Below are 64,796 nucleotides of genomic sequence, written 5' to 3'. Positions count from 1 at the left end.
ACACCAAGGGGTCTAACTCACGAGTCGGTCATCCGATTTCCATAAACTTTTTTTTGTCGATCGGTATTGTAAATACCTTTTATTTGACGTATCACGTACAAGTTTAACGTTTAAATGTCCGGAGATATCTTCGAAAAACCGTAAAGCACTTATTGGGCCACAGCTCGGGAGGGGTCGATCCAAAATCACTCATCTCAAAAAAGAATTTTCAAAATCGGGTGCGTTTTACTCAAGTTATCGTGCAGACAGACAGACGGACAGACAGACGGACATATTTTTTTTCGCGGATTTGGCATCTCTAGACAACCACAATAGGTTTCCCCTTACTCAGGGAGTCCAATTCGACGTGTTACAAACGTATGCGTAAACCTATAAGACCCCAGTACTTCGTACGGGTCTAAAAATAACAAATTTCCGTCTAAAATTCAAAGAACGACATCACTGCACGTTTGAAAGCATATCGACTCGGGTTGATAAGGTCAAGTGATGAAAATATCGTGTTGTGGTGGCGTTTGATTCGGTGTAGCGGTTCATTATCTGCATAGTTGGATGTAGGTGTCGGCAGATAGAATTTCGGCGGATTCCTCGTATAGCGGTTTGGTTGGTGAAATATAATATCGGATGAGAGTGTCGTAGTAAGCCTTCCACTGGTCAGGTTGTACAGTAACATTTCATCCAGTTGAAGGCGTCGAGTCTCAAGTGAGTGCATCATAAGATGTTTCAGCCTTGATTTATAATCAGTTTTTGCCCAGTTGAATCTATTGAACTGAAGAAGCAGATCGAATGACTTCCATATTTCTGCAGCGTGTAGTCTATTACAATAACTAGTTCCCGCCAATTGCGTTTTTTTTATTAAAAATTTCGATGAGTGGACAATAAGTAAGTCGTGTTAAAGTTTTATCTTAATTTTTGTTGTCTTATTTTCTCGAAAGATTTTGTTTGTTAATTTTAAAACGTATACAGAGCTGCTGGAAAAACCCAACATTAGTCGTAGCAGGTAATCATTGAGAGCGGCTGTTATAGGTAATTTCTTAAAAAATTACCGTCATTGAGTAACTTTTTCCAAAATTACTCACCATAGGTAATACGTTACTTGCTGTGGGTAATTTTTCCAAACATTACCAATTACAGCTGATCTATTACCTACTGCAGCTGTAGTTTTCAAATCTTTTTCCTCAGTGCAAGGAATTTCAATCGCAATACAACGTGGAAACGCAGCCTGCATTTTGGGAACATTAGGGAAACGGAAGGTTGATGATTTTTATTTATTGTGATTATGAAAAGATCGATTTTTTACTGGCTGGTGCCGTTATTAGCAGTCTTTTTTGTCGCAAATAATTGACAATAAAAATCAACGAAAAAACCGCTATAAAAAGAAAGTTATACAGTTTTGTAACAAGAATATTTTCGTTCAAACTGCACAATATGATTGTTTGCGACCAAATTCTAAAAAATCACTTTGCAAAAGAGGGTACTACTTACAGTGGAGGTGTGACGCAAGGCCTGTTATACAAAAAAACTGATATCGGTGTAGGTGGCGCTTACAGATTCGACACGCAAAAAGATATGCGTCACAAATGGCAGCTGTTGAGGAAAGCATGCGAAAGTTTAATCAACAAAAATTTTACCCGAAAAAATTTAGAAAAAAAATTATAGCAAAAAAAACGAGCCATCAGAACAGTCGGAGCGTTTGCTGCGACTGAGCCCCGTACAAACCCGTATATCTATTGCGTACGTGACCCTAGTGCGTCTGTCACCCTACTTTGACCGTAAACCTATTGCGCCGGTTAATGTAGTTAAAGTAAAATTATTATGTAATATGTAATATGTACAATTACGAAGCCCCGTACGACGTTCCTTTCAAATGAAACAAAAATTTCAAATCGCCCTAAAATTTTATTTTTTTGAAGGGCCTAGTATCGGCCTCAGTCCGAGGACCCAAATTTAAATTTTTTTTCAGCTACATTCTATTCGGCCTTTGATTACCTTCCAAATGAAACAAAAATTACGAAAAACGGATGAAATTTGCTCGAGTTATATGTAAAATACACATAGGGCCTTAGTATCGGCCTCAGTCCGAGGACCCAAATTTAATTTTTTTTTTCAACTACATTCTATTCGGCCTTTGATTACCTCCCAAATGAAACAAAAATTACGAAAAACGGATGAAATTTGCTCGAGTTGTATGTAAAATACACATAGGGCCCTAGTAGTGGCCTTAGTCCAAGGACCCAAATTTAATTTTTTTACAACAACATTCTATTCGGCCTTTGATTACCTTCCAAATGAAACAAAAATTACGAAAAACGAATGAAATTTGCTCGAGTTATATGTAAAATACACATAGAGCCCTAGTATCGGCCTCAGTCCGAGGACCCAAATTTAATTTTTTTTTCAACTACATTCTATTCGGCCTTTGATTACCTCCCAAATGAAACAAAAATTACGAAAAACGGATGAAATTTGCTCGAGTTATATGTAAAATACACATAGGGCCCTAGTAGTGGCCTAAGTCCAAGGACCCAAATTTATTTTTTTTTCAACAACATTCTATTCGGCCTTTGATTACCTTCCAAATGAAACAAAAATTACGAAAAACGGATGAAATATACTCGAGTTATATGTGAAATACACATAGAGCCCTAGTAGCGGCCTCAGGCCAAGGACCCAAATTTAATTTTTTTTCAACAACATTCTATTCGGCATTCGATTACCTTCAAAATCAAACAAAAATTACGAAAAACGAATGAAATTTACTCGAGTTCTATGTAAAATACACATAGGGCCCTAGTAGCATTTCACTTCTAAGGCCCTAACTCACGGTCCACTCACCCGATTTACATTTCCATCGTTTATTTTGCCATAAATATCACCAAAAGACCTTAAATCACTTAGGTGGCCCTAACTCACGAAGGGCCGACCCGAATATGCCCATCTTCGAACTTAGCCTCACTATTTCGACTATCTTTCAGGGAAATAAAAAATTTTTGAAATCGGATTTGATTTACTCAAGATATCGACGTGACAGACGGACAGACGAACAGACGGACAGACGGACAGACAAAATTTTTATTGCAGATTCGTCATCTATGAACATAGGCAAACACTTTGCCCTTACCGTCTGCTTCGAATTCCATCAATTACACACGGCATCGTAATCCTATAAGCCCTATGTACTTCGTACGGGGCTAAAAAATTGCCGTCATAAAGTATAGTTTCCACTTAAAAAGGGCACTCCGTTTAGCCTCCGTCTATATGACAGTTGTAAAATAGAACAAAAAAACTGTCACGCAAACGGCGTGGAAATTGAATTTATTTCAATTTTTTACTCCGTTTACGTGACAGTTCCTTTGTTCTATTTTACAACTGTCATGTAAACGGAGGCTAAACGGAGTGCTCTTTTTAAGTGGAATGGAAACTATACTTAAGAAAAAGTCGAAGAATGTTAGTCGGTAGATATTTGACTTTTAGTTTTCATGCTCAATCAGATGAGATAACAAAACAATTCCAAAAACGTAAAGCGTGCGAGCCGTCTTTTTCTGACACAATGACCTGGACTGTATTGTGAATTATCTTTTATTGTGGGATATAATGATGTCTTGTTGTTCAAAACATTTGCAAACAACGCAGCTATTATCTTACGCGACGCACTTCAAGAAAAAGTGATCAGCTGTCAAATATCGTACTATTTCGTATGACATGGTTTTTTGCAGTGTGTTACAGTTGTGTGACACAGTGTCAAGTTTAAGAGTTTTAAAGTACCACCCATGCTGGAAGTGCGTTGCTTACGCCTAAAAACTAAGAACATTCAAAAATACATTGTGGGACCAAAAAAAATGTGTGTTTAAAATCAAAATAGTATTTACTAATTCCTTATTTACTTTCAGTGTACAAAAAAAAACATTTTAAAAAAATTGTTAAATATAAGGTCGAAAATTGTGAATTTTTTTTTGTAATAATTAATTATAAATTAATTCTTGAAACTAACATAAACTGCTTCTTGAGTGTGAATAGAAGTTCGTCGTCCCGAGTTGCTGGCTGGAAATATATACACACTTGTCACGAAGAAGTCGAGGCTTGCCGAGACTGATAGTGACAAGTGTGTACTCTATTTTATTACGTAAGTGAAAACGAGGCAACAACATAGACCTGAGGTTTAATTTTGACATCCGAGCGTATGTAATAAAAATTATTTTATGTGCTAATTTAACACCGTTACTTGACATGGTGAGTTTATTCTGTTCAAAAACCACCTCGACACTTCTGTGGCTAATAAGCGGTGATCAAAAACTGAAAACATGCCCTTTTTATTTGGAAATTTCTCGAGCGACACGAAACGAACAAGGTCATTAGAATAGTAGATATTATTATTCATCTCTGTCCACATGTTTATTTAGTCACTTGGGGAGCTATTGCATGAGCCGAAGGCGAATGTTATAGCCCCAAGTGTCTAAATAAACATTTGGACAGAGGTGAAAACGCTATTTTATCTACCGACGGCGAAATAATAGCACTTTTTCACTGCTATTATTTCACCTAGGTAGATTTATTTATGTAACAAGAATCGTATGAAGGTATATTATCGCACTAGATTGGCAAGACGTCGTGTGCGATAATATACCAGCATATGATTCGTGTTGCATACAACGTCTTATGCAATAAAGAAAATCGAATAAATTTTGAAGATATTGGTACACATACTGCGTAAGTTGCAAATAACATCACCGAATTGCATAAAGGTTTTTTAACGTACTTTCAAGCAACTAGGGTCTTGTGAGGACTTGGAAGCATCCACGATAAAATATGAGCACTTTAATACTTCAAATTCGCATAGTTCATCGTAGATGCTTCCGAGTCCCATAAGACCTTACTTGCCCTGAAAGTATATGCAATTACATATAATATGACACCCCACATGACCTTGTACGTTTCTTGTACCTGGATGAATTCCAGTCCGAACATACACAGAAGAGTCGAGGAAATTTTTTTATCCAATATGAAATCCCTATCAACAATTTATCTTGCAATTGCCTTACACTACCTTCCTGGGCATCCGCACGAATTCAACGAACTGTCCCACGTCCAAATCGGTAATCATTTGTAGAGATATAAATCCTTGAATCTACAGAATGCATCGACTTCTTTCTTCTTCTACTATGAACGAGATGAAAAGTCCTGGGATTATGGTAATATGGAACAGTCCTAGGCTAGCTATTACTGAGAGAATCTCCAAAACCGATCCTTGTGCTAGTCCATTGTTGAGTTTTTTTAACGGCTGCTTCAATCGATTTGAAATAATCGGTCAATGAGCATGCTGGCCATCATACGGTCTGTCGTCGTTTGCATTCAGTTATCAACAATCCTGAGGTAACGCACAGCTTTGATTAATTTGTAAACAAGCTCCATCTTCCACACTGTGTCTTACGCAGCTATTGGGTCAATGAATACCACACCCGCTTTCAGTTTACGTTGGAACCAGTCATTGTTAACACTTGCTCCTCGCAGCTATATTTCGATCGTAATCCAGTTTGTTTGTTGGGTAACAGATTGTCTATTTCTGTGGTGGTACGGTAGTACATTAGCCGTTCGATGAGTTTGAATACGACCAACGCACTTCAAGCTAAAGTGATCACAGTGTAACACACTGTCAAGTTTCAGTACCGTATTCAAAGTACCACTTATGCTTGTCAAAATTTGCAAACTTATGCTTGAAGTGCGTTGGTGGAACTGATAACAGTGCAACCCAAAGAGGTAGATGCAATCGAAACAGTCTTCATCTGCATGACAGTCAAATTAACAAATTTGCATGAACAACACAAAGTCACTGGTGGAGGATGTAGATGTAACGGTAAGAGTGATGACTGCAGATACAGATAAATTGAGAAAACGTCAATGAATTGAAGAGGAGAGCGAATCGGGAATGGTTACAAAATTTCAAATTCAATTTTCATTCTTACAAGTGGAATTAATTTCTATTATCTTTTCGATCCTACATACCATATGTGCCATGTTACAACTATCTATAATGTTCATTACGAATGTCTTTTTAACTGTCCAGTATCAGAACATCGTCCAACCATTTCTGAATATCGTCTGTGGACTCTGCAGTGCTCCGTGCTTGGACCGATTGAATTGTGACGCTACTACCCGTTGACTGATTGATGTTTGATGAATATTCTGAAATTTTCATTTTTCGATGTCCAGTTCCAGTTATTTTTAACAATTCCTCCAAATCATCGTCATCATTTTGTGGTACGTGATCAATATTGTGTACATTTGCTTCACATTTGACATCCCTAGACGATCCAGTGTTGCTGCCTTTCGATTGCCATTTAAAAAGTTGATATTTTGCTTGCCTATTCATTTCATCAATTTCTTCTGAACTGAAAATGCTTTGCGAGTAGCTCAGACGTTCATAGTATGGTAAGGTCGCAAGACTTTTGCTTAATTCTATCAAATTAAGCTGGAAATAATCGTCGCGATTGTACCAGTCGTCGTTGGACTCCCAACCTGAAATTCGGTTCATTTAGTTTGTCAATCTCGAAACAGTGATATGTAGTAGAGAACCTTTTTCCGAATTGAACAAAAAGTGACCGCCCACTGATGCTGGCTGTGATAGCAGCTCTTCGAAATTAGAGGCAAGTGGAGCGTCAGTTTGTGGAACGTTATCGTCGTATTTGTTCCAGTTGCTTAACAGCTCACGCTTGGAAAATTGTTCATTTTCTTGATGCACGACGCCCGTTTCGGTCGTTTTAAAATTTGAGTTGCGCTGTTTCCTATGTCGAGGAGGGATCACATCCATAATATCACCAAAAAATTCTTAAAAATAATGTAATCAAAACGAAATGTCAGTAAATGTCATTGTTGATGACGGAAAAAGCAAGGTTCAGAACCTTGGGAAAAAGCCGAATGACGAATACAATAACTGAATGACTTTAATTATTGAATGTTAGGATAGAACATAGAACACGCTCCTGCCAAGGTTCTAAAATAATAATTTTCATACAATTTGTAATGAGTGCGTTTAACAAAGTTGGTGTCACCTTCGTGGTTTCTTAACCTATTCTCTCAGAACATCAACTCCTGCTGCTAATTCCAGGGAAATGATGCGGGATTCACAAAAAGCCATCGATCAAAGCTATTTTTAAACGATGCAAAATTACATTTAGAACAAAAAATTGTTCTATCACAGACCTCGAAAACCTTCGGTTGATTTTATATCGCAGTTACAAAAAAGGGTTTCCAGTTCATTTTTCCCATGTGCTGCAAAAATTCATTTTTCCCAGGGGACCCGCAAAAGAAAAATTGTAAAAATTTCAAAAGATACTGATGATTAAAACTCTTCATTTTCGCTTTCTTTAGAAGCATTATAGGACTTTACATATAAACATGAACACAAGGATGACACTGCAATGTTTGAGTGACAATGCACTGCAGTAAGATAGCAGTGAAAAGTACAATCGACTTATAGCAGGTTACAAGATAGCAGTGAGTTCACGCCGTAAGCGCGCTTCAGAATTTGAATTACCTATGAATGATAAATGAAGTAATGAATTAAAAAATAAATTTCACTACATTCTTATATGAAAATAAAGCGAGTTGACCAAATAAAACGCTGCCTTTGATTTGGTTGTTGGATACGAGTGTGAATGCTCGCCAAAATAACCTATTTTACATTTATCAAGGTTCTGAAAGAACAGGTTAAGACACTTTTGAGTTGATCACGAAGGCGGTGTGATCAAAATTTTCCTGTAGCGTCAACTAGGTTGTTTGGAAAATTTCATATGACGATTTCAACTTAACAAAAAAAAATTTTTGTTTTCAAGTTGACTTTTCAAACAATATACATGTCTGAATTGTCAAGATTTGTGTTTCACCCGTCTTCGTAAGTGTCTTAACCTGTTCTTTCAGAACCTTGACATTTATAACGTTTATTTTGCAGTACATATACTCAAAAGACCTTACAACACCCTAGCTCAGGAATTTTCGCTTTACTCGAGTTATCACGAAGGCGAACTTGGCCTGATCATAGGTCAATTAAGACGAACGTAAGAGGGACGCTTTTGAAAAACGACCTGCCGAAATCGGACGCATTTTCTAGTGGATTTTTTGATATGTGCCTAGATAAGTATTGGTCCCTAGAAGCCAAAATCACTTTCAAAAAAATTCGTCGAACCTTGTCTGGCTAGTGAGAGGTGACCAAAAACCGAAAACATGCACTTTTCTTATGGAAATTTCTCGTAGGTCACGAAACGTACAGGGTCGTGTGGGGTGTCATTAGAAAGGTAATTGCATGTACTTTCGGGGCAGATTTGGTCTTGTTGGGTTTAAAATTCATCCACACTTAGTTGTGAGTAGTTGAAAGTATGGGTAAAAAATGGATAATTTTGGCGAACTTTATGGACGATGATAGAGTGGCAAAGAAAGTTTTTGTGAGCCAATTTGAGAACACGAGGCCCAGAGGCCGCCCCAAGAAAAGGTGGATTGACTGTGTGGAAGAGGACCTACGTGAACTTCTTCTTCTTCTTCTACGTGAACTGGGTATTCGCAATTGGAAAGTTGTTGCCGAGGATCGTCTAAGATGGCGAAATGCTGTTGTGGAGTCAGCCAAAACCCGCTTGGGTTAAAAATGGCTGTTAAGTAAGTATGTAAGTAAGGTTTTATTCAGTTTTCCACAGACTTCGGCTTGCAAAAATTCAATCGATTATTCATAGATTTCACAATTAAAATTTTATTCTAGAAGGTAGAATTTAACAGAACTTATTTCAGGACTTTGTAAGAATTTAAAAAAAAGAAAGAATATCATCACCACATAAATCATATTTTTGCGCCAAAAAAGAAAAACTGCAAGAATATCAGAGTACAAGTATAAAAACTTGACAAAAAGGAAATGCTTTCGGTGAGCATGTCAAATGTGTCATGTTGACAGTGTAAAAAGAACTTCACGTATCCACCGTACGTTGAATAAATTTCAATATCGAATATGTCGTATTCGTTTCGTTCCAACTTTTTCTACAGTTCTTAAAAAAAAACTCGTATTCGTGTGTTAAAATGTTTTTCTAGTGTTCGAATTCACAAATAAGCTGGTAATGAGCATAATGAGCAACGTGAAGTTGATTTAATAAAAATTCAGTGATTTAACCTGTAACAATCGAAGTGAATACTTTTTTGTCCTACAAAATTTTTCATATTTTATTGGGTGGGGAACAAAAACCTTTATTAGTAGTGGTGTGTGCGGCAAATGTCATAATTTTTTTGTTACAGTTTGACAGTGCGGACTATCAGATTTTTTTTATAATTTAGAGAAGAAATAGCCGTAGAAATTTCTAACAAAAACTATTTTAACTGAGGAATACTAATTGCTGGTATACGAACAGGGTGCAGTGGAATAGTTTGTTAAGATTGACTTGTGTTATAATTTGTGTTGGAGTAATACATACAGAATTCGTTAATTTCCAATTGTGGCCACGAGCGAGATGAGCGGACGGCCAAGGACAACCTCATTTGCTGAGGGTAATAAGCAACCACCCAATCCTGTACCTGGCGGCATGAAAATAAGCAGTAAGTAAAATTTCTGTTTTTCCTCCAATTCGATTAGTTGTTAATTCCGTTAACAAATCGATATTAAATCGTTTGACTGGTGTGCAGTGTAGGTATATACATATTTATATACCAACATCTAATTTCAAGATGGCGATTGTCACACATTCAAGATGGCGTTAAAACTCATTCCAAATGAACAATGCCTTCTTTTATGACACTTCAAAAATTACAAATTTTTTTTTTTCAATAATTTGATTACCTTTAATTTATTGAGAAAACATTCAATCAATGCGATTAATTCGAAACGTCAGATATTGTGCACTTCGAAAACCAGATAACATCTATAGAAAATGCCTTTTAACGAATGCAACCTTTTTGATAGATATATACTCATCGCAAACGCATAATTGAAAAAAAAAATGAGTAAATACTTATTTAAAACAGCTTAATTGGTTTCGAAATGTCCAAAGCCAACTGCTTTGTTGAATAAAATTTATTCTTGTTACATGTTGTTGTTTCATCAGTTTGGTTATCACCAAAAAATTTCTTTTCTTTCTTCGAGAAGAATGAACCTATCGTGGTTTTTACGTGGAATGAATGTGATTAATCACATAAATATCTGAAATAAAATAAATACTTTTACAGTTTCATTGTTTACAAGTTTTTGTTCACTGAAACATTTTCTCAACGTTTTTTGTAAGACAACTGTTGACCAAAAAGGAATGAAGTCAATATTGACAAGATATCTAGATTCCTCAAAAGATTTTTTTTTGATTCAATATGTAAAATTTTAGTAAGTTCTATTTTCGAGACAGCATTTTATTACGTATATCGTTTTACATTGTGAATATATAAACTGAAATTAGGTCAAAAAAATTATCAAAGGGTTAGAACAGAGTCAGGTCACAATAACTTAGCACATATTTCATTGTTGGCGATTAATACATTTTTGATAATGTTTTAAGCGTTTAAACATTTAAGCGTCGTTCAAATTCAGCGAATCGTTTTTTTTTTATTTTGAAGATATCCAAATCTGTCAAATATTTTCATCCGTGCAACATGAATAACCCTATTTCCTCCACTCAAATGCAGTGCGTTTTGTTGACGCTCTTTAATTCACGGGAGAAAATCTTTTTTTCATATGTCGGGGCAGAAAATGAGGGAGTTTTGAGATTTTTCTCACTTCGTTCGGGCTACAACTCGCGAAATTGCCTAAAATCAAACGTCCAGAACAGATACTCAAAAAATGTTTCATGTAAGGGGTCGAAAACCAGAGAAAAATCGCAAAACTCGCTCATTTTCGGCCCCGACACATGAAAAAAATACACAAATAACAACAAGTGTCACTTTGTGTTGATTTTGTAAAATAGATGCAATTTGTCTCGTGGTTAAAACCCCGCACGGATGAAAAATTATGTGCTCACCTCGGGGAGGAATAGGGAATCCCAACTCGAGCGAAGCTTTCGCTCTTTTTGGAATTTCCTATTTTCTCCCCACGGTAAACAAATAAACATTCTCGTTTTATTTACGAGTCGTAAATTACGACTTTAGACCCTTTTTTCATACTGAAGTGACAGTTACGACCAGTGAAAGACCCTACACAGTGTCGTTTCCTTAAATAGCTTTGTGATAAGCCTTTTTCTATGATTTTTTTCATTATACGATTATAAGGCTGCCGACAACGCTATGCATAATTAGGGTGGTTCTAAATTGTTTTTTAATCGAAAAAATTACCGTAGTCGGTTTTGGTAAATTTTGAATTCAAATACTGTATTGCTCTCTCTCCCTTCATTCTCTTCTCTGCTGAAAAGCCATGAGCCCCAAAATCACTTACATTGCCCATTCTTTGCCTTGTTATCATGCATAAAGAAATTGCCGAAGGCAATGTCGACAGCCCGATACGAAGTCAAATTTAATAAATTCCTATATGAACCGCTATATAGCGCCATATTTACCTTTTTTTTTACTATAAATGATGACTTTACAGATATTAATGCCATTATATAGCTCAAAATAGTTATATATGCCTATAAATATACCTAAATATAGCTGCAATTATTTATGATTCAGGTTGTCGGAATAGCTCAATCAAAAGACAAATTTCTTAGTTTTTGCCAATATATTTCGTTCTTAATTCAAGAACATCATCAGGGCTGTAACAAAAACAATTCATTGATAACAACACAAAACATAGCTGTATAAAGAGACGCAGCGTACCTATGTATAACTACATTCGTACAAAATAGCAAAAACTGCCCACAACAAAAGTTCTGTGTATGTTCCTTCTGCATAAATCATAAGTAAAACAAATTATAAGAAAATGCTACTCGCACTACATTAGCAAAATCAACTTACAGGAACAAACATTTCGTCAAAAACATAAATAAAATCAGAAAAAGCTCCTCTACAACAACCGGCAAATTCACAACAGTAACTTTGAGAACATAAAGAACCACTTCCTAGAAAAGCTTTGCCATCCGTTTCACAAAAGTACGACTAACAAAACTTTAATGGCATTCTAATTCGGCGCGACAATTCAAATGATGTTATTGTATGCAGTCGATAGAAAAACTGATTCTTTCTCTTGGATTGATTCAGTTTGGGTTCTTCCCTATGTGAATCATTTCTAAAACACAACGTTTTTTCTTGTTGTATTCAAATTCGAGGATTTCTACATCGTCCCACTTCGGTTTATGATTTAATGTAACAGCATGTTCGGTGATGGCACTATCATCAATGTTCTTGATCTTGGCGTTGTATTTATGCTGGTACATTCTTCTTTTCAACTTCTGTTTCGTCTGTCCAATATAAATGGCATCACAAGAGCATGTGATTTTGTAAACAACATTAGATTGTCCCAACTTGACTGTCTTATCTTTCAGTCTACTGAAACAATATTTTTTAACATTGTTGTCACCTCTACCAACTGTTGTAAAATGTTCTTTGCAAATTGATTTCAGAGTTTCAAACAAGCCTCTGGAATACGGAATTGCTACAGTTGGCTTATCATGTTGTAGTCCATGAGCTGGTAGTTGATCATGGGTTGAACGGCTGTCTCTTTCTGCAATCTTCAACTTCGTTTTACTAACGATGTCTTCCGTCAATTTGCTAGGATATCCATTAGACTGCAACGTGTTTCTTAGTAATCGGAAATTTTGTTCGTGAAAATCTGGATCAGATAGTACCAAAAACTTTTCAGTCAACAAAGCGACTGTGTTTTTCTTATAGGCCAATGGAAGGTCGAAGGTGTGATTCAAAATTCATGTATCTGCCTGACCAATCCAATTTAATACTACAACCGTCTCTTATGATAACCAATTCCAAAAACGAAATTCTTTGATTGGATTCTTTTTCAATGGTGAATTGTACATGTGGGTTGTAGTCATTAAATGCTTTCAGAGTCTGATATGCTTTGTCCTTTGGAACCGCTGTGAGTATATCATCAACATATCTCCAGAAGAATGGTAGCTTGAAACCAAGCTTATTGATGACCACATCTTCCACAATTTCAAGACTTAAATCGGCAAAAACTGATGATGACAGTGAACCCATTGGAGCGCCAAAAATTTGTTTATAAAAGGTTCCTTCGTATTGAAAACAGCACTTTTCAATCACAATACGCAAACCTTCCAGAAATTCATCTTTGGTAAGTTGGTGTGTTCTTGATTGTGCTCCACTATTTATGAATGGCAGCATAGATTAATTCGCTTGGTATTTTGGTGAAGAGAGATACTACATCCGACGATATTAAGACATGATTTCTTAGAAGTCTAACTTTTCGTAATTTTTTGGCCAAAAGAGTTCTTGTTCTTGATCAACAATCGTGACAGCAATCGGCTCACACCAAGGGCTCTAACTCACGAGTCGGTGATCCGATTTCCATAAACTTTTTTGTCGATCGGTATTGTAAATATCTTTCATTTGACGTACCATATACAAGCAAGGGCCCTCTCAATAGAACAAACTGACAAATTAAAATGAAAAATCATATATTTGAATGTGTGTGTGACAGCTCCGTGTACAGACAGTACACGGGACTCTTAATGTCAAAAGTAAAGGGACTCATAATGTCAAAAGCAAAGCAAAGTTGACGTTTTCGTGTTAGTGGTGTGTGTGATATAATTTTTCAAAGAATTTCGGTCATAATTCCTCTAGGTAGTCTACCTCTATGTATACAAGTGTAGCATTTAAATGTCCGGAGATATCTTCGAAAAACCTAAAAACACTTATTGGGCCCCAGCTCGGGAGGGGTTGACCCGAAATCACCCATCTTCGAACTTAGCATGTCTCTTGACATTAACAAACGGGGAAAAAAAGAATTTTCAAAATCGGATGCGTTTTACTCAAGTTAGAGAGCCCACAGACAGACGGACATTTTTTTTCGCTGATTTGGCATCTATGGACAACCACAATAGGTTTCCCCTTACTCAGGGAGTCCAATTCGACGTGTTACAAACGTATGCGTAAACTTATAACACCCCAGTACTTCGTACGGGTCTAAAAATTCGGAACCATGTACGTACCGAACTTTACGTGATTAGGCAGTGTAAATGCATATGTCATAGGAGCGCAGCGCGATTTACATTGTCGTGAGACGTAATACACAAATTTCTTTATGCAACACGATGTTTCTCATCGCGTGCGAGAAAACTTTTCTCGCACTGAAACGAGAAACATCGCATGCATAAAACGTTGTATGTAACTGGATGTATATATGTGTGAGTGTTTTCTCGCACTTTGATGTTCTTGTCTTACTCGCGTTGCTCGTAAGACAAACGAACATCGCGTGCGAGAAAACACTCACACATATACATCACGTTACATAAATAACTATTCTTAAACACCCAATCGAAGAAAAGTTTACGAAACATCCAATCGATACATAGTCATTGACGTAACATTTATATGTACTGCAGTTTATCTCGTCTGTTGAACGATCAATATTATATGGCACATCTGACTTATCATCCTTTGTTATTAGACAAATTCAATGTCTCATTTGACTTCCTGAATTTTATTTAATGACCTGACATTGTTTTCAATATACACCTGAGTAATTCAATTTCAAGTTCTGCTCTTATTTACTACAACTCTACGAATGCATTTCTGTTCAATATAGAAGAAAGAAAAGTTTTCACTTTTCTGTTTCTATTACTGTCGCACTAACAAATTTAAATCAATCTCACACTATGTACACATTCGAATTTCTTGCTGCAATCGTAGCCTTCATCGGATTTTAATCGGTTAATTGAAATGGGTGATCTGTTAACATTAAATTGGTTGAATTGGAACAGAGTTAATTAGAATTAATTTTATGTCAGTTCTCATCTTCCTTTGCGAAAAAAAAGTCTAACGGTTTGTCGGTTTTGAAATTGAAAACGGTCTTAATTATAAATGTGTGACTCAAAGCCCGGTCCAGAAATGACAACACGATTTGTTGTCAGTGTTGAACAAATGGTGCCATATCTGGAAATTTTGTGTAAAGTTGAAGAAGAAGAAGAAGATGATGAAAATAATGTTGAGACTAGTGACGGTTCAAATGGCAATTGTGTTCATAACAACGAAGCACAACGTCTGAATCCTATCGAGGACAGTGCGACCAATCAAACAGTCCAACAAATTCCAGATGAAATCGTCACTTATATTGACATTTCCATGTTGAATCCAATTGTGGAAGCGTATGCTTGTTTGCAAAGAGACGAATTAAATGAAGAAGGTAAAAATATCATTATTGAAAGAAACCGAAGGCTCTACACATACGTTGTACTGTATGGGATTGGTATTAGTTTTGTTAGACATTTACTCAGAATACCCTTAGAACTATGTTATATTGTTCGAATCGACAAAAAAAAAGTTTATAGAAATCGGATGACCGACTCGTGAGATAGACCCATATTGATCCCATATTGTCCGTCTACGTAATTGAACCCAAAAATGTTATTCCTCGTCGAATAAAACCAAATTTTCTTTGGTTCTGGATTTATCGAGTTATCGTGCAATCCAAAAACCAGACAAAAATGCTTTTGGGAATTACTTCCAGATCATGAGTCCAACATTGACCATCTACGAACTTGACCTCAGAAATGTCATTCTTCGTCGAATAAAATCAAAAGTTCTAATATTGGTTCCGGATTTTTCAAGTTAGCGTGCTATCAAAATATCAGAAAAAAAATCTTCTGGGAGGACTCCCAGATCAGTAGGTTGATATTGCTCATCTACGAACTTGACTTGAGAAATTTTATTCCTCATTGATTAAAAGCAAAATTTACGAAATCGGTTCAGAATTACTCAAGTTATCGTGCTATCAAGCGTTACATACATTTCAGTATTTTCCGTTTTTTGCTAACATTTCATACATTTCACAAAATTGATCATAGTGAACGTATTTTATGATACTAGGTCCCACATTTTGGGCGGGTCGGGTCCCTTGACTGATAATTTTCCCAAAATAATGTTGTTTTTTGTCATTGGTAAACTTCTTAGTCAAGATTAGACTTTTATAGATATCTTAATTTATTTTCACTGATTTTTTCATCTGGTTAAGAATGAACCATTTCTGTAGTCCAAGCAAATGACCATATTTTGACCTCAAACAATTTGTTTGAACCATCACATCTTACTTAGGATCTAAAAAAATTTACAATACAAATAATCTCATTTTACTCATAAATTTATTTATTTTGTAATAAGCAAAATATCACGACTCGTGTTAAACTCCGTGTTATTTTTCCAGGATCTGGTAGGCTTCCAAGAGTGATCAATATAATAATCTAGAACAACATGTCTTTTCCGACAGACAATTTAATTTAGAATGATACTTATTATACACGGAGAGAAAAGCCGAAACGGACTTCTTTTGTGAAAAACGATTTTCGTTTGCCGCAAAAGAATCTCTTTTGTAGCAAAGGAAAATCTGTTCTCACAAAAATATTCTCTTTTGGACGAGTTCTGTTGGCCATTCTCTTTGCTCACAACTTCAGAAACACTTTTCAAATGCTCAGTGACACTTCTAGTGAGGTATACGCAGTCGTATATCTAGATATTTTTTTTTAAATTTCAGAACATAAAATTTGCGTTATTTTAATTGAAAGCAGAACGACAATATTTGAGAAATAATCTTTAGCATTTATAAAGAGAATCTTGTGCTATAACTTTCACCACCCAATTATAAAATATAGATAGCCGGTTTCTCAAATTTAAGTTGAAGTCACTTTTTCTTTCTCGCTTTCGTTTTACGTACGGACTCTCAGGGTAATCTGAATTCCCAAGTTTCAAAAGTGAAATTCGGGTCGAATATTGAAATGCTACTTCTTTTTATTCTGAACTAATGGTAAGATGTCTCTCCGTGAATATTCTCGACTATATTAGGTTCTTAGTTTAGAACAGTTGTAGGTAACTGTGATGATATCAGATTAATCGTCTATAACGTGACGAAAAGTCGCACCCGATAAGAACACAATGAAATTGTGTTGTGTTTTAAAGTCTGCGCCTTTTTGTCAAGTTATAGACGTTATAATCTAACACATCCCCTCAATTTGATATCTTTTACCCCACAAAACTGAAATGCTGTCACCCCGCATTCGTTCAAATTGTCTAATAAAATCCATAAAGACCCGAGTTGTTTACTATTCGTGTCAATTAAGACCTTCGCTTCGCTCGGCCGCAAACTTCTCACTCGTCCGAGCTGTCTAATTTTGCAATAAATAATCGCAACTCGTGTGAATTACAACGCTCGCTTCGCTCGGGCTGCAAACTTCACACTCGTAGGAGTTGTCTTATGTTAGATTTGCTTGACTTTTTTAATACTATATACTCACTGTAGTGTATTTTGGGTATATGTATATCGTCGAACTTGACCTTACAAATGTGTAATTTTGGGAATCTGTGAAGGAAATTATCAATTATATCAATTATCAACAGAGTAAAATCCTGTTTTTCTGGAATAATTTCCAGAACCTTATCCCGATATGGCCCATCTTCGAACTTAACCTCAGGAATCCCATTCCTCGTCGATGAAAAAAAAATCATCAAAATCGGTTGTAATGACGATGTCCACTGGATTGATCAATATGCTGTGTAATTAAGCAACTTATGTTATGCAAGCAGCACCTTTTATGTTAAATAAATGTTTCTCTCTTTTACTCAAGTTATCATGATGACAAAGAAAAATAGGTTACCAACAATTACGTTTTTATTCACATTTCATACATTGTTAGGTTACAACCATTTTATGGTATTTTCTGGCGTAAGACCCTTGACTTTCAGTCAATGGAATAAGACCCTGGACTTAACAGTCAAGGGAATTATTCATTTTGATTTTGGTTTCGGATTTCATTTAGAATTTGAAAACTCATTATTAGTTACAAAGTTAAAATATTGTTTTTTTATTTAAATTTAGTTTTATGTTTTTCAGGTACATCATCCATATTTCCTTTATGTATGTATGATTATGATATGTTGATAATTATTTCCATTTGTTACTTTCTTTGAATTGAACTGCGAATCAATTGTTCAAAGTACTTTCTTTACGTTTGTGTTTTTAAACAGCAATCACCAAAGATAAGAATGGATTTTTTGAAGCCCTATTTAAAAACATTGACCTAGTTGCGACTGCCCATTTTGTGTACAATTGGTCTCAGTTGATTTTTAACGTGTGTTGTACATCACATCAAGGTCTTTCAAGTGATAACACTCGTCACGTAGTGTCTATCCTGCGAGACTGGCGTTGCGTTGTCAACATTTTCCCTCTGAAAATCTGCTTCCAGAAATCGTACCCGAGTAAAAATAAAAGTCTCAAAGGTTTGAAAAGAGACGTCTCACAATACAAAGGATTTGAGTCGTCTCTTTTCGAACCTTTGAGACTTTTATTTTTACTCGGGTAAATAGTACATTACCTTCAAAATGTTTTGACTAGTGTAACTAGTGAGCTTTCGGCTCCACTATAACCTTCCCTCAAGCCAAAATAAAAAATTGGAAGCACTTAGGTAGTATATATTATGAATGTGCCAGAACCCTTTCTATCTTCCTAACAGATAGGTGTCGCCATTACCTATCTATTTGTCGCACTAGCAGATAAAATCTTGTAAATGTAATTTTGTTGTTACAGTACAACGTTATTTATTACAACTTCTAACAAAGAAATATTCAGGCGGGCGGTTTTTTAATTAAATATTTCTACTTTAGAGGCGAATATTTGTCCACTTCAGACACTTAGAGTCTAAGTTTTAGACGTTCAGACGGATAAATGTAAGAAATGAAGTCACATTTTGTTCTTTCAAAAATTTTTGTTTACAATAAAATTATTAGGGATTAGGAAAAGCTTTGTGTGGTTGTTATTGCGAGGCGTTTTCAATCCACACACGTCCTCCTATACATACGCAACGTCGTCGTTACTACATGTCATTAGACAATAAGTAAGCAACAAAATTAATAGCTGAAACCCAACCTACACCTTCTTCTTCTTCTTTTTCAGCCTGTTTCTATCCACTGCTGGATGTAGGCCTCTCCAACTTCTTTCCATTTCGTACGATCCATTGCCATTTGCTGCCAGTTTGTACCTGCAATATTCTTAATTCCGTTTGTCCATCTCTCTGGTGGTCTACCTATAGCTCGTCTTTTATATGGTCGCCAGTTCATGATCTTTTTGGTCCAACGTTCGTCTGTCCTTCTTGCAATATGTCCCGCCCAGCTCCATTTCAGAGATGCTATTCTTTCCATGACATCAACGACCCTGGTTTGTTGTCGAATCCATTGATTCGTCATTCTGTCTCTGAGTGTTATTCCAAGCATACTCCGTTCCATGGCTCTTTGTGTCACTCTCAATTTATCTTCGGATGCTTTTGTTAAAGTTAACGTTTCCGCTCCATAAGTGAGCACTGGAAGGACACAAGTGTCGAAAACTTTGCGTTTTAGACTATTATTCATTTTGCTTTTGAAAATTAGTCTGAGTTTTCCGAACGCTGCCCATGCAAGACCAATCCTACGTCTTATTTCTGCAGTTTGGTTGTCCAGACCTAACTTCAGTTTATGTCCTAGATATACATAGCTGTCGACTCGTTCAATGACAGTGTCACCAATTTTGATTTCTCTATCGTCCCCGATGTTGGTCATGACTTTTGTTTTCGATAAGTTCATCTTGAGGCCAACTTTGCTCGCCTCTTCACTTAACTGTTGTAGCATAAGCTGAGCCTGACCTAAACTCGCTGCTATCGGTACAATGTCATCAGCGAAGCGGAGATTGCTCAGGTACTCTCCATTTATCTTTATTCCCATTTTACTCCAGTTTAACTTCCTAAAAATACTCTGCAGAATCGCCGTGAATAATTTCGGTGAAATGGTGTCACCCTGCCTTACACCTCGGCCAATTCTGAATTTTTCCGTGCTCTTATGAAGTTTTATACATGAAGTAGCATTTTTGTACACATATCGAATTGTGTTGGAGTACCTTGAGTCTACTCTACATTCGTCTAATGCGTCCAATATCGACCATGTTTCCACTGAATCGAAAGCTTTTTCGAAGTCTATGAATAGCAAGACTATGTCGATGTTGTATTCACGACACTTCTCAATAAGCGTTCTCATCACCTGCAAATGGTCGTTTGTGCTGAAACCAGATCTGAAAGCAGCTTGTTCAACGTAATAAGAAACGTGGGATCGGAGGATATGCCCGACATAACTGTGGATGAAGTCAAAGCTGCAGTAGCCGAGATGAAAAACAAAAAGTCTCCCGGAGAAGATGGTGTTCCAGTGGAAGCCATTAAACTGGGTGGAGACTCCTTGTTAAAGGCAATCACGGCTTTGTTTAATCAATGTCTCCAATGGGAAGAAGTACCAGAAGCCTGGGAAAATGCGGTAATTACATTGCTGCATAAAAAAGGAGACATAACAAAGCTGGAAAATTACCGACCCATAAGCCTATTGTCAACACTCTACAAGTTGTTTATGAAAATCATTACGAAGAGGAACACTAACAACCTACACCGACCGGTTTTAAGTGTAGATTGCTTACCAATAATGAAACAAATGCTAGGAATAGCATTTCTTGTGTGAAATATACCGATAGAGGCGTAGCCGACCATTTATTCCATTACCAATTATGTTACCTACTCCCGGGAAATGAGTCATTACTTCATTGACACGAACGTTAAAAGTTAGAACTCATTTCTTGTGAGTAATAGTAGGTTACAGTGCATGCTGCGAAAATGATTCATTACATGAGGGACAAGTGTAGAGTTTACATATCTGAGCCGAAGGCGAGGGTTGTAACTACACTTGTCGAAACTAACAGTTACCGAAGGAAGTTGCTCAACAACACACAAGTGAGTTTGCCTCGGAGTTTGCGAGTATCTCAAAATTATTTCCGAATTAAGGAATCATGCCAGCAGCATGCGCCGTATTCTATTTTATTGCTTGCCCATGCGAAAATTGATTCTTACATATCAATTTCTTAACGCAGAAACAAAAACTTCTCTTATACGATTATACCTATCCGTAGACAAAACCAAGAAAACCAAAGAGATGCTAATATGACGACTGGGTCGTTTCGACAGATAGATGTAATATGTGAAGTGGTTTTGATTCGAGAGATATGTGTAAATATATATGTAAATTGGTTGCAGTCCTCTCCCATACGATTCAACTGAACCAAATGTCATTCACATGCTACCTCTATCTGTCGAAACGACGTCCCAGTCGCCATATTAACATCTCTCTGAAGAAAAAAAAAACAAAATGTGGCATTGCTAGCAACAATTGGTGGCATGTTATCGTTGAATTGTTTTTCGTTTTATGATAATGCATTAATGAAGTGAAGTGAATTGTGTCTAACATAAGCAAAGTGTTCAGTGTTTTCGAATATAAGTGAAAAATACGCAACTTAAAGTGTTTGCCATATGTGTTCATTACGAACATTGTAATTATTTCTACAACAAAAATGTCTGACACTTTCAGTTTTGTAATTTTATTTTGCTGAAATAACTTAAATGCTTTTGCTACATTGAACTCATGCCACCGCAAAATTTAGGTCCAAAAACACAAAACATCAATAACCTTTTTTTGTTTTTATATTGAAAGACATAAAATATTTCAGATGATGCATTCTTCTTTATGTGGCTGCACCCCACGAAAACTCGTTTTCCGTAAATGACTGTGAGAGACCATTTTCGCAGGGGACAAATTGATATGTAAGAATCAATTTTCGCATGGGGCAAGCAATAAAATAACTTAAGTAATTGTTTGGAACTATTCGCCTAGTCGGTTGGCCTGTAGAGGCGCCACATTTTTTTATAGTACTTCAATCTCACTGTACTATTTTTTTGTGTAACAACTTCACATTAGTTCATTCCAATGAAATGTCACAGCAGTGAAGTTTGTTAATGAAAAAATAATTCAGTGACAGCAGTCTTTTTATGAAGAAAAGTACTAGATTGTAATAGATTTTACCCTTAGTTTCTAAACTACATTCTCCTATTACTCAGAAACTTGAAGTAAAGTTTCGCCAGCGTGTAAGTAAAGTTAACTTTATGTGTTTGAGTAATGGATTTTACTGATGGATGCTAAGGACGTGTAAAGTAGTGCTTGAAACATGAAAAGTACGGTTTTCAGCATGTAATAGTATTTACATGCTACATGCGTCAAAAATCGTACTTTTCATGTTTCGAGCACTTCTTTCGATGCCCTCAGCATGTAAAATCCATTACATAACTCGGATCAACAAAATTCACACGAAAACTCTACTTTTCATCTTTTTATCCCTAGTCATGTAAAATACTATTACATGACAAGGGATAAAAAGGTGAAAAGTAGAGTTTTCGTGTGAATTTAGGCTGCGCCTCGGATCAACAAATACACGAAAACAAAGTAGTTAGGCAAGTTTTATAGGTTTTACAATAAAGAGTTCCAAGTCACTTATTCAATAATTTTTTAGCCTCTGATGGAGGAAACTGTTTGAAACCCCAACGCGAATGAGACCCAATTCAAATTTTTCTTTTGTTATACTGTCAAAGTTGACAGGTTAGGTCTCCTTCGCATGTGTAACTATAGTAAGTAACTATAGGCATCTAGTGTCAGTTGGGAATATGATACTTCAATTGTCAAAACAGGTTTTAACCGATTTTAGCTGATAGAAATATCGAATTCCAGATGACACTATATGCTACTGTGTGTTGGCCTTAAGCCTCGTAAGTAAATCTCGCGACCAGAAATTTCGAATGAGCGTAGTATCATTTGAGCGTAATAGATAGTGTTTACGTCAAATTTTATTCAATTAAGTTACTACTAGACTGTTGGTAATCTAAATGCTCCTAAGACATTCAATTATTGTTTTCTTAAATCAAAACCTTTTTATATCGCCAACTATCACTTAACCTTAACACAATTCGACAAGCACGACACATATACAAGCAAAGTACATTGCTTTTTTCACCAGATAGCCGGCAATTCGATGTTAAGTGAATTGAAATCAGAAAAATGGATTCGTCTCGCTTTAAATTTTTAAGACATACACTCACGGAATTTTGAAAACCGACACATTTTCTGTTTCGTGGTTTACTGGTTTTTTGTGAATTTTGCATGTATTTTTATATGGAGAAATCAGAAACTCAAGTAAAACACAGAAACAGAAAATGTGTTGCTTTTCAAAATTCCGTGTGTGTAAGACCAACTTATAAACGTGGTATAGTGTACGAATTTTTTCCGTTCCTTTGCATCGTTCACTAAAAACCAATACATTCACTTTAGATATTTTAAGCAAAAAAAAAAGAATCGTCACCAGTCCGACAGCACCACATTTTTTTTCGCTGTGGTTATAAATACAGTTTTGTTTTATTTAAATTGTGTGTGATACACACTCATGTGCTAATACACAATTTCTGTTCGGTCTCTGTTAAACTGAAGTGAAACGCACACATAAAATACGTAAAGAAGAAGTAAAAAATAAACACACAGAGCAGATAAAATACACACAGCGTATGTTGGTGAGCATGGTGTGTGCTTGATACTGTTCAAATGAAATGTATAATACAGTTGTGGATGAATCTCTAAAGTGATAGGCAAGAAGTAATCAATGGAAAATTTTGGATTTCAAATCTAGATTTTTAGGATTTTACCGACAGGTTTTGTAAAAAAAAGTTTTCTTAATTGTATCGGTCATTGTAATGCTTTAAAATTTTGCATTAAAAAACTTGTAAAATTTCTTGAAACGGTTTGACATTAAAATAGATTTGGTAACACCGATTCGGGATGATAACTTTCGCTATTTCGATTAAAAATTACGTCATTTTTTTCAACACAAAAAAAAGATCCGTTTCACTGTGCACAATAACTTTTATCCTGACTGCTAAGTTACCGCAGGTGAATTTTTATATGCAGAAATTTGACAAATATATTTTGTGAGTGAGTGTAATAGAACCAAATTCCGAAAATGGTAGAATAATCGGGCAGTGTTTTGATTTTGTTCTATCACAAAAATTATTAGAATTTTCGAAATCTCATTTGACAATTTGAGAAAAATCGCATATCCCATTGAAACTGTTGAAATAAAATACTTAGTGGCACTCTTTGAATGAAAATTAATTGAAATAAATTGATTTTGTCAATGCTGTTTTCGGATTATCAAAATAGACGCTGTGACACGCTAAGACGTTTATTTTTAGAATTGCGTGAGTGTGAAATAAACTAACGGAATGGCGTGTGATTTTTTTACAACATAAAAAACCAAATATTTTAAACGAATTCAACAAAAATCTCTCTGTGCGTCTTCGGAAATCTGTAATCACTATTTTGTTTTTGATAATAAAAAGTCTGCGATATAAATAATACACACAAAATCACGACAGTTTTGTTGGGTAAATGTTAAGCCATTTTATCAAGCTTTATTATTTGGATTTTCTTGTTAAAAATGATTCATTGGATTAACAAAATTCATAAGTAGAATAACGCTGTTTCGGTAAATTCGGTTCAATGAAATAGTTTTTCTTCAAACTGCTGATATGACGTCAACTATTTGCAATTAAAAAAAAATATATCTCATGACTCGTTACGAGTTATTTGCTCTCTTTTTGCTGAATTGTTGTTAAATTATCGTTTTTACTACGATTAATTTTTAAGACGTTCACGTTTATTGACTGATTAATAAGATAATTCTTTTCACTCTTTGAAATGAAACTGGAATCCTTTTTTTTAAATTAGAAGATACGACACAGTCGTTTTAAATTTTAGACGATATTATTGACCATGTCCCACCACCTTTTAATTTATTTTGTGCAAAAAATTTCAGCGATCAAAACTGATTGCACTAAAATTTCAACATTTTGGAACAATTTTCATACTGATGGTATTTTCCATTTTCTAGTCGGCTTGAAACGATTTTTTTTGAGTTGTTTGACTGCTGTGAAGAGCTAATTTTGGGTCTAGTCCAGGTACTTGTGTAACTCCGTGCGCCTAAAGTTCTTTAAGATTTTTCTTTGTTCCGGAAAATCGTTTTTCCGGCTGGAAAAGCCATTCATATGAAAACCTTCATTACCCTTACCTATATTTTATGGAAGAACTTTTTTTTAGACACTAGACACTCGACATTTCTCACGTTTTTGGCAATTTTTTCGCCTAACATTTGAACTTTTAACAAGTTTGAAGTCACCAGAGGTCAGTTCCTAAAAATAAGTCACGTCTTCATGGTCCACCGTCTTCCCTACCCTAGAACTACAGAACTGCAGGGAATTCTGAAGATTTTTTTGGTTCCTTTCTGAAGTCTGTCGATGGTTAAGGTAACAACAGGCCAGTTCATAAAAAAAAAACAGGAAGGAACCAGAAAAACCGAAAGAATTCCATGTAATTCTATAGTTCTAGGGTAGGGAAGACAGTGGACCATGAAGACGTGACTTATTTTTAGGAACTGACCTCTGGTGTCTTCAAACTTGTTAAAAGTTCAAATGTTAGCCGAAAAAATTGCCAAAAGCGTGAGAAATGTCGAGTGTCTAGAACAAAGAAGAGCTAGAAACGTAAGGATTCCACATTATTTTTGATGGGTTACTCCATAAACAGTCGCAAAAATTATTTCATCCTGGAACGGGACCAATAAAATTGTTATGTCACACGAAAATGCTTTCGTAAAGTATATAAATATTTTCATAGGGAAAACCATCAATAACATCCCAAATATGGAACTTCCCATAATCCTTGAACCGAAATCAAGGAGAGGGGAATTAGTGACGAGTTGTATGTATAAGAAACACTGGAACTAGTATCCCAAATTGTAGCTACCTATCTTTTATTGATCTAGAAAAAACTTGAAAAATCCTTATATGGACTGGACATACATGACTTTCTCAGGTCACATCTCAGGCTCCCGAACATGGATCATATCATGCCCAGCCGGCTGAAATCAGAAGTACTTGAATGTAGCTTTCGAATGACACCACTTTTATGAAAAATAAATTCGAAATGGCCAGGGAAAATGGCTTCAAAGTTGATGAATTTTCCGGGACACTTTTTAGGTGAACCCTAATAACGACTCCATTCCAATTCCTCTAAAAAAAAGTTCTTCCATGAAATATCGGTAATGAGCCATACTTTCCAGAACAGAAGAAATTTTTCAAAAAAACATTGTATTTTCGGAGATATTCGACTTTGAAGGTTTTCATATGAATGGCTTTTCTGGCCGGAAAAACGATTTTCCATTTTCCGGAAAAAAAAATTGTTACACAACTTTTCGTGGCAGACAATATGGAACAAAGAAAAATCTTAAAGAACTTAAGGCGCACGGAGCCCTTTTTTACGACACAAGGACCTGGACTAGTCATTTCACACAAAAAATTATGAAGAAAAATAAATAAATAAATAATTCACTCGTTACATTTCATTTAATTAATGCTAAAAGAACGAAAATATTGATCTTAATTTCCGAGTAAGCTTAAGAGATTTATTTGAAAATTGCAAGAGGAGGTCATAAGTTTATCAATCACAATATTGATTGATTGCTATAATTAAAAAAAGAAGAAGAAAATTCTACTTAATTACAACATTATATATATTCAAAGACGTAAATATCAAGTAAATCCAAATCAACAAAATATTGAACTAATTTAATAATGTAGATGCAGTACTCAGCGTTTGAAATCAATAACCGAACTAAATTCAAAATATTCAAAAATTCATAATGAAATGTCAAGTCGAAAAAACACAACCGGTTCCAATAAATGGAAAAATTGACAAAACATTGGACCAGGGATTCGATGAGAATGCATCCAGCACAAGCAGCAGTTTTAATACATTGGATTTAGCCAACAATTTTGACAGTTTCAATGACAGTGCAATATCTGATCCCGATCAAACGGAGAAAAAAGTGACCGTTCGAAATCGATTGATATCACTGGAAAGTGGTTTCGAGAGTTTTGGTAAATCAAAAGTGTCCGGCTCTGATTTAAGTGAAATAATTAACAACAATAATGAGTCGGATGATATCATAAGTGCATTAAAAAGTGAGGAGAATCGTCAATATTGTGATATTGGTAAAAGTGATAAAACAAAAGATAAAGTAAAGAAAAATCGGACCACAACCGTTAATAGTGTGCAGGATAGCTATTTAGATCCGAAATTAATAAATAAATCGGATGGACTACAAGATGTGTTGTGCTACATTGACGACAATGGTAGTCCCCAGATCAGAGAAAAATATAAGAAGAAAAAGAAGACAAATAAGCAACCGAAGAAAAGATTAACGTACGGTACAGAAGAATGCATTGACGCGTTCGCAATAGAAGAAAAAACTCCGTCGTGCGTCAGCTTTTCGAAAATATGCAGACGACTGAAAAATTCATTTTGTAAGTTTTAGTAAAGTACAAAAACAGAATTCGAAACTTGCTCTAAGACTCTTACTTCTGACCTGTTTGCTGGCTATTCTTCGTCCGGTTTATTTCTAATGTTAGTTGTTCCGATTTTATTCGTTGTCAACGTTTCCACTGATTTTATATAGATTTTACGCAATTTCGCGAGTCGTACCCTGAACGAAGTGAGTTGGGGGATGGAAGTTGCTGGTGGAAAAAGTGCGGGATCACGGGAGTGACACTCCCGGGAAGCCCGTACTGTTGTCGACAGTTTGATGTTAAACTTACGTTTTTTTTTTCACCAGTGATGGAAGTGCTATTCCAGTAAACAAATCTTAGCAAAACCCCCTGAACTGTTTCTGAGAACCAGCACCAGCGACAGTGAGGACTTAAGACTTACGTTAGAATTGGTAGAGGGACAAATTCTAAGATTTACAGTGTAAAAATTATTGACTCATTTAACGTCAATTGTCATGTTAAAAAAGATTGAATTATTGGATTAGATTAGAATTTATAGACAAAATGAGGTAAACGTTTGTGTTTTTGCAGCAAAAAAAGAAATGCACCTAAGCGGTAAACAGTCCTTTCGACGTGTTGTAATTACGAGCACCCATAAAACATCTCAACAAAAATCTTGTTCAAATCAGATGTCGTTTTATGGTGTTTTTCTGGTCCTGGTGCTCACAGCACTTTGACTTCAATCACTTTATTGATAAATTGATAAAATTAGCATTATAGAATACAATGTTCTTGTACATGAGTCTAGGTGTCAAACTCCGACTAATATCGTTTATAATTAAGTTATTTGACACAAAAATTCTTAATGAGGCTCGTAAGTGGCCTTTTCAACCTATGTTGACTCTGTTACAGTTCAATTTGAAACTTAATTGACGCCACTTAAATTGATAGTAACAAGTGCTAAGCTGCATAAAATACCGCGCTCACGATATGCTCATAACAGAGTGCATTGAAGTTCTATTTCATTTGTTCATCTACTGACTCGCCCAAAATTCAAGTTCTGCAGCACACTTACGGCGTGAATACCGTAGCTGTGTTTCTGATTTTGTTTTCATTGTAAATTTACACGTGATTTCGCGTCCAAAGCTACTAAGACAGGTACAAAGGTATTTTCTAGCACCAGATGTCGATTGTCAACCTGAGGTTAGACAAGATATCCTATGCGAGAAAATACAGGCGTACTAATGGATTTTATTTGCATAATTTATATGAAAACAAAGTCTGTCGTCTGCACTCAAAGTTGGGTAAAACGAAATCTACTTTGGAATTTTTTACCCCGTTTGGCATTGGCTACGTTCGAAATTTGATAATTTTCGGTCAGTACCATCCAACAAGCTGGGTCCTCCAAAGCACTTTAGGGTTTTCAATAGTATTTTACATAACTAGTGATCCATGAAACGTAGAGGTCAATAAACACACGAAATCGAGACCTTTCATCTTTTTATCCCGTTATGTAATTGATTTTACATACTGAGGATGTCGAAAGAAGTGCATGAAACATGAAAAGTACGGTTCCAAGTAAAAATATATGGGGACATTTAAACGTTACACTTGTAAGTGAAATGAGATGTATCTACAATTTAAAGTTTATGAAAGCCGATTCAACGAATCGTGAGCTAGATTCCTTGGGGTGTGAGCGCACATATCGGATAGAGTGAAGGTGATGTTGTTGCTTACATCTCGAGTAAACCTTGACCGAATTTTGAATTTTGTTTTTTTTTTTCGAAAAATTATGACGATTGTAAAGCGGCAGTACTATTTATTCCATTAACAAAATAACCACGGGCTTCATTTTAGTAGTAACTCGGTAAAAATGAAACTGACAAAGGTGTAAAGGTGAGAATTATAACGGTGAAAATAGCAAATTTTTGAAACTGAAAGAGCTGACAACCGAGCTGTTGTGAAGTTCTATAAACGTATTTCACCATTTATTCCACCATTTTTCTATAAAGTTGTGAGAAGATTTCTTAGTTGGTCTGAAATGGATCTTTAACTTAAAAATGAGTATAACAGCTTACTTATGACTTGACTTAACGATTGTTACAATCTGTAATCCAATTTTTATTTGAATTATTATGATGAAGGAAGATTCGTTCTCCATTTCCTTATTGGACTGATAAAAATTCGAAGCCATAGAAACTATTAAAAAGTCGTATGCTCGATAATAAAATTCGAAGCAGTAATAAATTAAGTTCAACTACGCACACTAATTTACTGTCTGACGAAACGTCCGAAAAATCGTTTGCTATGTATAAAATGACAATGACGCGGCTACAGCTATTTTGGAAACAATTCAATTTTTTTTAAAATTCAGTGCGCACTTTTTCTAAAATAAATAATTTTTTTAGCACTTATCAACTAAAATACTAAAATCTTATTTAAAATAGTAATTGGTAGGGCTATGTTAACTCAGTTCACGAGAAATTGTTTATTTGCATGGTGCTATGAGTTTTGTTTGCTTGTTTTTAATTTTTTGCTTTTAAAATCAAACAAACGAATCTCTTATTAGCATGTTATTTTTGCACACTTGCCAAATAAATAATAAGTCCTGAACGGTTGATCTTCATTCAATTATCAACTTCATTTTTTCCATTTCACAATTTGAGTATAATAAAAATCTCATGTGCTAAGCGAGCAATATTCTGATGTATTTGAATACTAAAAAATGTTCTTCTAAAGCACGAACACAAATCAAAATGAAAACAGGCAATTTAATGCCTTATCTCGACTTGATTAAATGAAATATGGTTCATTACGTAATAGTCACAGTTATTATTACAGAGTCCGTTGAAAACTGCTTGGAACCAGATAGGTTTGTTCCAAATAACTGTAAACGCGAACTTTGACAACCCGAACCACGACGATTTCATCCACAGATGACATAACCTTTTTTTTGCAAAAACATATTCTCAACTGTACTGGTCTAACAGATGTTGTCGAAAACCTCAAACAAAATTAGTTCGATGAACAAGAGATTTTCATCAAGTTATATTGGTATGTCAGTGAAAGACAATGACATTTATTATCACTGAAAATAAAATCTACTAATTTTACCGTTGATTTGGAATCAACGGTCAAATTGGTACCTTGTACCAATTAATTTGTGCAGCATACAAACGATTGGTACGACTCACCAAATAAATTGGTACATTGTACCATTTTGGAATATTCATTCCTAATCAACGGTAAAATTGGTACGAAAAACGTTTTCAGTGTAGTTAGACAACCGAATGTGCATTTTTAGTTATTTATCTACCAAGGTAGGTAGGAAGGTATTTTTTCGCACTAGATGTCGATTGTCGACCCGAGGCGAAGCCGAGGTCGACAAGACGTCGTGTGCGAAAAAATACCGGCATACCTACCGTGATAGATACAACGTTTTTCGCAATTTCGGGCCATAATCACCTTTCCAATGCAAAACATCGCCTACATTTTGTTCCAAAATTCTTGTGTATACAGAAATTCATTTGAACGATCAAGAAGGCTGCATTATAATACACATTGCAATGTGATGTAAAGAGACGCGTTGAATGAAATCGAGTAGTCAATGCTTAGTATATACGCTTCAACAATACGTCGCTGCTTTGTGTTCAAAAACCTTTTGGTGTCGGGGGTTCGATTTCTGGTCAATGCAAGATTTATTCCTTCGTTGAAGGTAATAGGTTCTTCGTGATATCGCACTGCGTGTCCAGAAATACAGTGAAATAAATACCTTCAAAACGACATTAAATGGATGCATGGAAAGGTGATGATTATGGACCGGAATTGCGAAAAAGTATATATAATATTTCGAATAATTATCAATAATATCAATCGAAAGAAATTATCGATAATCGATTAATCATATCGTTATCGATAATTTGATAATTATCGAAATATCGAAATTCGATAATTATCAAATTATCGATATTTTGATATTTATCTGAAATTTCATGATAATATACCGATATATCGCAATATATCGATAAATATCCGATTTTCGGACCGAAAATATCAATAATTATATTATTTTTTTTTTTCTTGATTAAAATCGGATTTGCTCAGTTAAAATACTTTTATTCTGCCAAATCAATTTCGGTACCAAATAGATACCATCTTCAGTGGCTAAAAACATAAACATAATGAGAACACAGAATATCATTATACAGCGCAAAGGTTTCTTTTTTACCTCAATTCTTTTAAAGCACAAAAATAAGCACTTGTGTGCATCGTCAATTAAATTCAATACTAAATCGATTTAGATCAAAATCAAAACGTAAAGAGAGAGGATAAAACAAAAATGAATTTCTACTAGATGAAAGCATTAAGTACAGAAAGTAACATCAAATCACGTTATTATAGGCAGTAGATAACATTATACAATCGGTGTGTTTATTCAGACAATTCGGTGTCTTCTTCACCGCAATCATCTCTAAAATGTCTCTTTTCTTCTGCTGACTTTCACGAACAACAATTTTAACTTTATCCCACAACGGTGTATGATTGTTCGTAATAGCGTGATCACATAAGGCACTGTGGTTACTGTTCTTAATGCTTATGTTGTACTTATGTTGATAGATTCTGTCCTTCCAAAGCTGTAATGTCTGGTCAACGTATTTGTACCCGCACGAACAGGGAATACAGTACACCAAATGTGAACAATGTAACTTTGGCGTCGGATCTTTGAGTCTACTAAAAATAGACTTCTTCAACGTGTTGTCGCCTTTTCCAACCAGCATGACGTCATCCTTGCATATGGCTTTCAGTTTCTCAAACAGGCCTTTAACATAGGGTACGGCAGCTATCGGGAGTTTCTCTTTGATCGGTTTCACATCTCCATTCTTTGTAAACTTTTCGTGTGCTTTTTTGATCATACATTCAACCAAACCATTCGGGTACATATTCTTGGCTAAAGTTTCTCTCAGCAATTCAAAGTTTTTGTTGTGGAACTCGGGTTCAGACAATAGAAGAATCTTCTCTGCTAGCAGTGTGACTGTGTTGCGTTTGTAGACAGTTGGCAAATGAGATTTAAAATTCAAATAACGTCCGGACCAAGTGTCTTTGTGATATTATATTTTGTTGATAATTATCGATAATCATTATCATTATCGCCCATGCCTAATTTTAAGGTCCCAAAGGAGTGCATCATTACGGAAATGCACACATGATTAGATGCGTCCTGTCCTGTGCTGAAATCTGAAAAGAGAACCCACCGCTAGTAATTATAAATTTAAAAAAAAATCTAGTGGTAAGCTATGCCAACTTCGTCAAAGTATTTACTCAGTTTTTACCTGAGTTTTTCTTATATAGAACAACTACAATCTAAAACATTTCATTGTGGGCAAAGGAAACCCGTCTATTTCATGTTGATCTTGACTCATTTGAAAGTATCCCACCTGAATATTTAATAGGAAAATGAATGAATGAATGAATCAGAAAATTTACTGAATATTAAAAGATACACAGATAAAAATATGGACCTAGATCTAAATCTTTTTGGGATTAACAGTACGCGACTGAATCTTTTCTAGAATTTAAGTTTAATCAACTTAGGGATTGCTTTAACTTATCTCCAAATAAGTAATTCCTAAATAAACTACTTTTTAATCTCTTAGGCCCTGACGTGTGACGCTTGTTTACTATGAAAATGAAAATTTCATTTTAATCCGATCAAAATGTTATTTGTAAAACAAGGCATCAGAACAGTCGGAGCGTTTGCTGCGACTTGCCCCGTACGACCCGTAATCCTATTTCGTCCGTAACCATAATACGTCCGTAGCCGTAATACGCCCGGAACCCTAATACGTCTACAACCCTCTAATGCGTCTGTTACCAAAATGCAAGTCAAGTTGGGCATGATCAAATTTACTGAAAGTGTTCATTTTTAAAATTGCGCATAGCGCAATTACGAAAGCCCGTACGAAGTACCTCTCAAATAAAACCAACAATTTACGACATTATTTTAGAAACCCAAAATTTTTTGCCAACGTTCCATTGGGTATTCAATTACCTCTCAAATAAAACAAAAATTAGCAAAATCGGATGAGATTTACTCGATTTATGTGCAAAAACCACTTAGGGCCGAGTAACCTTTGAGCCCTCCCAACAAGCCCACGTTGCATCTTACAAAAAAAAAATGTTCTACTCGTCAATACCTTTCATTTGATAATCACAAGCAGCTATTGCGTGCGTATTTCGGTAGATATCGTCGAAAGACTGAAAAACACCTATAGGGCCCTAGCTCTGGAGGGGCCGACCCTACCATGCCCATTTTCGAACTTGACCTTACTTTTGTCGATACCAATAATAATTGCTGGCAATATTGGAAATTTTGCTGATGCTTGGCTCTATGTCTCTATGGATGAAATTTGACAGTAATTTGACCTTGACCTTGGTACCAGAATGGCCTTCGAACAAACCTATAGCAGGTCAGAATTCTATAGGTTTCTTCCATCGTACTGTAAAAACAAATTTTGATAGGCCGAAAACAACAGACCGTCATCCACAGAAGCAAGCATAACCGGAACTTAAACTAATTTGTTCGTTAAAACTTCAAAGTAAGGTTGTGTTGGCTTCTCTGTGGATCATAATGTTGGAATACAATACTAATGCGATGGCAACTCTGATCAATGGGATTGTACGTTTCCATCATTGTGAACGTCATGCAATTTGTACTCTGTCTCTTTTGTATTAGATCTTGAAACGAACACGTCGTTCGCAATAAACTTCATATTATTCTGATCAAAGGGCGGCTTTTATTATTCGAATCTAAAGTAAAGCATCAAGTTTGGCCGGAACATTTTGTTCTTTCCAATACATAAAACTAACGGTATGCTCCATAGATCGTGTGCCTTAAAAAAAGCATTTATCACAAAGAAAAATTCTCAATTAAATTGTTCAACTTTCGAAAGATTAGAAACTTTTGGAGGTTTTTCGAAGATTTCGTTTTAATCTTTTGGTTTGCGTCTATTCTGAATATTCTAAAGATTATAAATTCGGATTAAGTTTAAGGTTTTAAAATTCAATTTGGCTTTTTATGAATTGATTTTCGACTTACATTACAGGAACGAAAATTCAAATTTCAACATAAATTTGCTTCAGCTGATTTTCAGCTTATTTACTCATAAATGAGTATTTATACGGATTTAAGAGTATGCGCATGGTTGTGGTAGAACAGTTTAAACATGCACAGCCAGTTTTGTTTGCATGTGTGAATCAGCTTAAAAACAGCTGAAGCTAACTGAAACTGAAAAGCTGAAATTTGATTGCCTTTGATTGGAAAATGCGGCTCTAGACCTACCGATTATATAAATTCTTTGGAGTCACGTTTCTCCGAAATGACGTTGCAAATACACGGTTTGCTACATGTAAATTGATTGAATTTCATCCGATTTTGCTACACTATTTTAAAAATACATTTTTTTAAAGTATACTTAAGCACTTATGTACAATTTCTAATATGAATAATTTTACGTTGCGCGCTAGGTTACGCACACCCTATGGTCACTCAATGTTATGGGTTCGTAAGGGGCTAACGTCGCAGCGTCTGCTACGTTTTCCACTCGATTTTTGTGTGTGTACTTTGTGTACGCAGCACAGAAATATATCTTTTTTTTCGAACGCATTTAATGAAACATATTTCGTTGAATGTCAAATAACACGCTCGAAACTCGATAAATGATATTTTACTCCCAGATGGTGTATAATTAAATAGTTCTCTTGTTCATGAGAGAGAGAGAGAGAGAGAGAGAGAAAGAGCGTAAAAGTAATACGTTAGTTCCTTGTACAATCTGTTTCCACCGGTAATGCGAGTGGTTCAATGTAACCGAATATGCTTATCAAATATTTAAAAGAACACACAATTATTATTAAAGGAATACACATCAATATAAGACAATAAACTTGACTGGTACATCGTATACGGTTAATTCGTTACATATTTCACAGCTCGATTCGAAGTAAATCAATTCATCAAGTGTTATTTTACGAAGTGACTAATCATCCACGCGTGCGATGAATCCTCTGTCGACTATTGGCCCGACCAAATTCATACTGACATTTTATTATACTCCAATGACTATAAGATAATTACGGCTGTAAATGCTGTTTTTTAAGTACTGTTAGTACTGTTTTTTAAATGTTTATGTTGAATAGATCATTCCTAATGTCGTTTGAGATGTCAAATAAGCACACATTCACATTCACAAATTCCACAATATTAAAAATTGTATATGAAACTGTCATTGTTTGAGGTTAGCTTTGTGAAATTGACAATTTATTTGACACTATTTGAGAGAAGAAACCGCTAGTTTACACTGATCTATAGCACATTCTTCCTTCATTTTTGAGTTATAAATAATCGTATAGTCTGTAGGATTGTGAATTAGTTTATAGAAGGCACGCGTGAGCGAAAAGCGGAAACTACTCGCGGTCGAAAATTATTTAGGAGATTAATAGCATGCGCGGGCGAGTAGCATCGCCCATTATTATAACTCATAGCGCACTATAGCGTGAATGAGTATTTGTTATATAAAATTACATTTTATTCTACCCAAATGTAACGAAAAGTAGAAGTAGAATGTCAAAAACAAGAGAAAATTGGAATTTTTTTGTTGGAAATTCAATTGAAATGGAAAAGTCAAATAATTACTTCGTGTGCCACAATTCGAAATAAAACGACACGCTACAATATGTATACCGAAAATCAATTTGTGTCGGTTTGATAAAATTTTTGATGTCATTTTTTACAGTTTTCCTCTGTAAATTCGATGAGTGAATTGAAGATATTTCATGGATATCAGTAAAATATTTTTCAAAGATTTTAGTCGACGTCAGTGCCTCTGTTTTTAATACGAAAAGTGAATTATCTTGCTTTATCTTTGATTTTGTTTCTAGATAAAGATGGCTCGAAAGTAACAACCGTAGTCGCAACTCCAGGACGAGGATCAGATAGAGTTCAGGAAGTATCTTATACGGATACTAGGGTCATTGGAAATGGAAGTTTTGGTGTGGTCTTCCAGGCAAAACTATGTGACACTGGCGAATTGGTGGCAATTAAAAAAGTTTTACAAGATAGACGGTTTAAGGTAGGTCGTACTTACAAATATATTTAAAAAAATGGATTGTTTGGCTGAATATGAACTGGACCTAACTAACTTTTTATAAACGGCGATCATTGATTAAAACAACGTTCTTTTGGTATTTGGTTATTTGGTATCAAACATTACTTAAATAAAAAAAAACACATTTGGCGATACGTTTCTCTCTTATAAAAGGTTAATTGCGATGTATCGATTTAAAAAAAGCAGAAGTCTCTCGTTGTCACTTAGAGATTTTAGGGTGCTCAGAAATAGTTCCATGAGATTTGAACCAGTTGAATGCGGTGAATGCAAAGGCTTTGACTCTAAAACAAGATTTTAAAGATTCTGTTAGATTATGGAGTTTGTTCATGTCATGTTCGTTGACTAGTGGATCGCCACCTGTTTCGAGTGGTCTCAGTTTTTACACGTTTTTTTTGTTGAAAAATTCAACTTTAATTTAATTTCAAGGCTTTGTGAGTTTGTACATATTATAACCGACGTCAATCCCATGGATTTAGTTCCTTTTTATTCATTCTTATTCATTTTAAGTAATAGAACGCATTCATTTTAATGCAACATGTCATTAGTTGGGCCAACTGAAGTGATCTATATGTCCAAGGTATTTATGGTCTGTGATATTGTAGTGTTTGCAACAGAAACAAACGTAATTTCAAAACCTACCGAATGCGGTTTTGCACTCACGTGTTGCCGAACTCGCTTCGCTCGTATCGGTAAACTCACACTTAGTGCGCAAAACCTTCCCATTAGCAAAATAGCCCTTTACGCACACGGTATGTATTGTCAGACTTGGTCAGCTGTCTGTTGTGACAATTACACATCAACGATGAAAAATTAGCGATGAGCATAGGCAAGTGACAGAAAAATGGTGTCGGGGAGTCTTTCATACGAAGGAAAAAAGTTAACATTTTGGAATAAATTTTATACAATCAGCAAACGCAAATTAAATGCTAAAAATATGTTTTAGTCCTATCATCAACCTCATATCTCCTCTTGCCAGATTACCCGACCCCAGCCATATCGCAGCTGAGGATGTACAGAAGGGAAAGAGAGTAGACAATTATGAGTGTTATTTGTCGTCAATGAAACGCTGAGTTTATAAATTGATTCTAATCGATTTTCTTTATACAGATACCACCTATGCACACTAATTCAAGATAAATTTGATCATAGAATAATTTCAATATTTTTTTTCTTCTTTCAGAATCGAGAACTACAAATAATGAGACGGCTGGAGCATTGTAATATTGTCAGTCTAAAATATTTCTTCTATTCGAGCGGGGAAAAGGTAAACAAAAAATCGTTAAGAAATTTCTGATCAAAATTTGCAAAATTTGAATTTTCTGACCTAAAAAATTATTTTTATTGCAAAGTATAGTCAGAAGCAGTGAAATCTCAGCGTGAATATGATTCAGCTGATCCACACATACAATCAAAACTTCAACCGTATAAACAGTTTTGATTGTATGTGTGGATCAGCTGAAAAACAGCTGAAGCCACTAACTGTACAATGAAATCTTGATTATATTTTCTGTTATATTTTTACTTCTTATTCCGTGTTGGGGTTGTACGCACCAGAATGCTGACTTTCCATTTGATTTGGGCATGTTTTCAGATACAATACAAACACAGGTAGTGGTTTCTTGCAACCACACATTTTTATGTAACAATATTATGTAATTGATTAAACATGGGTTTCGCACATCTTTAATTCTAAAAAAGTTTTAAAAGTCATTGGATAGACATTTAAAATGATTTTTTTTACCCAAACGAGTAGATAACGTACCAGACGCTGTATACCTATTGAGTACGTAACCTTAATGCGTCTACAATCCTAATGCGTCCAACCCTATTGCGCCCGTAACCCCAGCGAATTACAAAATCCCTTTCTAACTTATTAAATTCACGTATTGCTTTCTTAGCTCGCTACTGTTATGAAAAAATCAATCCTTCATTTCATTATACAATTGTTCAATTGGATGTAATTATCATATCTAAGAAGTGCTTTCCATTTTATTTTCAATATTCGGCGTCTGTTCAATAGAGCGGCAATTATCGAATAGAATTGTACCATATCCATAAAGTACGTCCGCTCAATTCTCAAAATGTTTTTTTCTCCAAACCTATAACATGGGGAGTCAAACTGTTCCAAACACCCTCAATCGCCTTTCGTGGTGAAAGTTATTTAAGAGCAATCGAGAAACCTCAAGAATTAAAGCAATACATTCCAAGATTGTCTGTTCTGAACAATTTCAAGAACAATCTAAAAGTAACTTCTAAAGATAAATTCACAAACATTTGTTATAATTTAACAAAATTTGCTGTTCACCAATGTTATCTCGAGTGAGACCGCATCAATCGAACAGGTCTATAAAAATTGATTATGCAATTTGTTTTTTCTTGATGATAACGAGACGATTAAAAGTCCAATATCAAATAGTCTCAAAAATGCGATAAAACTCGAACTCTATTAAAGTATTAAATTTTTGGTAGTTGCGGGAAATTGTTAATACTCCTTGAAAATGCACAATAAACATTTCACATAAAACGACAGCAATTCAGAAACTTGCCACTTCGTAATATATCCCTTAAAGAATTCTAGTTACATTCTTCATGCAATGTTATCACGGTTCACTTATTGAAACGAATTTAAATGAGTACCGTCGATCATCAAAGATTTAATTATTTTATACTATCGATGAGGGTCCGATGTGCCGTTCCAGAGAACTCGTGGATCGTCCTCACAGGCATGCAGTTACGTACAAGCCTGAGCCCAACATTTAATGATATAATGATGATGTAAAAATGATTGGCCCATACAGTTAGAGGCAGTGAAATTTCAACATGAATTTGTTTCAGTCGTTTTTCAGCTGAACCGTACTAACAATCAAAACTGTTTATACGTCTTTTTCCCACTACCACGCGCGTGCTTATACTGTATGTGTGGATCAGATCAAAAACATCTGAAACAAATTATTGCTGAAATTTCACTGCCTCTGACTGTAGCAATAGCACCTGAAAGTGAAAATGTCATTATTTTAAAAGATTTGTAAAACGTTTAAGATCACCTCTCGGTCGGGCTATAACCTCTTCACTTTTCAAAATAGAAATCTGCTAGCACGGGTTGTTTTCTTGTATCTATAAATACTTACAAAACATAACTTCTAATCGTTCGATCGTATTGTTTGTAATTTACAGAAAGACGAGGTTTATTTAAATTTAATGCTCGAGTTCATACCAGAAACAGTTTACAAAGTGGCACGTCAATACGCTAAAAGTAAACAAACGATACCAATCAATTTCATCAGGGTAGGTGTTTTTAGTACCTTTGGATGTAACAAATTTATCGAAATTCAGTATCGATAAAATAGTGAAAGAAAAACGGAAATTGAGAACTTCGTTTGATCCTGATGTGACTATAATGTTTTCTCTCTTATTTTCTGCCTGCAGCTCTACATGTATCAGTTGTTTAGTAGTTTAGCCTACATTCATCAATTGGGTATATGCCATCGTGATATTAAACCACAGAATTTGCTTTTGGATCCGGAAACAGCCGTGCTGAAATTATGCGATTTTGGTAGTGCTAAGCAATTGCATCCTGGTGAACCAAATGTTTCCTATATTTGCTCTAGGTATTATCGAGCACCTGAATTGATTTTTGGTGCCATCAATTATACGACGAAAATTGGTAATGTTATCAAAGCACGTAATAACCGGCATATACCGATGGTAACTTACATTATTTATTCCATTTTCTATAGATGTTTGGAGTGCCGGTTGTGTTCTGGCTGAACTATTACTCGGCCAACCAATATTTCCTGGTGATTCTGGCGTAGATCAGCTTGTTGAAATAATTAAAGTGTTGGGTACACCCACACGTGAACAAATCAAAGAAATGAATCCTAACTACACTGAATTTAAGTTTCCACAAATCAAAAGCCACCCGTGGCAAAAGGTACGTGACCGCCTTATCATTTTTAATATTTCTTTTTTTATTATATTACATTTCTAAAACATTATTCGCATCATTCGATCGTTTTCCTGATTGTGCGTCAATATATTATTGTTGGTCAATTCGTTCAGCTACTCAACAAAATAGGGTGCTCACATTATCATAACCGATTCGCATAGTTTCGTAATTGTTTCTCAACTTTTTTCGTCTTATTATGGTGGGTTGGTTTGAAATTCAAGATCCATGACATATTGCTACACTTACTTAGTCGAAAACCACTTGTTATGGCCTTTTTTGTTTGACCACTAAGGAGCAAGGCTGTAAACTTTGGGGAGGTTACACAGATCGCAATGTTATCAGATACACCGTCAATACACAAAAATAAATTGACCAAAAATGAATGGTACAATATGAAACGTTTTTATACAAAGTGTTAAATGACAAAAATCAATTCGAATTAAAACTATACAAAAATGGTCTTCCTAACCCTAAAAAATACCAGTTCCACAACATTTTTCGTCTTGGATAGTGTTTCAATATGGAAAAGTTAAGATGGCCTCACAGTCATCCATTATTATTCCGTTTTGCCTCCGTGTGCGTTACAGTTGCAGGCCTCCCACACCTCCTTAAATTCCTAAAATTTCAAAAATCCTCCTAAAACCTCCTAAATCTCCGAAAACTCCTAAAATGAGACTTCGAAAATTTCAATAAACTTCCATAAATCAGGATCAAGATCTATCCAATCAATGGACGAGTGAAATAACTGAAAAGTTTCGCCTGCGACGCTTTTCACTTCTGAGGGATTCTTTTAAAATACGACCTGCCGAAATCGGACGCATTTCCTAGTGAATTTTTTAATATATGCCCTAGAAACCTTTGGTCAAGATAGAATTATTTCGAAAAAGTGAACCAGCAGCTAAAAGTTGCTGCAAAAAAATATTTTTTCATCAAACATTTCACGTGCACAAAATTTTTTGAGTAGAGATACTGAGCATCAAATTTTCATTCCAAAACCACATTCATCGAAACAGTACCCGTGCATGTTTGCTATTATTTGAAAGCTAAGATCAGTATCAGTTGAAGAAATCCTTTTTTTGTTTCTGTTGCTTTTCGGATGCACGGGAACCGTTAGAAGTTCGCCGAAATTATTCTTTTTTTACCCATACTTTCAACTGCTCATAACTCACTGTCCCGAAAGAACATGCAATTGCCTTTCTAATGACACCCCACACGAGCTTGTAGGTTTCGAGAAATTTCAATAAAAAAGTGCATGTTTTCGGATTTTGGTCAACTCTCACTAGCCACACAAGCTTAGACGATTTTTTTTGTAAGTGGTTTTGGCCAATACCTATCTAGACATATATCAAAAAGTCCACTAGAAAAGGCGTCCGATTTCGGCTGCCTGTTTTTCAAAAGAATCCCCTGTTTAGATCACAATAAAGCAATCGTTTTTGGAAATTCAGTAAATGTTAGTGTTGGTTTATCCTGGATTCAGATACACATGATTTTTGTGACATAATTTTCTTTATAAAAAAAAACAATTTGGAAGAGTCTCACTCATTTTTAAATTAAGAATTCGTTTTATTCAATGAAAGTATACTCTACGTATGTTTGTAGTTTCATTGGTTTTATTTAGTTCTAAAAATTTTCGGTGAGTGACAGTGACGATAGCTCGATCAAATTGTAATATATAAGACAAACATCTCAAAGACAATCCAACTTTTTCGTCTCTTTTACAACCTATGTCCAAAATTGAGCGCTTTTTGGTAACTTTGGGTGAGACTAGAATTTTTCGTGATAGATCCATTTCCGATCCTGTATGATGAGATAGATACTTTGCACGTAGGAAATCGAAGGATGTTACAAGTAATAGAGACTTCTTAGAAACAGCCATTGTAAATGGAAAAATGTGAGTTTTTAACAAGAAATAAGGGCTTATCAGCATTTCTACAATGATGAATTTATCACGAAAGCTCCTAAAAATATCCTAAGACCTAACACTAAAAACCTCCTAAAACTCCTAAAATAGGAGGATTTTAAAAGCGTGGGAGGCCTGCAGTTGTCGTTTCAAACAATTGTACGAAATGCCAACTGTTATGCACACGGAGGCAAAACGGATGACTGTGAATTCAGACTTAAATGGTGGCTTTTACGACTGGTGTGTAGGTGAGCTCTCGGACCATAAATATAGAGGGATTTTTGAAAGTGGACCAGGCTCCGTGAATCACGGACGTAAAATACTAAGCCAATAAACGAATATTAAAATTAAGCGACTGCAGTTTTAGACTACTGGGGCCAAGAACTATCTGAGCATATAAACAAACCGTCGCAAAAAAAACTCATACTTTGCCTTGTCCACTTTCAAACATTTCAAATCATAGTTTCATTGAATAATGTCATCGTTGAAATGGAACATTTTTCACTGTTGATTACGATTACGACTCATTTCAGTTGCTTCTTGAACGTATGTCATTTCCCAATCAAACTACCGAACATCAACGGTTACGAGTAAGAGAAAATTGAGACAGAGATAATTGTGACGAACAAAAAATGAAAGAAAATGTTTTTCAAAATGAAAATGTGCCTGAGTGTTTTGTCTAAGTTTGCGATTTATCCAAGAATATTTACTTTTAATTTATGTGTAAATATACATCTATTTTAAAGGTGATGTTATTGCCAACATGATCTCACATTGAAGACGGATTAAATAAACGGTAGAAAATCAAAACGTGATAGATTTTCTATTGCTTGTACTACAGTAATGTGAAACTCGATTTCATATTATTGGTGTAGATAGATTAGACTTTGTACATTTTACAACGGTTTGTAGAACAGTTAGTCTGCAGTACAAAAATAAAACAATCGAATTTTATTTTGTGCCGTTCCAATGGCATAATAGTCAGAATAAAACGGCTTTGCGTGGATTGACCTAAGTATTATACTGCTCTAATTTGTTATGCATTTAAGTTAGGGTAGTATTCACTTTCAAAAAAAATTCTTCGAAGCTTGTGTGGCTGGTGACAGGTCAAAAACCGAAAACTTACACTTTTCTTACAAAAATTTCTCCAGTTACACGTGCCGTACAGGGTCGTGTAGGGTGCCATTGGAAAGGTAATCACATGTATTATTTAGCCGAATAAAGACTTATTGGTTTTAAAATTCATCCACACTGAAATATGTGCAGTTAAAGTTTTCAACCGAAGACTTACACTGTTCTTACAGAAATTTCTCGAGCTACACAAAACGTACATATGGTCGTGTGGGGTATCATTTAAAAGGTAATTTTATGTGCTTTTAGGCCAAATAGGGTCTTACGGGATTTGGATGCATCTACAATGAAATGGAAGTTGAAATGTTTAATTTGTAGAAAACTCGGAGTCGCTCAATTCAATTTCATTTAATGCCAAATTAATTTCGACATCAATTTGATGTCATCGTCAGTGGCTGAAAACATCGTTACAATAAGGACACATTTTTCATTGAAAATTACAGCACAATATCCTACCTCGAATGTTTACAAACTTAGGACTACCATTGACACATAAGTGTTTCGTCAAAATTCATTCCAATGCTAAATTACAAAACAAAACATTAAAACGATTCTCAATGAAAACACTAGCTTAGCGATAGTCACCTACTTAAAACATCGGTGGTCACGAATAAACAGAATAATCGGTTAAATCCTACGGTTGAATAAATTAATTTAAAATAATAGATCGACGGTCGATTAGCAAAAACAAAACATTAACTGACAGAAGTTTAAACAAAGGAAAAATCCTGAATGAGTCATTGATACCAACTAAAATTGAATGATAAGAACTTCTACATCTGATTAGACACGAATTTCAAATGACGTTATTGTAAACAGTCGAAAGCATTACACAGTCCATTTGCTTATTCACACTGTTATTTGTCTTTTTTACCGCAATCATCTCTAGAATATCTCTTTTCTTTTGGTTAGTGTCACGGTAATGATATGTGACCGGTGTTGATAGCATGATCACACAACGCACTATGACTGTTGTTCTTGATGCTGACATTGTATTTGTGTTGGTAAATCCTGTCTTTCAGAAGCTACAAGGTTTGTCCAGTGTATTTATAGCCACAAGTACACGGAATGCAATACACCAAAAAGGATTGATGTAATTTGGGTGTCGGATCTTTCAGTTTACTGAAATGTTGAATTGTTTAAGTGCCCATATTTCATCGCATTGTTCAAATGTTAGAATTTTCGTACTACGCGTAAAAGTCCATGTTCAAATTTAACAATTTTGCATTCTACGCGCAAAAGTCCATCTGAAATGTAACAATTTCCATTCTATGCGCAAAAGTCCATCTGAAATGTAACAATTTCCATTCTACTCGCAAAAGTCCATGTTCAAATGTAACAATTTTGCATCCTACGCGCAAAAGTCCATATGAAAATGTAACAATTTCCATTCTACGCGCGAAAGTCCATGTTCAAATTTAACAATTTCCATTCTACGCGCAAAAGTCCATGTTCAAATGTTACAATTTTGCATTCTACTTTAAAGTAGCTTGTGTTTTATTTTTTTTTTGAAAATAAATGAAATGAAATGAAATGACTTTTGCGCGTAGAATGCAAAATTCTAACATTTGAACAATGCGATGAAATATGTGCACTTAAACATTTCAACTTCTATTTCATCGTAGATGCATCCACAAACCACATAAGACCCTATTTGGCCCAAAAGCACATGAAATTACTTTTCAAATGAGACCCCACACGACAATGTACCTTTTGTGTAGCTGGAGAAACTTCTGTAAGAACAGTGTAAGTCTTCGGTTGAAATCTTTAACTGCAGTGTGAATGAATTTTAAAACCAATAAGTCTCTATTCGGCTCAATAGTATATGTGATTACCTTCCTAATGACACCCCACACGACCCTGTACGGTTCGTGTAACTGGATAAATTTTTGTAGGAAAATTGCTAATTTTCGGTTTTGGATCACCTCCCACTAGCCACACAAGCTTCGAAGAATTTTTTTGAAAGTAGTTTTGGTTTCTAGGGTTAAAGTCCTTTCTAGGTACATATAAAAAATTCCACTAGAAAATACGTCCGATTTCGGTAGGCTGTTTTTCAAAAGAATTCCTCAATACCTTCATCAGTCAAGGGACCTGACTTTTAATCGATAACACATTGCATAGAGAGATTCCAAAACGCCTTCACTCCTCTTCGAAGAATAATATTTTACATACCGGGCGATAATAAGATGAAAAATATATTTTTCTTATGAAATTTGTTGTTCCGAGGCGAAGTCGAGGTCAATAAACACACGAAAACAAGAGTTTTCATTTTCTTTATCCCTAGTGTAATTATGTAATGGATTTTACCTGCGTCAAAAAAAGTAAAGTCCTCACTTACATATTTCGTATTTACTTTGCGGGTAAACCATTTTAATGTGTAGGCATCCTGTACGCTGTATTTACATTGTCTGCGATGAGAATGTAATTGAAATTTACATGTTAGGTTTTTCGATGATTGTTTTCACTTCTCACAAATCGCGATATAAATTGGAATTTACACAGGCAAAACTATTTTTTGGTACACGTGCCATCGATACAATTAAAAAAACACTAACATCACAACTGAATTTGTAATTTGAAACAACAAAATCAAAAATTTTTCACTGAAACTGAGAATGACAACAATAAAGAAGTCAAATAAATATCGCCGAAATGGCAGGCACGACCGATGCCTACTAAATGAAAATGAAATTTTAGTGCAAAATGTTTAGAAGTGGAAAGCTTCCGAAATGCTTCTTTTATGCAAAATTGTTTCGTAGTTTTCATCTTAGACAATGTAAATACAACGCACAGGATGCCTACACATTAAAGAACAGTACAGAAGAGCCTATGAGAATGAGTAATACATGTGTGCGAAATTAGGCGGTTCACCTTCGGCTCACACGCCTCAAACATCGCACACATGTATTACTCATTTACAGGCTCTGCTGTAATCTACTAATAATGATTATGACATTTCTGTCATTTAATTTATTTCAAATGTCTACGACATCGCCATATTCAGTGACGTTAAACAAGAATTTCTTCCAGTCAGTGAATGTACACTGCTCAATATTTTCTTAATTTACTTCCAGACCATTTGGAGATAAATTTCGTTGTTGCTTGTTTTCTTGACAGCTTCGTTACTATACCTGCAGACTGCTGTTCTACTCAAGTAAAACACTATATAACTATTTTGAAGGAGTCAACTTGACAACCAAAGTCAATTATTTGTAATACACTCACGGAATTTTGAAAAACGACACATTTTCTGTTTTGTGCCTTACTGACTTTTTGTGAATTTTGCATGTAATGAAGAAATCAAAAAATCAAGTTAAACACAGAAACAGAAAATGTGGTGGTTTTCAAAAATCCGTGCGTTTAATAGAGTGTGAGGTTATGGTGCTATTAAACACCACCTTAGGAGAGTTTTTTTTTTTGATCGTATAACCTTTTTCCTTGCATTTTTATGGAATTTGAAACATTTGTAAACATGCAAACGTCGTTCAGGATGTGCGTTATTTGATTTAATGCCAATCTTTATTCACATACAATAAGGTCGGTGAATCTCAATGAAAATCAGAACCTGTTTCTTGGTTAAAGAACAATATTATGAAACCGTATCTATTTTTAACAGTTTTAACTCGCTTCAGAGTGAATTCTCGAAATTTTCGAACAATTGAGATTCAAGTCATTCGTGATCCTAATGAAGGAATTGTTGTTTCTGAGAATTTCTTGGAATAACTCTTGGATCTATGTTTTTAATTTTTTTTTATGTTACAGACGCTCACAAAACGTTGTTTCTAATTCGTGATTAAGGCAGAATTTTTGAGGACACGTCGTAGGCTTCACCTCGTTCTGACAAAGTGTACGATTTTATCAATAACTACACAATAACTACACAGATCTGATGTAATACAGTTTCTTTTCTCGAGTTTTGTTCACTAGGGGTGCCGGACGGTGACTTTTTAGGTTCGACAATGTGTGTCTCATGGAACTTCATAATCGTACACAATTAGAGTTTAATCAAATTTAAAAATTGCGCTCGAATAAAATTGCGCTAATATTATTGCGCCATGTATTTCTTATGGCGCAATTATTATCGCATTCCAATTTTAGAGCGAATATATTACAGAAATCTCAAAATACTTAGCAAGAAATTCATGTGTTTGATTGTTTCTCTTTAATTCCAACATTTCCACTTCTCTCAATACGTTGCACACTTGCATATCCACGCCATAAGTCGTATTTTATACGTCAGAGAGAGCTTTTTTCTCCTTTGTTATGATCTGTCAGTTTTTTCATTTTGCTATTTAGTATGGAAATGAAAACTAAAATTGAGATATCTTTGCTGTTTTAAGTGGTTTTTCATATTTTTTTGGACCAAAATGTTTTAAAATGTGTTTGGAATCGATTGGCATCAACAGATTGTGTGAAAATATTTTTTTTCGATTTTATTATTTTGTTAATGTCAATCGATTCCAAACACACTTTAAAACATTTTGGTCCAAAAAAATATGAAAAACCTCTTAACACAGCAAAGATATCTCAATTTTAGTTTTCATTGTGGATTGTGCATGGAGCGCTAGTTGTCTCGCTCTAAGCGTGCTCGTGTAAGCTGTAAATCCGAATTTCATTAACATGTATTGATGTGGAACGTGTGGAATTTAGGAAAAAGAAGAAGTCGCATAAAAATTGCTAACTATTTTGAGCTTCCTGTATTTGAAGTTATCTTTGCGATCTCTCCTGAGTACAACTTTGTCTGACCCATAGCCGGAAGTTTTTCAAGCAACAGGTTATTAGGATCGCGTATGGTTTGAATCTCGATTTCATGTAAGCTGTTTGAAATTTTCGCTAGTTTACTTGAATCTAACTTAAATTTACATATACAAGTAAATTGGAGATGCGACATTTCTACGCGGTCAGTATCGGCAGGAACGATATTATCGTTTCTTGAAGGATATTAACATTTTATCAAAAAATGATAATTTTGTACGATGTTATGGACGTCCACAGGATGGTGTTATCTTTCTTTGAACGACGGTATCGTTCCTGACGATATTGACCGAGTATTTTTTGCAAGAAACTATGTAACATTTCCCCTTTTGTTTGCTTTTCGTCTTCCTATGACGCGTTATCGCGTTTTTTCATTTAATTGTATGGGCCCTAGCACGTGTGATATGGATTAGAATTTTCGGAAAATTTCGTTCGTTTTTTTTTCCTTTTTTTGTTGCATAATAAAACATGCAAAGACTTGGCTTTGAACTGGTTCGTAAAATATTTGCAAGATCATATTATCTGCTGTGTATACAAATACATATGGCTTTTGCCAACAAATAACCAATTATCTAGACGAGTCAAATTGATACTAAGAGAGTTAAAGAATTGTGACTGATTTGAGTCGAAATCAATGACAATTGAAATTATGATGAATTAATGCAATTGGAGTGATAGGAGTGGAAAGCATTTTGTTCAGGAATGTTCATTGATGCAACTAATGTTGAAGTGTACAATTTTTGCAAGTTTAATTAAGTAAAAAAAAAACAATTTCATTTTTTGAATAGTCGGAATTCACATCAATTTAATGCATTGTGTTTAAACTCCATTGACTAATTAAAAAACAAAATCGATATTCGCCAGTTTTGTTGACTAGCCTGTGTACATTGTTGATCTTGTCGATTGCACCGACTGTGCCCTACGTCACAAAGGAATTAATTTTGTTTTAATGTAATCTAGGTATTTCGTGCGCGTACACCACCAGAAGCAATTTTACTAGTCTCTAAACTTCTTGAATACACACCCAGCGCAAGAATGACACCACTACAAGCTTGTGCTCATCCATTTTTCAATGATTTAAGGGAGTGTAATCAAAGACTTCCGAATGGACGAGAACTGCCGCCATTAGTTAATTTTTCTGATCAAGGTAAGGCGTATTCTAATTTCTCTTGTTACAATAATGAAACTGCTAATCACATTCACTGTTCATTTTGTTTGATTTTATTTGTTCAATGATTAATTTATCACGAAATTCTTCTGCCTCCTTTTTAGAACATGCACGTGCGTTTATCAACACTAACTTACAACCGCAAACAACAAACGAAACTGTAATAAGTGGAGGCGGCGTTACTCCTCCAGGTACATCACCTGCAGTCGCAGCTACAAGCACATCTTCAGCACCGTCGACGGGTCAAGCAGCGAGTGGTGAGTGAATTTCAAAAGGAAGGGGTTGATTCGAGGAGAATTCGTTTTCGATATCCGCCGTATATCGACAAAAGCGCGCGCACCCACATACACATTTTTGAAATTAAAAGTGTATTTTGCTCTCAGCATTTACGACAAATGTTAAATGTAATTGAAATCCTTTAAATTGCCTCAGTAATAAATTAAAAAGTGTTCCCCGCGAGTGTATTTTTCTAGCGTGTTGTATCACTCTGACGGTCAAGACGTCAAGATTGTTGAGTTCCGGACAAATCCATCAAACAGCGTATCGGTCAGATATTGACAAATTCAGAATTTTTAAATTTTCCTGCTGGATAGTTAACGGGCTTTATTGACCGATTCACTATCACTTTAGTAGTTTTATTGTTTAAAGCAGGTTCATTCGCCGATTGATAGCTATATATCAGGGCCTATTTTACGAAAACATGTTTCTCAAGTTTCTGAAAGTTTCTGAAAGTTTCTTAAAGTTTCTTAAGGAAACTTTTCTAGAAACTTAAGGAAACTTTGAGAAACTTTAAGAAACTTTAAAGTTTCCGTAAAATAGGCCCTGCTATATATTGTCCAATTTACGTTCCTTCAACGGTCAAGTTACTCAATCTTGAATTTTCTCCGCTCATCCTATTTTTTTTTACTTTCTCTGTGCAAAATGATTGATTCTCGATCTTAAGAGCAATGGACCCTTTGCAAAGCAGCCTACATTTAGGCGGAAAAATCTAAGTTTTTTTGATGATTTCTCTGAACTAAAATCTTTTTTTTAAAGTGAATCCATTAAAGCACGCGAATATGTTTTCCTTTACAGGAAAAATTGGTTTGTGAGTCACAACTTAACCCCCTCGGAGATTTATTTATTTAGCGTATGGTGTTTACATCTATTACAATTCTTATATTACATATACATAGGACTTATATCTAATACTGGCTAAGTTAATCTCTTCACAGTTAATTGTTGTGTTGATGTCTGCCGGGAGGATGGCCTAGCCAACTGATTCGGCAACCGAAGGTAGATGGCATTTTCGTCTTTCGACATCGTGAAGACCCATTTTTGTAAATGCATACTGGGTTGCCATCATTCACATTCCCCTCGGAGAAACATGTGTAGATTACATAAATTTACACAAATTGCAAAGGTTTCTCCAAGGGGTTTAAGATGCATTGGTGCTTTACTGAAAAGCTTACATTTGGACCAAAGATTTTGATTCAGAGAAATCATCGAATAACGAATATTTTCCCGCCTATATATAAGCTACAAATTTGCGACCCTTTGCGACTATTGATCTTAATGATGGGGTTTAATGTTTTTCATAGAATTGCTTGAGCCTGGGCTGTAGTTAAGCATTACTTTAACGCAACTCTAATTAGCCTTTTGACAAATCCTCGATGTACTCTAATATGATGAAATAGCGAATAGCGAAAATAAAGACTAATGCGCACATTGTGTGTCTGAAAGAATTTTTATGACGGTAATTAATGAAGCCATTGACTGAAATTTTATATAATGTAACGATTAACCTGTCATGTATTTTGACATTTTGTGACGGAAGCATCACCCTCCTTTACAAATATTTTGTAAAAAGTAGCATCACTCTCTTCTAGTGTCCTTTTTAGTAGATAGTGATGGTTCCCTTTACAAAATATCAAAACAGCCGAAAGGCTAACGGTTACATCTAATGATTTAAGTCATTAATTACGTCATAAAAAACGTTTCAGTCAGACTTTCTGCGAATAGTACCTACCATGTTTTATTATATAAAAAAACACTGAAAATCAAATTATCTGTAGGATCATCGAATTCAGGTGGCATCTCGTCGACTTCAGGTATTGATGCAAGCAGCACCAGTCAACCAGGTACTGCCATACAGACATCAACGTCGATGGGTTAGCTAACATCAAATGTTAATAACGAAAGTGTAAATTTAGTGGTGATGAATGGTTAGTATGTAAACTGAATATAAATACAAAACAAAATAAAATAAAAATAAAATAAAAACGTAAAGAATAGCAAAAAGAAAGAATGGAAGGAAAGTAGAAAAACAAAAGAAAAGAAATTTAGGACAAATATGAATGTATTAGAAAGAGAAAGTTAAGTAATAAAACAATTCGAAACAAAACAAAATAGATCAGAGCGAACCAAACAACAAATTATCATAAAATTTAATAGAAAATATCTTCTAGTTAAGCAAACGTTTACTCAGACTCAATGATGATACGCATGAAAAAAGTAATATGCATTAATTGAAATTAGAAAAAAAAAAACAAGCAAAAACAAAATCGTTGACTTGATCATAACATTAAAATAAAGGAAAACAAAATTTCTAGATGAAAGTCTAGTCTCTTTGTTGTTGGTTTTAATTTAGTTTAGATCCACGTTTATTTGCTTTCGCAATCATCTCCCTGTAAATAAATACGTACCTATTTAACAAATAAAAAATCGTTCTCGTTTCATTGGAGTAAAATCGTTTCCAATCACAGTAAATTTTTCCTATGTTGCATGTTTTCTTCTTTCGAGTTCCCATTCCCATGTTCCCTTCGAAGTATACTACTCAAAATAAATTAGAAAATAGAAATTCTAAATTCATCGAGCCAATTTAACCAAGCGATAATCATTTTTGCGTTTCTCTTTTGTTTGTTATAGTTTTGAAGATAAATTCCTTTTTTCGTACTAAGAATTATATCGATAATTAACAGCTAGAGCAAAGTCAATGTTTTAAATTTATTTTTTATAGTAAATAGTGAAAAACCATGGAAAGCCATATTTACATAACTTTGATGTTTAAATTTATAAAGCGATCAATTCACATTTCAGCATCAGTTCCATTCAATGGATTTTCAAAATAAATCCAATTTCAGAGTACTAGCACAAGTACTTGTGTAATTCCGTGCGCTTTGCTTTGAGTTCTTCAAGATTTTTCTTCTTGTTTCATATTGTTTACCAGCCGGAAAAGCCATTCAAATGAAAACTTTCAAAGTCGAAGATCTCCGAAAATTTATTGGGCAGATTTTGCCAATAACGGTCTGTTGCGTTACAATTTGTAAGACTGAAAACTCTAGTTTCAAGAAAAAATCGTAGTTTCATGCATTAGACTGATCCTTCCTCTATTGCCTCAAAGTGTTAAAAATTTAATCTGAGGTAACTGGTCATACAAAATTATTGCAATTGGCGGAGGTCTGCATTTTCAAACCCATGTTCTACGGCGATCTCCGCTATCAAATTTTTTTCTCCGCCAATAGCGGATTTGTTCCATAGTTTTTCACGCTCTATCGTCTCCAGCAAGTTTTATTCGTTTACCATTGAAACTCAGGCGTCCGCTGATAGACGATTTTACAGATTCTGAAAATTTACCATCAGCGAACCGCCGAGTTTTGTGGGGGGACAACCAAAACTTTCGGGGATGGAAAGAGCTCGAAAAACTGTAGAACAAATCCGTTATTGGCGGAGAAAAAATTTTGATAGCGGAGAATTGCCGAGGCTCTAAAGTTCCAATTCAAAAAAATATGCCCTTAAACAAAACGATTCAATATCTTTGCCGATATTTTTCATAAAAGAACTTTTTTTGGAGGTATTGGAGTCGGTATTGAAGATCGTTTAAAAAAGTGTCCCGGAAAATTTATCAACGTTGACCATTTTCAATCCATTTTTCATACAGCTTGTGTCATTTGAAAGCTACATTCAAGTCCGGCCGGCCATGATCCAATTTCAGGATAATGTCGAATCTTGACGTTCCTACTACTTCCTTGTTCTAAACACTAGACATTTCTTACGTTTTTCGGCATTTTTTCGGCAACATTTGAACTTCAAACAAGTTCACAGTCACCAGAGGTCAGTTCCTAAAACGCCTTCATGGTCTGTCACTATCCTAGAACTGTCGAACTACAGGAACTATTTTTCTGGTTCCGTTCTGAATTCCGTCGATGGTTACGGTCTGTTTATTGCATTCAACAACAACTTGGAACAAAGCCCAAGTAGCATTCAACGGTTAAAATTCGGTTGTACAACTGTTATCACACCGCGGTTATAAATTATTTGAAGATAACCCAAAATAACTAATTAGTTGTCACAACGTTGCTACAACGTTGCAATAACGGTTGTACAACGGTTTTTGCCCAGTTGCAAAAGTTGTAAAATTCTAGTAACTAATTGGTTGTAAAACGGTTATACGACGAATTGGTTAAAGTTGTGAAACGGTTGTATAACCGACGTAGGACTTATAAGTCACATTTGAAAATTCGATATCGTCTCACTTATTAGTTGTACTACTGTTTCACAACTTTTTCGGTTATCATGATTTTCAGATTCTAACACTTTCAAGAACACGTTTTATCTGGAACATTGTATGAGCAATATTAGTAAATCAATTTACATTATTTACGCACTGAAAATATTATGCAAAGCAATGCGTAAATAAAGTAAGAGGCACGGTGACTTGTTCTTATTTCATGCACGGTTCGATTTTGGATAACAATTCAGTTAGTCACACATTTTTTCCACATTTTTGATAATGAGCACTGTATTTTCTTATTGCCGATTCAACAAAGTTTTATCCATCAATTTCACTTTTATTGTAAGATCCTGTTGTCGACCCTAACTCCTATCAAGAGACCTAACAAGACATAAGAAACCTAACTTCGACAACAGCGGCAAACAAAACTAGTGAAATTGATCAATAAAATGTTTGATTTACAAATTGGCAATAAGCTAGAAAAATACAATTCTCACCACAAAAACACTTCAAATTTTATTGTTTCACATAGTGACCTCGTATTAAAACTGAAACACTTTATAGCATGACATCTTGATTCCAACTGACGCTAAGACTGAAAATGTACTTATTAGTTGCATAACCATTTTACGACGAATTCGTGAATGGGATTACTCCAACTTATTGGTTGTATGACGGTGGTTTGACGAATAAGTTTTCGGCAAAAATGATCGATTTACTTATTCGTTTAATAATGGTTGTACAACTAATTTGTTAAAAATTGAATGACAACGAATTAGTTGTGAAACGGTTATATAACGAATAAGTAAATCTGAATATAACTTATTCGTTACAAAACCGTTAGACAACGAAAAAGTTTGCAACGAATAAGTCATTTTTGTAACCGCGGTTATGAAATGCTACTTGGGAGAAAAATCTAAAAGAACTTAAGGCTCACGGAGTCTTTTTTTCGACATAAGGTCCTGAGGTCCCTAAGATGATCATATATATTTCCGCTACGTTTTGCATTGTTTAGCGTGTAATGAATATCAGGATTCATTGTCGGTAACAGCAACTCAAAATTGTCAGTGTGTTCAACCTAAAACTCGGATTGGAGAGTCGTAATTAATGACATATTTTCAATACTCAATGACAATGGTAAGTCTTTTTCGCAATGAAAACTTGCGGTTAAACAAAACTCAACGAAACTAAAGTGTGGTAAATGTCGTGCGGTGTAGAAAATGGCAGAAGAACCGCTGTACAGTTAATTATTGGTCATTAAATCTGTATAAAATTTACACGTCAGGTGTAGGCCGTACGATTTTTGTTACAATCGATTAAATAATTAAGTCATTTTTGCAATTTTTTGCTAATAAACTTTTAGAAATGGCTTCAGTTAACTGTATTTGAATGCTAAATTCTATCCACCTGAACGATTATCTTAACGAATTTCGACCTTCTGATGGACATAGTTCAGATAAGCGGAATAAAGAATTAAAGAAAAGTCAACGACCTTGTGACTACTTCGGATATTTATTTTTGTTAGACGTATAAAACGTCACTTTTGACAGCTAAAATGAACCGACTTTTGATCCAACCAGTCACATATCTTTTATGTAAAACATTTATACAGTAAATTTATAGAACACTCCAGTTTCTTTACAACAACAATAAAAAATAAACGATGTGCAAATATAGACAAGTTCATTTTATATTTTTGCAACAATCATTTACGTAACAAGGACAAAGACCGAAAAGACTTCCGTGTAACGTATTGAGTTTTTCATGCTTGCCCTTTAAGGGAGTCAAAAGTAGAAAAAATGTCAATTCACGGAGCCTAATAACATTGACATCATCTCAGTAGACTCAAATGAAAATTATTCAATTGTTCATGCAATAAAAGTCGGATAAATTGTGTATTCAATTACCCTCTGGCCCAACGAACAAATTGAACGATGTGAATGCATCGCATATCGCGGTTCTTTTTAAATTGTGGCATCAAACGTAATGCAATCATTTGTCAGAAATGGCCACAGATTTAGGTGTAATATAAAAATAATGCGAAAAAATGGATGGGGACCGTTTTGATTTATATGTAAATGGTCACTGAAACATAATCTAATTTCTTCCGAATTTCACATTTTATGATTCTTCTTCTTCTTCTTCTTTTTCAGCCTGTTTCTATCCACTGCTGGATGTAGGCCTCTCCAACTTCTTTCCATTTCGTACGATCCATTGCCATTTGCTGCCAGTTTGTACCTGCAATATTCTTAATTCCGTTTGTCCATCTCTCTGGTGGTCTACCTATAGCTCGTCTTTTATATATGATTTATGATTGGGTTTGAGGAATCTAGACAAAAAAATCTTTGAAACAGTGAAACCTTTTAAGTTATTCTAGTAAATAAGTAACTCTTTAGAAAGGGCATAGAGCGGTGTAATAATTATAATCTGTCACATCTGTTGTCCTTGCCTTCATTTACTTCATTTATTTTAACATTCTAGTACATTTTATTACAAAAGTCCGCATTAACTGTTGCTTATTTTTCTTGTTGCTGTCGCTAAGAGATGGAAGGTTTGATACGTCCTATTATTTTCTTACGACACCCTTTCAAAGTCCAGATGCTGCATCACCCTAAAACTGTAATAACAACAAAAAGCACTCTTGAGCAGCCTCCTAATTTAAACAGCGCCTTTTCGTTGTTGCGTGGCCTGAAACAATATAAATATTCATATTTTTTAATTTAACGTATCAATTTTGCAACAAATTTTTTCATAGAATAAATAACCGTAGAAAATGAAATAAAATTCCTTTTGTTTTTGGTAAAAATATTGAAATTAAACGGAAGTGTTTAGTTTGACCATAAAATTTAGTTTAGTTTAGTAAACTTTTGTTTGTTTGTTTATGATGGTGTACAAAATAGTGTTTATTTATTATTACAAAAAAAAAACAAAAAAAATATTATATAATAGCAATGTTAAACACCACCACACGCAAATTTATATAAAATAGAAATTACATATAAAAGACAAATTTTGTTGTCATAAAAAATAAACAATTGAAGCATACATTTTGCATAAGGCAATGACCCGCGATAATTAACTATAAAAAATTATAAAACAATTTATGAATATATATATATATATAACCCGATTTAAGAGCAAAAGAAAATAAAAATTAAATTAAAAATGTTTATGTTTATTTGTACAGTTTTTATGTTAAATAATTGTGGTAAGAGTAATTAATATTATTTTTTTAAATACTAAACAATTTGAAGAGAAAAGTAAAAAAAAAATCAAATTGAGGTCATATTTAAATGAAAATGATAAAAATTGAACATAGTAAGTACATGATTGAATTATAAAAAAATTAAAATAAAATAAAACACAAATAATTAAATAAAAATCGACACACACACACACAAACACTATGTTTCTTGTAGATGTGAAATATTAATTATTTTACTTTTCTTTAATTTTTCTTTTCGTATCTTTTAACATTTAAACTTACAACAAAAGAAAATATTTATAAAATTCATTATTAATTAAACGAAAAAAAAATTAAAATATTTACATCCAATTTATAAATAAAATTATATTATTATATTTAAAGAAACAAGAAAGGTAGGATAAACAATAAAGTAATGAAAATACAGAAACATCTAAATAAAAACGTTTTTTTTTGTTCAATATTTAACGGATACAACAGATTTCCAACTGAAAAACGGAACCTTATTATTCAACGCAACAAAGATAGTCGCATTGTTACCGCAGGGCCGGACTGGCTCAAAAAAACACTTCGCGACTTTTAAAGTTTTCCCATCAATTCGGACGACGTTTTGAATTGGAGAAAATCATAACATTGTAGTCTTTGCAATATCAGTTTCTGCATGGCTTGTAACCACACGTATCTAAAACCCATGTCTAGAGGGATTCTTTCAAAGAAAAGAAAAAAACCCGCCGACCGAAATCGGACGCATTTTTCAATGGAATTCATTGTGAGGTGATCAAAAACCAGGTTTTATTGGGTTCAAAATTCATCCACACTGAGATATGTGCAGTTGTAGCTCTCAACCAAAAAAAGACTGCAAACTCACACTTTTCATACAGAAATTTCTCGAACCGTAAAAGGTCGTTTAATTAATAATGCATTTTATGTTGTTTCAGAGAAATATGAAAAGGTTAAATGTTTGTCCCGGAAGTACATGGAATTGCCTTTTTAATGACACCCCACACGACCATGTACGGCTCGCGTAACTGCAGAAATTTTTGCAAGAAAAATTCATGTTTTCGGTTTTAGATCACCTCACTAGCCACACAACCATATATATACAAAATTCCACTGGAAAATCTGTCCGATTTCGGTCGGCTGTTTTACAAAAGAATCTTAGTATTTAATCCATGAACAGATTCTCAGATGAAAAGAAATGAAATCTGGAAGTTACTAGAAATGAGAAAATGGACAGAAATCAGGAAACAACCTAACAGCGAGAAATTTGTCCTTGCAAAAACCACTTAGGGCCATACTAACACGATCTGAGACCCCAGACCTCAGTCCCCCCAAGACTCAAATTTTACATTTTATTAACCGAATTCGAATCAGCATTTAATTACCTGTATATATTACTTAGGACTTAGTTATTAGGGCCCTAAATCACGTTCCAGCAACTTAATTTAAAGTATCTTCCTTTACATTCGTATGACCCTCATCTATCAAGTAAGACCGAAAATAGTAAAATTCACCTAATACGTAAAAAAATCTTTTTTCAAATATTGGCTACGCGGGCTAAAATAGCCAGTCGAGAAAATAGCCAGTCTGATAAAAAAACTGATTCCGAATCCGAACTCACACCTCAAAAATATTTACTCCTAGTCACAATAACCATTTCGTCATTCAGACTTATGTGTCACTGTCGTGGTTTTAGACTCGCCGACAATGCGTTGAATTTGCACAAATTGTCATCTCCCTCGTTGAGCGATGCAAATAAAAGAGACGAACGGTGTTATGCACAAGCATACTGTGTGAACAGTTCCCGCTTGTTTATTGTTTGTTAAAATTTTCGTTTTACTTTTCTACTTTGCAACTGAGTTTTGATTGATGATAATTTTCTATGCTTTCATTTTTCATTGAAAAAAGTCGATTCATTAGACTATTTAGTCCTACCCGTAATTCACAAGAATTTTTATTTATTTTTTTCACCCTAAATCGTTTACGCGCAAAAAAGCAAAAAATATTGCAGACGGTGGAATCGATCCGACGATCTTCAGATCACTAGCCGTGCGCATTTACACTGCAAGCAACTCAGTCATATGCTACGTGCGGTTCGGTTGAATGAATCTTTTCGAATGACAAATCCATGTGTTTCACTCCTATAACAGTCTCATAAAACCAATGTTCTTTGTGTTATGATCGCAGGCGCGGAGACTTTAATGGGTGCCGAAACATAAATTCCAAGGGGTAATTTGATGCTGAAAATATCTGTGTTCAGAAGGTGGCTTTCTCAATATAGATTTTAAATCTGTGAAATCTGTAAATTTTTCATGAGAAAATAGTGGGTTGTGACTTGTTAGTTAATTTGCTCTTTATTTTATCCGTATTACGATAAACGATGAATTATTCCTTAAGTGAAAAGAAGTGCAGTTGAGAAAGACAATTATTGATTGAATATTTACAACTGTAAACCGTCCGTTTATATACTTATGCTCGCTCATAAACTTTGATCTTTTTAGGGTTTCAAAGTACTTTTTTTTTTTTTTTCTAGAAACATTTATTATTTATTTATTTATTTATGCAATTGTTACATTTGGTTTTACAATGTTTAGATTCAATGGATAGTGCTCAGCTAGTTTGTGGTTTAAGCTTTTCATACTGATGATGTTTCAATTGGTTTTGAATTACTATTGGCGAAATTATTTGATTTAATTTGGGCAGAAGAAAATTTTCAAAAAACTTCCAATGAATTTTGTATTTATTATTTCCTAATTTTTCGTGTTATTACTTCTATTCATATTTACATGGCTATTTACACAGGATTCAGTTGTTCAGTGAGATTTCTGATAATTGGATTTTCAGAGAAGATTAGTTTGTTTAGAAATTTTTGGGAAATTTTCGCAATTTGTTCGGTAATGGTTGGGATAGAGGCGAGTCTATGCAAGTCTGTTGTTTCATGATGATGTGGTAGATTCAGAATTATCTTTAGGCATTTGTTTTGTATAGTTTGAAGTTTTTGAATATGGCTTATGGCGCAACGTCCCCACACTGGGCATGCTGATAGTAGGCAACTTTGTATGATTGCTCTAAAGACACGAATTTTGTTGGTCGTATTTAATTTGGATCTTTTGTTCAAAATGGGGTACAATGCCCCGAGAAGTTTCAACGATTTGACCTGTACGTACATTGTCAATGTGTGACCTGAACGTGAGTGTTTTGTCCAGGGTGACTCCCAGATACTTGAGAGAGTTTTTCCATGCAATCTCAGTATTCCGGACCGTAATACCAGTGGAAGGGAGCCACTTTTGAGCTCTTCTTCTAGTGAAGAAGATGGCATTTGTTTTGGAGTCATTCAGTTTAATTTTCCACTTGGTGGTGAATTCGGTGAGTTGTTTACTGGCCGTGTTCAGGCTTTTAACGATTTTTGCTGGAGATTTCGCGGACTTGTATAGGGCAGTGTCGTCTGCAAAGAATGCTTTTTCGCTTTTGGTGATTTTCAGGTCCGAAGTAAAGATATTGTAAAGAGTGGGGCTGAGAACGCTACCTTGGGGAACTCCAGCAAGAATTAGGAAAACATTGGATTTATGATCATTGATTGATACGTAAAACGACCGCTTGTGTAGGAATGATTCAATGATCTTTATCAGATACAATGGAAATTTGAGAACAAACAATTTATGTATAAGACCTTTGTGCCATACACTATCGAATGCTTTTTCAATGTCGAAGGTCACCATGCCGGTCGAGTGTTTCTTCCTAAGTGCTTCTTTGATATGATTACAAACTCTGACAAGTTGGTGATTGGTCGATTGACCGGAGCGAAAGCCGAATTGCTCATTTGCGAGCAAGTTATTGGCTGATATATGTGATTTCAGCCTGCTAAGTATAGTCTTCTCTAGTACTTTACTAAGAGAGTTCAGTAAGGAAATTGGTCTGTAATTACAGGCTTGGGCATGGTCTTTTCCAGGCTTTGGAATTGGAACAACTTTTGCACATTTCCAGGAAGTAGGAAAATATGATAGCCTGAGGCAAGAACGAAATATGTGCATTATCATAATGATAGCCTTTTTTGGTAATTGTTTCAGCAAAGTGTTGGTAATTGAATCGTCACCAGGACTTTTCCTATTTTTGAGTCCACGTATCAATTTAGAGATTTCCCGTGGGGTTGGTAGATTCACTTCTTTGATTTCTGGGAGCAAGAATTTGACATTATTGCAAGACATACCAACTGCCATTTCTGTGGCGGGGTCACTCTTGGCGTTAAACGTAATACTATGAGCCTTACAGAAGACACTACCGATTTCATTTGCCTTTTCTAGGTCTGTGGCTAGTAATTTGGAAGGGGTCTTGATTGGTGGAATTTTATTGATGGGGCTGCTTAGCATTTTTGTGACTTTCCATAATTGGCTCGAATGGCTTTTGATTTTGGATAGCTTAGCGCTCCATGTTTCATTACTGTGAGTTTTAATTCTGAATTTGATTTCCCTATTAAGAAAATTTACTTCTTTTTTCAGATTGCTTGAACCACTTCTTTGCCATTGTCTTCGTTTACAGTTTCTGAGAGAAATCAGATTTTTGGTTTCGTTGTCAAGATTTGATTTAAGATTCCGATGTTCGAAGAATGGAACGGAAATATCTTCAGCCTTCTTGATCAGTGTTGAGAGGCTTGAGATACCATCGTCAACTTTGTCCATAGAGTCAAGTTTGGACGCTGCCTGAAGATCGAGATTATTGCTTATAAAGTTTTTATACAGCTTCCAGTTAGCTTTTTCATAACATTTTCACAACATACTTGAAGCACTTGGAAGTCTAGTTATCAGAACTGTTCCGATTTTTAATTCTTCATACTGTACTACTACAAGCTGTGAAATCGACTCCAGCTCGAGCTGGAAACCTTTCATTCCCTAAAAGAGCACTTTTAGTATGCATTACGAAAATAGTTATTATCCAATAATATTTAGGAATTACATTGCTGCACCACAATATACGAACATGGGAAATTTTGAATTGCAATTTCACAATACTGTTCAACTGAACATTATTGTTCAGCAAAACAGTACAATGAAGACATACGTTGTTATAAGATGTCTTTGACATAATATATGCCAAATACAAGTACTGAGTTGGCAGGTCGATAGGTTGGTGGATCAGAACGTCGGAGGGCCTGGGTTCTCGACCGCGACTAGACATTTTTTTATTTTTTTATTTGGTGAATGAATCCATCAACTTACTAAATAATATCACGAGAAAAATTGAATAATCTGCCTATTTTTTGTACAAATTTTATTTTTCGATCCGAAAGTCACCTGTGATATTGCATTCTACGGTTCATTCCTAGGCACCTAAAATTGACTCTATTGAAACTGTTTTTCTGCAGATAAATACAGAATAAAAACAATTTTATGTTGATGTTCCCGTAGGGAAAATTTCGAAGAAAAGAATCTGATATTTTCGGGTCCAAAAAGTTGCTCACTTTTTCAGATTTTCTAAATAGTTGGAAAACGTGAGAAAAGTGAGTCAGAACCGGCCCTCACCGAATACGATTACGACACTGTCATAGTTTGGGAACCCAATTTTAATGTTTTTAATTGAATTCAAAGATTTATCCCATCATGAGACTGATTTTATATGACAAGAACATTAAGAGCAATGATTTTTGAAAATGTTCATTCAAACGAACTGGCACTACCATAACCACTGGATAGGTGAGAGTGTTAGCGCGTTCGTCTGATGATCTGAAGGTAGGCGGTTCGCGCCCAGCGTCTGCAACATTTTTTTTTAAATTGTGGATGCAGGGGAGGTTTGAAACAAAATGCACATTACTGAAACATTGGACTGTGTCTGAAGAAACCAGATGATTTTAATTAAAAATTTAAAAAAAAGTGTCACAGCGCAGGTTTGAACTCGGGTCCTCTGTGCGATAGCCAACGCTGCTACCGATCTGCTACCGAACTTCTTCCGATACAAGTTTCGGGTCCAAAGCATCCACAGTTCTATCACCGAGTTCTAGTTTTTTTTCTCTTTCTAACAGATCATACTTGCTTTTTTTAGTTATCATTACGAAGTATTGGGACGGTCAGCCACTATTTTCTAATCAGTGTGTTTTAAAACATTGCTGACAAAGGTAATATTTTTTTTTCAGATATCTCGAGGAGAAACTTTCGATGAGAGTCCTGGAGATGTCTCTGGGTCTAAACGGCCAATCTCTTAACGCGTAGGAAATATTAACCGAAGGGTAGTTATTGATTGGAAATAATTTTTCTTTTTAGAATTTGAATTTAATTAATTGCCCACAAATAACTATCGCTCGGTGAGACAAAGTTCGCGACCCGGGCCAGACCTACAACCATAAGACACTGGTTAGTGCTGGTTTTAGGGATTGGCTCAATAGTAAATAAGATAGGGAGCTCTGTTTGAAGGTACAACCGACTGTAAAAACTCTGGTTTGCCTGGCAGAGCTGGGAAGGGGGGCTTGTCCGTCAGGGTGATTTCAGGTCTTTTTCCTTAATCTCTTCAGCTCAGTACATACAATAATTTTGGCGCAATTTTATTCGAGCGCAAATTCGATATTTCAATGTCCCATCAACTTTATCATTACATTGCATCTCTTTCACACTTACATTATACATGAAAAGCAAAAATAGCACGTTTGCTATATACGTGTGTATATGATCGGTAATTTCGGTTTTAAATTGCACACAATTTTCAGATTATTCGTCGGATGTTTGTATTTATTGCACTTAAATAAATTTCCGTTAAATTCCAAATTTCAATTATGTCCCAGGGTTTCCGTCGATTAACTCTGTTTACTGGGTAGCGGTTTCAATTATTTGAATAACTTTTTTTATCTTGTTTAGTGGACTGTATTTCGTTGTATTTATTTAATTTCACTCGATTCTGTTTGGGTCTCGAAGGACCATGAAAAAAAATCACTTCTTCTTTCTCTGTGAAATTTTGACGGTTGAATATAAATGAAAATTACCTGCTCTGAGGCTTAGTTGCATCTTCGATAATAAAATGCTATAAGTCATGCATTTGTGACTGTTTTTCAATGGAAAATAGACACACTTAGTTGTTTCTTAAACCGAACCATTCCCTATATATCACATTTTGGAGCGCAGATCGCCACGGCATACGTATGTCAGTATCATATCATACATGTGATAGAAATCCACAAGAATTGTCTTTGTCCATTTTCAAAACGAATACATGTCACATGGGTTGACCAAGTTTTTTTTTATAAAATGATCATTAAGTCTGTTTCAAAGTTATCTTCCAAAACGATAGAATTATTCTCGATGGATGATTTTTTTTATTAAAGTGCTTTGTTAAGGATGCAATCAGCCTGGGGTTACACTATTTAGTTAAAATCTCTCGAGGTAATTTAATTCACACCGTGTCATTCAGTACTAATCTATGGGTCTACTCTCTTTTTGGCTTTCTGGATAGTCAATTAATCTCTATTCACGTTTAATTTTTTCAATTTGCATTGTATTTGTCAGGCACGAAATTTTTTATTTTTTAACAGTAAAGGAAAGTGTTAATAAATTATGAAAATTGTAATTTTGATGACAACTTTGTAACTCTACATAATATGGTCTGAAAGTAGTTTTGAACAAAAACAAGTAAGGTTTTACTGTAACATGTAGAAACATTTCAGTCAATACCGAGTCGGTCTTACTAGCATTTTTATAACTTCTTCCATACGTTTTGGCATTTCTGACTAAAACTAGAGA

At 34.9% G+C, this 64,796-nt stretch overlaps 2 protein-coding genes and 2 long non-coding RNA genes across 14 annotated transcripts; 1 reads left to right on the top strand and 3 right to left on the bottom strand.

The window, feature by feature from the left end:
* Positions 1 to 5,944: 5,944 nt before the first annotated feature.
* On the bottom strand, positions 5,945 to 6,869 carry LOC119074969. The gene is made up of 2 exons (XM_037181370.1): positions 6,568 to 6,869; positions 5,945 to 6,510 (listed from the first exon to the last, which is right to left on the bottom strand). Exons 1-2 carry the CDS (start codon positions 6,800 to 6,802, stop codon positions 6,047 to 6,049), a joined length of 699 nt encoding a protein of 232 aa, XP_037037265.1. The 5' UTR covers positions 6,803 to 6,869; the 3' UTR covers positions 5,945 to 6,046.
* A 2,053-nt stretch (positions 6,870 to 8,922) lies between these two features.
* LOC119074966 (protein kinase shaggy-like) lies at positions 8,923 to 51,909 on the top strand. 11 transcript variants are annotated; one of them, XM_037181367.1, is made up of 11 exons: positions 8,944 to 9,086; positions 9,265 to 9,561; positions 17,957 to 17,980; positions 36,255 to 36,445; positions 37,662 to 37,745; positions 39,656 to 39,766; positions 39,908 to 40,145; positions 40,219 to 40,412; positions 49,174 to 49,360; positions 49,486 to 49,638; positions 51,436 to 51,909. In XM_037181367.1, the coding sequence occupies exons 2-11, from the start codon at positions 9,477 to 9,479 to the stop codon at positions 51,534 to 51,536; spliced, it is 1,368 nt and encodes a 455-aa protein (XP_037037262.1). In that variant the 5' UTR covers positions 8,944 to 9,086; positions 9,265 to 9,476; the 3' UTR covers positions 51,537 to 51,909. The 11 variants fall into 11 exon arrangements, with proteins under 11 accessions (XP_037037264.1, XP_037037263.1, XP_037037262.1 ...); XM_037181369.1 differs by lacking the exon at positions 17,957 to 17,980 and having other exon boundaries at positions 8,923 to 9,086; XM_037181366.1 differs by having other exon boundaries at positions 8,953 to 9,561.
* Positions 9,454 to 10,104, bottom strand: LOC119074971. Its single transcript, XR_005087284.1, has 2 exons — positions 9,803 to 10,104; positions 9,454 to 9,760 (listed from the first exon to the last, which is right to left on the bottom strand). It is a non-coding gene; the product is annotated as an uncharacterized LOC119074971 (long non-coding RNA).
* On the bottom strand, positions 14,615 to 25,308 carry LOC119074970. The gene is made up of 3 exons (XR_005087283.1): positions 25,103 to 25,308; positions 19,832 to 19,834; positions 14,615 to 14,627 (listed from the first exon to the last, which is right to left on the bottom strand). It is a non-coding gene; the product is annotated as an uncharacterized LOC119074970 (long non-coding RNA).
* Positions 51,910 to 64,796: the final 12,887 nt, after the last annotated feature.

The sequence above is a fragment of the Bradysia coprophila genome, unplaced genomic scaffold (genome assembly GCF_014529535.1).
Source record: "Bradysia coprophila strain Holo2 unplaced genomic scaffold, BU_Bcop_v1 contig_151, whole genome shotgun sequence".
NCBI classification, from domain to species: domain Eukaryota; kingdom Metazoa; phylum Arthropoda; class Insecta; order Diptera; family Sciaridae; genus Bradysia; species Bradysia coprophila.
Note: the sequence above shows the minus strand (reverse complement) of the source record. Positions and strands in the feature narration are given on the sequence as shown.

Excerpts from the sequence above, each read along its gene's own strand:
- LOC119074969 (XM_037181370.1), bottom strand. The coding sequence starts at position 6,802 with ATGGATGTGATCCCTCCTCGACATAGGAAACAGCGCAACTCAAATTTT. Across the intron at positions 6,511-6,567 it reads TTTGTTCAATTCGGAAAAAG|GTTGGGAGTCCAACGACGAC; the intron begins GTTCTCTACTAC and ends ACCGAATTTCAG.
- LOC119074966 (XM_037181359.1), top strand. The coding sequence starts at position 26,696 with ATGAAATGTCAAGTCGAAAAAACACAACCGGTTCCAATAAATGGAAAA. Across the intron at positions 39,767-39,907 it reads TACCAATCAATTTCATCAGG|CTCTACATGTATCAGTTGTT; the intron begins GTAGGTGTTTTT and ends TTCTGCCTGCAG. Across the intron at positions 40,146-40,218 it reads CAATTATACGACGAAAATTG|ATGTTTGGAGTGCCGGTTGT; the intron begins GTAATGTTATCA and ends CATTTTCTATAG.